At 42.6% G+C, this 59,031-nt stretch overlaps 2 protein-coding genes and 1 pseudogene across 4 annotated transcripts in view; 2 read left to right on the forward strand and 1 right to left on the reverse strand.

Moving 5' to 3' along the window:
* rbpjb (recombination signal binding protein for immunoglobulin kappa J region b) overlaps positions 1-7,155 on the forward strand; it is a 78,856-nt gene extending 71,701 nt beyond the window's left edge. For both annotated transcript variants that reach the window (XM_084165665.1, XM_084165664.1), the window contains exon 11: positions 3,319-7,155. In XM_084165665.1, coding sequence (XP_084021791.1) covers positions 3,319-3,652 — 334 coding nt within the window. In that variant the 3' untranslated portion in view covers positions 3,653-7,155. The remainder of the gene's footprint in view (positions 1-3,318) is intronic.
* Positions 7,156-12,434: 5,279 nt separating this feature from the next.
* LOC311132218 (cholecystokinin receptor type A-like) lies at positions 12,435-19,842 on the reverse strand (the record flags this gene model as incomplete). The annotated part of the gene is made up of 5 exons (XM_084165444.1): positions 12,435-13,057; positions 13,349-13,476; positions 13,798-14,059; positions 18,461-18,712; positions 19,716-19,842. 5 exons carry the CDS (start codon positions 19,840-19,842, stop codon positions 12,435-12,437), a joined length of 1,392 nt encoding a protein of 463 aa, XP_084021570.1.
* A 7,453-nt stretch (positions 19,843-27,295) lies between these two features.
* Positions 27,296-52,840, forward strand: LOC311132613 (TBC1 domain family member 19-like; annotated as a pseudogene). The gene is made up of 10 exons: positions 27,296-27,310; positions 28,193-28,262; positions 34,555-34,640; positions 45,063-45,137; positions 47,527-47,589; positions 48,848-48,921; positions 49,020-49,059; positions 49,155-49,187; positions 49,338-49,427; positions 52,805-52,840. The product of its transcript is annotated as a TBC1 domain family member 19-like (transcript).
* The last annotated feature ends 6,191 nt before the right edge of the window (positions 52,841-59,031 follow it).

Consider the following 59,031-nt stretch of genomic DNA (forward strand, 5'->3'; position numbering starts at 1 on the left):
TAGTATGACCAGACAGACTGTTTAGGACAGAATACTGTAGTATGACCAGACAGACTGTTTAGGACAGAATACTGTAGTATGACCAGACAGACTGTTTAGGACAGAATACTGTAGTATGACCAGACAGACTGTTTAGGACAGAATACTGTAGTATGACCAGACAGAGCCTGTTTAGGACAGAATACTGTAGTATGACCAGACAGAGCCTGTTTAGGACAGAATACTGTAGTATGACCAGACAGACTGTTTAGGACAGAATACTGTAGTATGACCAGACAGACTGTTTAGGACAGAATACTGTAGTATGACCAGACAGACTGTTTAGGACAGAATACTGTAGTATGACCAGACAGACTGTTTAGGACAGAATACTGTAGTATGACCAGACAGTCTGTTTAGGACAGAATACTGTAGTATGACCAGACAGACTGTTTAGGACAGAATACTGTAGTATGACCAGACAGACTGTTTAGGACAGAATACTGTAGTATGACCAGACAGAGGCTGTTTAGGACAGAATACTGTAGTATGACCAGACAGAGGCTGTTTAGGACAGAATACTGTAGTATGACCAGACAGACTGTTTAGGACAGAATACTGTAGTATGACCAGACAGACTGTTTAGGACAGAATACTGTAGTATGACCAGACAGACTGTTTAGGACAGAATACTGTAGTATGACCAGACAGAGGCTGTTTAGGACAGAATACTGTAGTATGACCAGACAGAGGCTGTTTAGGACAGAATACTGTAGTATGACCAGACAGAGGCTGTTTAGGACAGAATACTGTAGTATGACCAGACAGACTGTTTAGGACAGAATACTGTAGTATGACCAGACAGACTGTTTAGGACAGAATACTGTAGTATGACCAGACAGACTGTCTAGGACAGAATACTGTAGTATGACCAGACAGACTGTTTAGGACAGAATACTGTAGTATGACCAGACAGAGACTGTTTAGGACAGAATACTGTAGTATGACCAGACAGACTGTTTAGGACAGAATACTGTAGTATGACCAGACAGACTGTTTAGGACAGAATACTGTAGTATGACCAGACAGACTGTTTAGGACAGAATACTGTAGTGTGACCAGACAGACTGTTTAGGACAGAAAGGGTTTAGAATCAGAAACACTAGTAGAATAGAATGAAGTCAAACTGTAACAGCTACAAACGATTAATTAGTTTTATCCATGAGATGCACCTTTCTGTAAAGGGGAAGAGGATGTCCCTATTCAGTCTGACCTTGTTACTCTTTATAAGCTCTATATCAGTACTAACCAGGGGATAACCCAGACAGATTACAGCCGTGCCTTGTTACTCTTTATAAGCTCTATATCAGTACTAATCAGGGGATAACCCAGACAGATTACAGCCGTGCCTTGTTACTCTTTATAAGCTCTATATCAGTACTATTCAGGGGATAACCCAGACAGATTACAGCCGTGCCTTGTTACTCTTTATAAGCTCTATATCAGTACTAACCAGGGGATAACCCAGACAGATTACAGCCGTGCTTTGATCCAAGTCAAAGCAATGTTCTGGGCTAATTTGTACTAACTCAACAAATATTAATTTGTCTGAATTCAGTTTAGGCTCAGATATTGCAATTTTCAAAGCGCACCCATCAGTCTATGCCAAACATTCTTCAAAAGGTACTATTTTTCCTTTCCATTTAGAATTTTATACATTAATTAGCGACCCATGAGGTAGAGAGAGAGGTCTTTACAGCAGGTGAAAGAGCTCCACTGTCGTCCTGTAATAAACAGTAGGAATCACCCTGGATTTTAAACCCTGCTGGGAGAAGCTGTGAGTGAAATGTTGAGGTTGTTGTCGGCTGCAGAATGGTGTGTAAGTGGTCCTTATGTAGACTGAGAACGCCACAGTCCCCATTTGACCCAGTTGTGTTAGATGTGTGTATCATAGGCGGTTTTACAGGACTGTTTTTGTACACCAATCATAGACACTTAAGTGGTAATGCCCGAGAAGCTGGTGTTTGGAGGATATATTGGCACGGGTGTTGTAAGGCCCGAGACGAAGTCGAGCCAAACACCGGCTTCGAGGGCATTATCACTTTTATACAATGGGTTACCAACATATTCAAATAATGATTGGCATATATTTATTCATACTATTTCATCCTTCCACAAGATAAAGTCCTGACACAAATCTAGGGTTGCTACCCAAGCCGGCTGGTCGTTCATTCTATCAGTTCGGTTGCCAGAGACGCGCCCCAGTCGTTCTGTATCTATGGACGAGTCGTTCGTTCTAAATGTTCCATTGCCATACTGGCTGGCAACGTTCTTATCCCTTGCTTGCTAGCTAGCCAACTACAGCTAACTCACAGTCACGTCAAACAGTGCATCCAGAATAACAACAGTAGCTGCATTTGCATTTGTTTAAGCTGTTTTCTAGTGACATTTATTTAGACACATCCATAACAGCTAATGAGGTGCGATTTCGCCTGGCATAGAAAATGTGCTCTCTCGTCAAGACACTGTTTTTCAGAGGAGCTAGCTAACAACACAGCTAACACAATCACTTCAAACTGAAGCTGTAAAGACTGCAAACTAGCTGCACTTTGTTTCTTTTGACCTTTTTTCAATTTACATTTCTTTGTATATATCCATAAAAATTATGCCAGGTGATTCATGATTTCGACTGGCTGAGAAACGCTCCCTGTCTGTCTGTCTGTCCGTCTCGTCCCGACTCCTGACACGTTCGTTACTATGGGGAAGCTGGAGATGGAATTTGAATATTGAAATAATGTTGCAAATATCAGAGAGACAGACAGCAAGGTTTTAGCAAATCTCCGCTGTTGAAAACTAAATGTTAGTCTAAAAGAAATGTGAGATAATGTCTAGATGCTTTTTATTGTGGAGATCAAGTTTATAAATTGCCTGGCTGGGCTGATGAGACAGTGGATTGTGCAGTCAGATGGAACAGAGTAAATAGGCATTTTAACGTCATAGATGTAGCCGGTGGCAACCTGTGGAACAGACACTGGCTGGAATGCGGTTTTAACCAATCAGCGTTCAGGATTAGACCCACCCGTTGTATAATATGGAATGCATGGCCCTCCCATAGTGCTTGATGGATGCATGTTATCATTGGTATACTTAAGTCATTTGTTCAAATCCTGCTCGAAGGACCATGAAAGACGATTCTCAACTGACATGAGATCTTTACATGACCTACTTTTTTGTTTCCTTAGTCTATACTGAGGTCGGCACACAATGAGTCAAATAGCTAGAGTCAACCCTGTCTGACTCTCTCTCTCTCTCTCTCCATCTCTCTGCTCGCTGCTGTAGGTGTGCGGAGAGCATGCTGTGCGTGGTGCCTGACATCTCGGCCTTCCGCGAGGGCTGGCGCTGGGTGCGGCAGCCGGTGCAGGTTCCCGTCACGCTGGTGCGAAACGACGGCATCATCTACTCCACCACGCTCACCTTTACCTACACGCCGGAGCCCGGGCCGCGGCCACACTGCAACGCCGCCGGAGCCATCCTACGGGCGGGCAGCGACCGCCTTCTGACGGCTAGCAGCAACAGCGCCGGCAACAGCGACGCTAACAACAGCTACGGCCCCAACAGCACCTCCAACGCAGGAGTCACATCCTCTTCCACGGCCGCAGCCGTGGTGTCCTAACACCCTTATACACACACACTTATACACACAATATGCCTCGAGAGCAAAAAAACGTACCACATGGTAAAAAAAGACTACGAAGTAAAACTGACTCTCTGAAAGTGCTGCATATTGATTTGGGATTCAAAAGAAGCTGAAATGTAGAGTTGATCAAAGGGAAGGGAGGAAAAGGAGGAATTCTAAGATGGGAACGATGTCAACCAGCGGAAATAAGAGAAACTGTGTGAACTCCTCGCCGCTGCCCTCTTGTGGTTTCTTAAGGGACATACCTGTCGGTTTCTGGTGTTGGAGCTGTGGAATAGGGAGTTCCTATTGGCTCAGAGCACCAGTGTCTTTGACGGCCCGTGAGAAAATCGAGACCACAACAACGATACATCCGCCACATGTATAGTACGTTAACAAAAAGGTATATTTTGTGTGCTTTCTTTCTCCCTCTGTTCATTTTTCCCCCCCCCTCTGTTTTTTAATGTGGCGTTAGTTGTCTATGTTACTGTAAAGGGATGAAATGTATCGTTGTTGGAAGGAGAGTGAGGATCGGACATAGAGGGCCATGTGATGACGATAACATCGTTTTGGTGGACCAAGGATCTTGTATAAGCTTTAGTAAAGGTACATTTTCACCTTTTTTTGTATTAAACATATAGTACACTTTTGTTACCAAAATAGTTTCTATTCTCTTCCTCCGAGCTTTGGGATTCTTTTTTTGGGGTCCAAATCCCGACCTGGCGTGTGTATTACAGCTACTGTTACTTCCTGGTCTCCATTAAATGCCTGCTTTTTTCAGTCTTTTCGACAGAACGTTGAATTTTTTATACTTTGCTAGTCTTGGGATTTTTTTTTTTTTTACCTAACCGAGGGTTTGTTTGTGAGTAACCTCAGCGGGCCTAATTTTTGTATTCTCATTGTTTTTTTTAATGAAGTCTTTAAAAAGAAAAGCTTTAAGCAATGCCTCTGCCTTGCCTGCAATACTCGTTACAGCTACGTTTCCATCACACACGGAGCCATGGTGAAGTGAATTCTTCCATTTATTTAAAATGTAAAAAACTAGGCCTCCTCTTCCAGTTACAAAATAGTTTGTCGTTTTCAAACACATTTAATGAGTCTAGTCGTTAAAATGAAATGGTAGCCTGAGGACAGTATGTTATTACAGTCAAAACTAAATCATGTCACATATCCAAAGTTGAGATCGTGTTTCTGTATTGGTCGCCACAGAAGGATCCGTCGACGTCTTCAAATCTGTCAGTCAGTATATTGTCTTACCAGGCCTTGGTGTCTTCCTGTGTGTAGTTCTGGTGGCATTTAAAACCTTCGTTGATTTGAGAAAACGGAGAAGACAGACACTTCCAATTCGATGTGGCCTTACCGCTAACTTAAATGTCAGAGTAACATTACCTTTCCAACGACCTGCCCTTTCCTTTTCATTTACGTAACTAGAAAGATCCTGTGTGGCGGAAAACAAAGTCTGTCTTATCTCCACTCGTTATTAAGTTGTTGATGACAAAGGGATTCTAATATCCCATAACTCTTTGCAACAATGGGACCAGCTATGCTAGTTAGCAACGGCACTAGTCCAATTTAAGTTGTTTGTTTTCTAATGCCGCCGGGTGGAATTATTACGTTGTCCTAACCTGTATATTTTTCCACCTAGACTCATTACAGGAAGTCGTTTCATTGGACAACATTACCCATAATGCCATCTTTGTGCCACTGCTCCAAAACCACATTGTCATACATACGATCAGCCTTCTGGAGGATTTGTTGGTAATGAGAACTCTCTGTTCAGTGTAAAAGTACAACACTTATATATCTACTTCATCATCACAGCAATCTGCTTTCTCCATTTTAGATCAGTTGTCTTGTGAGCGCTGTGACCCCTCTCTGAGGCCTCTTTAAAAGCCTTTTAACTAAACCTCCTGTGGTTTTCCACCTTACAAAACAATTACATCACTGTCTGAAAGTAGCCACACCCACCCAATGTATTTATGGTGATCAATTATTCTGTTAGAAGTAACAAGGCCTTCTAGATGTGTGTGTGTGTGTGTGTGTGTGTGTGTGTGTGGCTGTATTATTGATGATGTCTATTTGGAAAAAAACGTACAGCAATATTGTACAGGTCATGTCTTCGTGTCTCTTGGGGTTTGTCTGCCTGACCATTTAGTTCAGCGGCGTGTACGTGTGTGTGTGTGTGTGTGTGTGTGTGTGTGTGTGTGTGTGTGTGTGTGTGTTTGCCCGCTCTCTGCTGTGTAGTCTGTAACGATGGATCGGTGAGCGAGACTCGTTCCATTTCAGTGTGTTTGTGCGTGTGTACACCATTCATGTTCAAAACAATCAATGCTCTTGTGAAGATGTACTTTGGAGATTGGTTGGCCATCTTCTGACTTGATCCAAATATAAAACAAGTGACTCTTTCTCTCGCATAATAATATGTGGACAAAGGTAAAAGGCAATACTTTGATCATAGCGCGACGGTAGAACTGCATGCACTTCCAGGAAGAACTATGATGCTGAAACTTGAATATGTCTGCTTATTAATTAAGTATTTCTGGCCTCTCTCTCATCATGTACCCATTTATCAGTCATATCCCTTTAATAAAAGGGAACAAAAAAAGTGCTAAATTTCCCCTAAAAACTTAACAGATGGGATGCTTTTGACCCCCTCCCCCCCCCCCCCTTTCATCAGCCATTGATGTTAATGTAAACAGTGTAATATTGATATATTTTTAAAATTATTGGTATAAAGTTTCCCCCTTGTCTTATTTTATGTCAAAGAAATAAGTGCATTATTGCCCTTGCTGCCTGCTTTGGCCCGGGAGTCGATTTACAAAAGGCCGGTTGCTGTCGGTCCGGCAACAGTTGTTTTTACGTTTTTAATTAATTCAAGAATGGGTGCTATCAACCTGAATTGAATAGTTTGCAGCATGAAACCAACATGAGCTTTGTCACCTATCACCTTACTATGGAATTTTCTTTACACAACAAAGAGAAAAGCTACTGGCCTTTCCAAACCCACAACTCTTATTGTGGTGTCATGTCAATAAGGTGGTCACTGAATCTGTTTTGGGTTTGCTCAGTGTTTTCATGATGTCAGCTGGTAGAGGTGAGTTTTGGAAAGCCTTGTCTAATGACTGAGTCGTCCTCCAGTCAGTGTCACCTGTTTCTGTGTTGTTTACACGTTCTGTTGATGCTCGGGGCTCTCCCCTGCCTGCTCCATCCGTTTTATCACCGAGTCTGGACAGAGCAGGGTCGTGTTCATCAGGGCACACAACGGAAACATGTAAATGTTTTGCTATGGAAATGGGTGTTTCTTATCTGACAAGTGCAGGAAGTCCATCCCCTGTTTTTTCCGTATTCTTCCATTTGGTGCCTAATGAACACGACTCGGTGTTGTGCTGCGTCTCTTAAACAGTGGAAGGGGAGTGAGTATTCTCAAGCGCATCCCTTTGACAATTGTAACTGGTTGAACTGTTTACATGTACTCTATAGAACAGCGGAGGCATGGAGGATTGGAGCAGGAGGAGAGGGGGGGGGGGTCCAGACAGTAACTACATGGTCAAGAAGAGCATCAGTTCTCCTCTTCCTCACGTTTCACTCAACAAGGGGAAGGCAGTTCTCTCTTACAGGGGTGGAATGTTGTTATCAACAAACTGTATTAACCCGGTAACAGAAGCTGATGATAAATACTCTCTTAACCTTGCGAGAAAGTTTTTGCAAATAATGTGTACATACTGTACTTGCAAGCGGTTTTTAATTTTGTCAGTCATATTGTTTTCTTCCAAAAGCAGCTGTTTGTTTGGGGGGGTAATGAGCTCTGAACTATGTATGTATGTATCCTCTAATATGCCAAATGTCTTTTTATAATGTAGATTTCTCTGCTAAACTAAATAGGACGGAGTGAGAGGTAGCTTTAAATAGATGAAAAGGCGTGTGGGAGGAGCCTTTCTCTGACACGCTCAGCCTTCCTCAAGACGATTGGCTGGCTGCATTATGGAGTGCTAATGTTTCCCTCTCTGTGTACGTATGGTTTTACTTCCCTCTCATCACTTTACACTCTCTTAGCTCTGTACACTTAGCTTCGCTGCAGTCCCCTTTCTTTCTTCTTTCTTTCTTTCTCTCTCTCTCGCTCTCTCTCTCTCTCTCTCTCACCTCTCTCTCTCTCACCTCGCTCTCTCTCTCTTACCTCTCTCTCTCTCACCTCTCTCTCTCTCTCTCTCTCACCTCTCTCTCTCACCTCTCTCTCTCACCTCTCTCTCTCACCTCTCTCTCACTCTCTGACCTCGCTCTCTCTCTCTCTTACCTCTCGCTCTCTCTCTCACCTCTCTCTCTTCTACCTCTCTCTGTCTCTGTGTCTCGCTCTCCCCTCACACACTCTGTATCTCTCTCCCCTCACACACTCTGTATCTCTCTCCCCTCACACACTCTGTATCTCTCTCCCCTCACACACGCTCCATCTTACCCTCTCTCTCTCTCTCTTACCTCTCGCTCTCTCTCACCTCTCTCTGTCTCTGGATCTCTCTCCCCTCACACACGCTCCATCTTCCCCTCTCTCTCACTCTGTGTGTAATGTTCTAGTAATAGTAAACAGAGGTGTCAGTGGTAGTATACTCAGTGATCGAAGGGTTGCTGATGGTAGAAACCTGTGCAGTTTGTAACATTTTTAGCAATAACGTGAAACAAGGGGACTGGTTTTTGATAACATTATGATAGGTTGTTTGTTTTGTTTTTTGTACATATTGCAATTCCATGTCATTTAAAGGTAAAAACAAGAAAAAAGTTGCAATACTGGCATAAAAAAAATCAAGAAATAAAAAAGTTACAAAATTATGTGTGAGATTAACTGTCTTTTACATTGGATGACCTAAAGTATACAAAAACATGGTAGTATCGGGGGGCTGACATTGCACTGCAAATAGTCCATCTGTGATGCAACTCTACTGCGTTTGTACAACCAGTTCAGAGGTCACCCACTGGGCACAAACTGGTTAAATCAACGTTGTTTCAACGTAATTTGTCAACGTATTGTGACGTGGAATGTACTCTTTATATACACAAGTATGTGGACATCCCTTCAAATTAGTGTATTCGGCTATTTCAGCCACACCTGTTGCTGACCGGTGTATAAAATCTAACACACAGCCATGCAATCTCATAGCCAAACATTGCCACTAGAATGGCCCGTACTGAAGAGCTCAGTGACTTTCAACGTGGCACCGTCATAGGATACCACCTTTCCAACAAGTCAGTTCGTCAAATTTCTGCCCTGCTAGAGCTGCCTCGGTCAACTGTAAGTGCTGGTATTGTGAAGTGGAAATGTCTAGGAGCAACAACTGCTCAGCCGCGAAGTGGTAGGCCACACAAGCTCATAGAACGGGAGTGCTGAAGCACGTAGCACGTCTGTCCTCGCTTGCAACACTCACTACTGAGTGCCAAACTGCCTCTGGAAGCAACATCAGCACAATAACTGTTCGTCGGGAGCTTCATGAAATAGGTTTCCATGGCCGAGCAGCCAAACCCAAGCCAAAGATCACCATGCGCAATGCCAAGCGTCGGCTGGCGTGGTGTAAAGCTCGCCGCCATTGGACTCTGGAGCAGTGGAAACGCGTTCTCTGGAGTGATGAATCACGCTTCACCATCTGTCAGTCCGATGGACGAATCTGGGTTTTGCGGATGCCAGGAGAACGCTACCTGCCCCAATGCAGTGCCAACTGAAAAGTTTGGTGGAGGAGGAAAAATGGTCTGGGGCTGTTTTTCATGGTTCGGACTAGGCCCCTTAGTTCCATTGAAGGGAAATCTTAACGCCACAGCATACAATTACATTCTGTGTTTCCAACTTTGTGGCAACAGTTTGGGGAAGGCCCTTTCCTGTTTCAGCATGACAATGCCCCCGTGCACAAAGCGAGGTCCATACAGAAATGGTTTGTTGAGATCGGTGTGGAAGAACTTGACTGGCCTGCATAGAGCCCTGACCTTAACCCCATCAAACACCTTTGGGATTAATTGGAACGGTGACTGCAAGCCAGGCCTAATCGCCCAACATCAGTGCCCGACCTCACTAATGCTCTTGTGGCTGAATGTAAGCAAGTCCCCGCAGCAGTGTTCCAACATCTAGTGGAAAGCCTTCTCAGAAGAGTGGAGGCTGTTATAGCAGCAATGGGGGGGACCAACTCCATATTAATGCCAATGATTTTGGAATGAGATGTTCGACGAGCAGGTGTCCACATACTTTTAGTCATGTAGTGTATTTGAACAAAGTAAACTTGTTTTGATGGTAAAATTGTAACCACAGGATTATGTCATCATGGTAACCAATTTTCAACATAGACCAACCTTGTATAAAATATGTTGAATTTGTACCTTTGAAACAATGTCAGGTCTCCAATGTAATTTCCACTATAAGAAAAAAGCAGTAGGCTGGGCAGCACCTTGTACTGGAGAGTTGATACATCTACAGCTACCCTTCGGTCTGCCATCCAGGGTCCTAACCAAGCCCTGCTTAGCTTGGATATTAGTCACTGACTATTACCAATGTGCTACTATGAGAATGATTGTTGAGAAATCTCCACTTAATAGATTCACTGTTGCTATCGAAGTCATTCCAAAGGGTAGTAGGTTCAACAGAGGAAATGAAATGTAACCAAAGCCACCACAAGCTCACAATCAATGGGAGTGATGGGGGCATGTTTTATTTTAATTTTTTATGGCCAAATCACCTTTTAAGTAAAAGGTGATTTTGATTTTATTTATTTATTACATGTTCATGCTCCCGACACCCCCATTGATTGTTAGCTTGTGGTGGCTAAGGTTAGCTGAAGTTTGTAGTGGCTTTTTAAAGAAAACTGAACCATGGATTACAGTTTCTCCTGGCCCATAGACTACTTTCAGGGTGAGGAACCATCGAACATCAAGTTGTAAAATAGTGGACTGCTCCGTCAAATAATTGTATCAAATCAAACTGTATTTAAAGTGCATTTTAAAGTTGATTTGATTTAGTCCTATTCTTTAACTTAGAATTTTGGTTGAAATGGAGCTGTGAATCCAACATATTGATTATTAATGTGTAGACAAACTCGAATTAAAGTCAGACTCAGTAGCAAAGATGGATGCATCTCCTTCAAATGTTGATATTTGGTTGCGTTGACAACCAAACACAATTCAATATCACTTTTGCAAAACTGTAAATAGCCTAATGTTAAGGCTTACAAACTAATGTAACCGTATTTATTCAACCGTAAAATAAGGAACACATCAGTGGCCGCATTTTGAGGTTCCTGTAACATTAAACGTCTTATGTAATCGGAAAGCGTTCAGGGGTCACAGGTCTGTGGAAATCTTCACAATTGCTATAATAATTTGTACAGAATCTCAAACGGCATTAATCATTTGCACCATGTACTATAATGTAATCTCAACTGCAATCCAGGTCACTTGGTTGTGCTATTAGATGAAGCACGATGATAACACATTAAGTTTTTTTTTTTTATAAATAAACAAAATGTCTGACATTGTATTCCCATTTGAACTTTGTTGTGGTTTTAAATGGTTGAAAGCGCAGTGATAACACATTTATGTGACAACTATACTCAAAATCAGACATTTTATTTTTCATTTTGAATTTGGTTGTGCTTTTCGATGGTTGAAAGCATAGTGATAACACGTTGGGAATGTAACAAACTTTTGGCTGTCTTTTTGAGTGGGTGAAAATAGGTTGGAATCTCATTGATCAACGTATCTACTAAATATTACCCAATTCTCCGCGTAGAAATGACGTGATATGCCCAGTGGTGTTTATGCTTCTCTGAAGCCTCATGTTGAAGAAGACCCCACTGGCCCTTCCAGTGCAATCCACCAGCACACCTCTCTACTGTAGCTCATAACTCAGATTTGAAAGCCCCCCCCCAGAGACCAGGAAGTAGTGTAGCAGAACAGAAATGCATTCTGACATTCTCATACAACACTACAGACTTTTAATATTTAATTTACTTTTTTTTCAGTTATGTATCCCATGCACGTTACATAACAATTTCCCTTAGAGCAACACTAAAATAATCCAATTAACATTTGACATGATGCTACAAAACAACAGCGAGGAAAACATTTGTGCTGCAGTGTATTTAACAACCCAAGTCAACGAAGACCAGATGCGGTATGCTTGACAGGGAATGCTGGGAAAGGTCCCTTTTGAAGTAGGGGTACAGACAGGTGCACAGAGTCCCACACCACGATAAGGCCACAGTCATGTCACTTACAATAGTACACGTGGTACAACGATAAAAGCTGACTGGGTCAAGGACGAGAAAACACAGCTTTTTGTGCGCCCACGAGGTGTATCACAGCATGACGCTATGCTACGAGGCTAGGAACGTGTTTTTTCAGCATGACGCTATGCTACGAGGAACGTGTTTTTTCAGCGTGACACTAGGACACAAAACTGCCAGGGATGGGAACGATTAGTCAGTAAGTATTTACACATTTGGGCATATTTCTGTGTCACACTGCCTGCAAAAGGGAGTCAGAGGTATGGGAAGTTATAAATGTCTTGGGGAACGTGGTGTCATCACTGGGCTGTGGTTTGTAACTTTCAAGTCCCTGACAAGAATGTGTCCAGAAAGAATATTATGCAGAGAGGAGGAGAACACACACACAAGGGTCATCCAGGGTTCATCCGCTCCACATGCACATGGAGATCTTACATGGCTCTGAAAAAGGGGGGGGGGGGGGGCTAAGCCTGGGCGGAGCGGGGGGGAGGGCTAAGCCTGGGCTGGGCGGAGCGGGGGGGGGGGCGGGGCTAAGCCTGGGCGGAACCACGGATGCTACTGTAGGTGAAGCGCGTGTTGTTACCTCTAGGCGGCGTGTGCCCGTTCTCCTCTCCGCTCCTCGTCCCTCCTCTTCCTCCCCCTCTCCCCGTCCCCATCCTCCTCCCAACCCCACCACCCTTGGGGCGGCTACAGCAGGTGAAGGTGGACAGAATCCCTTGGCGGAAACGCTTATTCATGAAGCAGTATATAATGGGGTTGACACAAGCGGAGGTGTACGACAACAGGTGGATGAAGGATATCGGCGCCCCCGAGAGGAGCTTGTCGGCAGAGCGGCGGTCGAAGGCCCGCCAGGCGTTAACGGCGAACACGGGCATCCAGCAGAGGAAGAAGAGACAGACGATGACCAGGAGCATGCGGATCACACGCTTCTTAGCCATCAGATTACAGGTGGAGCTGTTGCTGCACACGCGACTCAGCTTGGACTTGGTGCTAGCACTGCCCGTGTTGTCTCTGCCGTTGATGGTCACGTTAGAGCTGGGGGTCGACGGAGGGTTCTGGAGGTGGGCGAGTTCGCCCTTCTTCTTCTTGGTGGGCTGAAGGTAGCAGCCGTCGCTGTCGCCGGGTTTGATGCTGCCTGTGCTGTACTGTCTCTCTGTGACAGATCATAACAGTAGAGATGAATACAAATTAACTTAAACTAAAGTTGATTTCTCTGAATAAAAATTATAGCTGACAGAGGTGGATCTAATAAAGATAAAGAAATCATCTCTGTAATAGCTCATAAAAATATGTGAATAATGACTGACCCCGTGCAAATTAGATTTACCAAAGATTAGCCAATTGTAAACAATTACCAATAAGGAGGCCACCAAATTCATATGACATGATAATATGGCCAGAGCTGGACATTTTCAAGAGGTCAGTTGAGGTTTTATATACGTACCTCTGCTGGACTTCCTGTTGGCCACCTCAAACGTGATGCCCCTGTAGAGCTCCAGGGAGATGAGGCCATAGGCTGTCATCATCATGATCCCAGGAACCAGGAAGAGCAGCAGCAGCAGGGACACATACCTGGAAGGAAGAAGGGTCGATGGCGTCACCGAATTGGTCGAAAGCAAGTGTCCAGTCAGTGCATCAAAGTGAATTGACTTTACAGAGAACAGATCTCTGAGCTCAGCAATGACCTTTATCTTTATTAGATTGTTTAAGTATCTATAATCTAACAGACCAACAAATCAATGAATTAGATACTTCCCCCTTAAAGTAATAGACATGAAAATCCCATTTCATATTTTGCACAGACCTCTCCATTATTTACAGTGAAAATCACCTAACAGTTGAAACCCCTCTTTGTGATGGCATCCGTCTGCCGAAATTAAACTCTCCTCTCACCAGGACTGCTGGATGACATCACTGGGCCAGACCAGGCGGCACATGTTGCCCGTGCTGTTGTTGACCCGGGTGAAGGGCACCAGGGTGCCGGAGATTGGGTAGGGCAGCATGAACAGGAAGCTCACCACCCAGGTGGCAGAGATGACCTTGGCGGCGTGGGACTTGGTTTGCCAGGTACGGGAGGTCAGGGGGTTGCAGATGGCACTGTAGCGCTCCAGAGAAATGGCCACCAGGTTGAAGGTAGAGACGCTCACCGAGATCCCTGGAGAGATGACGAGGGATAACGGTCCACAGTTTTATACCACAGGAGTGAGTATAGAATCTGATTTAATAGATCGATAACAGACAAGAATGTAGGCTACACTAGCATGTGTGATTTTGTACGACTGTGATTTTGTACGTAACATTATTATAAAAAAATATCTTTATTTAACCAGGTAAGCCAGTTGAGAACAAGTTCTCATTTACAACTGCGACCTGGCCAAGATAAAGCAAAGCAGTGCGATAAAAACAACATCAACACAGAGTTACATATGGAATAAACAAAACTTACAGTCAATAACACAATAAAAAAATCTATATACAGTGTGTGCAAATGTAGTAAGTTATGGAGGTAAGGCAATAAATAGGCCATAGTGCAAAATAATTACAATTTAGTATTAACACTGGAGTGATAGATGTGCAGAAGATGATGTGCAAATAGAGATACTGGGGTGCAAATGAGCAAAATAAATAACAATGTAAATAACAATATGGGGATGAGGTAGTTGGGTGGGCTAATTACAGATGGGCTGTGTACAGGTGCAGTGATCGGTAAGCTGCTCTGACAACTGATGCTTAAAGTTAGTGAGGGAGATAAGTGTCTCCAGCTTCAGAGATTTTTGCAATTCGTTCCAGTCATTGGCAGCAGAGAACTGGAAGGAATGGCGGCCAAAGGAGGTGTTGGCTTTGGGGATGACCAGTGAGATATACCTGCTGGAGCACAGACTACGGGTGGGTGTTGCTATGATGACCAGTGAGCTAAGATAAGACAGGGATTTGCCTAGAAGTGATTTATAGATGACCTGGAGCCAGTGGGTTTGGTGACGAATATGTAGTGAGGGCCAGCCAACGAGAGCGTACAGGTCACAATGGTGGGTAGTATATGGGGCTTTGGTGACAAAACGGATGGCACTGTGATAGACTACATCCAATTTGATAAGTAGAGTGTTGGAAACTATTTTGTAAATGACATCGCCCAAGTCAAGGATCGGTAGGATAGTCAGTTTTACGAGGGCATGTTTAGCAGCATGAGTGAAGGAGGCTTTGTTGCGAAATAGGAAGCCGATTCAAGATTTAACTTTGGATTGGAGATGCTTAATGTGAGTCTGGAAGGACAGTTTACAGTCTAACCAGACACCTAGGTATTTGTAGTTGTCCACATATTCTAAGTCAGACCCGCCGAGAGTAGTGATTCTAGTCGGGCGGGAGGGTGCAAGCAGCGTTCGATTGAAGAGCATGCATTTAGTTTTACTAGCGTTTAAGAGCAGTTGGAGGCAATGGAAGGAGTGTTATATGGCATTGAAGCTCGTTTGGAGGTTTGTTAACACAGTGTCCAATGAAGGGCCAGATGTATACAAAATGGTGTCGTCTGCGTAGAGGTGGATCTGAGAGTCACCAGCAGCAAGAGCGACATCATTGATATACACAGAGAATAGAGTCGGCCCGAGAATTGAACCCTGTGGCACCCCCATAGAGACTGCCAGAGGTCCAGACAACAGGCCCTCCGATTTGACACATTGAACTCTATCTGAGAAGTAGTTGGTGAGTCAAAAGCCTTGGCCAGATCAATGAAGACGGCTGCACAGTACTGTCTTTTATCGATCGCGGTTATTATATTGTTTAGGACCTTGAGCGTGGCTGAGGTGCACCCATGACCAGCTTGGAAACCAGATTGCATAGCAGAGAAGGTACGGTGCGATTCGAAATGGTCGATGATCTGTTTGTTAACTTGGCTTTCAAATACTTTCGAAAGGCAGGATGGATATAGGTCTGTAACAGTTTGGATCTAGAGTGTCACCCCCTTTGAAGAGGGGGATGTCCGCGGCAGCTTTCCAATCTCTGGGGATCTCAGACGATACGAAAGAGAGGTTGAACAGGCTAGTAATAGGGGTTGCGACAATTTCGGCAGCTCATTTTAGAAAGAAATGGTCCAGATTGTCTAGCCCAGCTGATTTGTAGGGGTCAAGATTTAGCAGCTCTTTCAGGACATCAGCTATCTGAATTTGGGTGAAGGAGAAGCGGGGGGGAGGGCATGGGCAAGTTGCAGTGGAGGGTTCAGAGCTGGTTTGCCGGGGTAGGGGTAGCCAGGTGGAAAGCATGGCCAGCCGTAGCAAAATGCTTATTGAAATTCTCGATTATCGTAGATTTATCGGTGGTGACAGTGTTTCCTAGCCTCAGTGCAGTGGGTAGCTGGGAGGAGGTGCTCTTTTTCTCCATGGACTTCACAGTGTCCCAAAACTTTTTGAAGTTAGTGCTACAGGATGCACATTTCTGTTTGAAAAAGCTAGCCTTTGCTTTCCTAACTGATTGTGTATATTGGTTCCTGACTTCCCTGAAAAGTTGCATATCGCGGGGACTGTTCGATGCTAATGCAGTACACTCAGTTCAACTAAGCTCATAAGGCATTTATAAGTTACATTTTTCAAGAATCAGGGTATACTGTATATCATTAATTTAAAAGTCCAAAAATGAATGTAGCAATCGCAGATTGCCCCTTTAAACCCTGTACAATGTCTATTGTAATACTGTACAAACAGCAGGTGGGAATGACTCTTTCTCTACAGTAATACTTCTAATAGCTGGCCTTACACTTTCTCTACAGTAATACTTCTAATAGCTGGCCTGACACTTTCATGGCTAGTCACTTTGTACTTTACGAGCGTGTAGAGACAGAGGTAAGTTCCAGCACTTGTGGATGATCAACAACCCCATCCGTTAACCGGTGGACGTTACCAAACTCACAAAGTCATAATAACGAACAACGGCACCAATAAATACACACCGTGACAGATGAGGTAATCATCGCTACTGACATGGCCGTGATCTCACCGCAGATCAGGAAGGCTGTGAACTATCTGACTATTAACAAACACCACAGTAGAAAATTTTCCCAAAGACATTGAATAATACAACCTTAAACCAGCTGATAGAAATGTATTTACCTAGGATATATCCATGTAATATCCAGTCAGGAAATATTGTTGAAAAAGATTTGAACTACAAGAGCGCTTAAAATTCCAGCTATGCATAGGGCTATGCTGTATCCAGGACCTGTCTATCCATACAAAATCTAGACAAAAAATATCAATGGAATGTTTTCTAGCGGGTTATCAAGCATGAGAACGGTACAGCCTTGACTATAAATGGCTCTAGAGAATGGATCATCAACTAGAATAGACATTGATATTTCTGTGCCTGAGAGTTTCAAGTCATTGAGACACTTGTCAACAACAAACATCACTCTTCTTCCTCATCTTCTTGCCTTGTGACCTGGACCTTTCTGCTCCGAGTAAATCAGGAGACGGGCCAGTACATTTACAGCCCCGGTGGAGGAGAGGCGATGGGGGAACGCGGCCATGACCAATAGCCATCAGATTACTTTATTTGGTGTCTCTTCACACTGGGCCCCAGGTCAGAGACAAAAGGGAGGTTTTATTGTCTCAATGGATTCTGGGATCTGCTTCTCTGTTGATTTTCTATTATCAGCCCCCCCCCCCCCCCCCATGTGTTCATGATAGTTCGGTGAGTGAGTGGTTGGAACTTGAAGGTATCTTCCTATGTGGTTATGTGGACAGAACCTACTGTACTCACTTCCCTTACCTGACCCCTTGAAGTGAGTGACATCAGTGTAGAAGACAATAACAAGGTGAGACCATGCATGTTTCTGACCCTACTGATCATGTACAATACAGTACACATACCTTAACTATGAGCATGTAAACACCTTCTATTGCAGTACCACGGAAATCCCAACAGACAAACCCATTACGCTTTGTGAAAACGTGACCATGGCCCGTATCCACCAAGCCTCTCGGAGTAGGAGTGCTACGTTGACTTTGGGTCGTCAGCTGGACGGTGTTTCCTCCGAACACATTGTTGCGGCTGGCTTCCGGGTTAAGCGAGCAGTGTGTCAAGAAGCAGTGCGGCTTGGCGGGGGTCGTGTTTCGGAGGACGCGTGGCTCTTGACCTTCGCCTCTCCCGAGTCCATACGGGAGTTGCAGCGATGGGACAAGACTGCAACTACTAATTGGATATCACGAAATTGGGGTGAAAAAGTACCCCAAAAAAATAACATAAAGTAAAAACAAAGAGTAGGAGTGCTGATCTAGGATTAGTTTAGCCTTTTAGATTGTAATGAATTAAATGATATGGACAAATCCTCGATCAGCACTCCAACTATGATACGCTCTGTGAATACGGTGCCAGGTCAGGACCTGTGTACAGTGCATCCACGGGACTCACCCATGAAGTACATGGCCACAACCTTGTTTCTCAAGTACCATATCGGCACCAGGGTCATGACCTGTGTACAGTAAACTCACCCATGAAGTACATGGCCACAACCTTGTTTCTCAAGTACCATATCGGCACCAGGGTCATGACCTGTGTACAGTAAACTCACCCATGAAGTACATGGCCACCTTGCAGATGCCCGAGCCGAACACAAAGTCCCTCATGAGGTTGGGGATGAGGGTGAAGGGCATGCAGAAGAGGCAGAGCATCAGGTCGCTGGCGGCCAGGGAGAGCAGGAACAGGTTGGTGACGGTGCGCATGCGGCGGTTCCTGACCAACACGGCGATGATCAGGCTGTTACCCAGAACGCTGACAAGGAAGATGAGGCTATAGAGGAAGATACGTACCGTCTGGTTCAAATCTATACAGAGGAGAGAGAATTGGTCAACATCATTGTTGTGATAATTGTCCTGATCATCATTTACATTTACATTTTAGTCATTTAGCAGTCACTTTTATCCAGAGCATCATTATTATTATTATTATCGTTGTCATAATCATTATCATAAACATCCTTATCTTAATAAAAATCAACATCATTATCATCCCTATATTATTTAGATCATCATGATCAATGTCTTCACTTTCAAATAATAAATTAATTGTCTGTTTTTAATGGCATGGCCCTTGTGTAAAGAGGTTGACGTTCATTTAAGTGTATCCTAATTCGATTATAAATTATTTTTGTTGTGCATTACTCATCCTGGTTATTTTAGAGCCAGCGTTAGTAAAGGCAAGCTGGAATTCAGTTGGAGTCAGTTCTGGTTGGCCGCATCACTCAGGGGAACAGTGTGTGCAAATGTGGTGCTTGAATTAGCAACACTAAATTCAACATGTCCTGTCTCGTATTTAATATTTTAATGATTATAGATCTATATTATACATATCAGCTTAATTTCAATGATAATTCAGAGATCATTTCCGTCAATGTAACAGTCAGACCATTTTGACTTAAGCAAATATACAATACGTGTTGATCTGGTACTAACTTATAGTATTAATTTATGTTTAAAAAATGATATTCAGCCCTCGGGCACTCCATCCAAGCAGAGGAGCCGAAAGAACGCATGCTACTTCAACCGCGCGTAAAGCGCAGTGGCCCTGCTTGGTGGTGTCCAAAGGGTCGCTCTGTTTAAAATATGTATTATTTGAGACAAAATACATTTTCACAAACAAAAACAAATGACACAACGTGTGTGTAACAGGCTGGGGAGTGTTATGATCTCAAAATAAAACCGTTTTATGACTTTTCATCAATATCTCCACTAAAACATAGTTATTTAGATTTAAAAGATATGTACAATTAGTTTACTTTTTGTTAATTTAATTTCCCCCAATTTATGATTATCAATAGGATTGGTTACCTTTCGGTTCAGGAGCCGTCTCGCTTTCATCTTCACACTCTGAGACATTCTTGATTCCAGAGTCACATAATATTTTATTAAGATTTGTTGAGTTTATGAGCATATCATGCAATGTAAATGGTTCCATTTTCGCTGTTCTATCTATTTTTTTCTGATGCTTAAATTGAGATTATAGGCCATGTAAAGGAACCCATTCCGTCCATCCTTCGCAGTCTATGACGACGCCAAATTTGACATTATAATGTCAGCAAATCACACTTCCCAAACGTCATGTTCATATTCTCCAGGGGAAAAGTCTTAAAAGATCCTAGAACTGAAGATGTCCTATTCAAAGAAGTTTGCATGACTCCATTTCTATTTGATTTAAGAGAATTGTCCCGTTTTTCAACGAAATGTACAAGTAACCGAGTCAGTGAGCAAAAATGATTGAAGTCAAGCGTCCGCTGCATGCAGTCTGTTGCGCTCCCTCCCGCGCTTCCTGTTGCGCTCCCTCCGGCGCTTCAATGTTGATATGAGAAATACAGGAGAACCATAGAGAAACTCTGCTTTTGAAGAGACCCCGCCTCTCGAACCCATGGTCGTGCTCTACATTTTCAAATGGAGATTTGTAAACGTATTACTGACAATATTTCAAGAATATCACATCAAATGTTTTCAACAAAACTAAAATAGTTTTAGATTGTTATCTGAACAACAAAAAAAACGGACTACATGCAGGATCTGCGAGACGTAATAATGTCAGAGTCAATGTCAAAGACCATTTCCTCCCGTAATTGGTTGTTCGCATGAGAGATAATAGGCTGTCATTATAGGAGAGGACTGGACAGAGGCTCACCCGATGATCGCAATCCATCAACATGCCATAACTCCACATGCATGTTTTGCATAAAAATCTTCTCCTCTCAGTAATTGTATCACGTTGACTATAGTTAGACCTAAGATGCATATCATATTCAAAAAATGCCCCTCCTAAACCCTCAGCCTTGGTAGCCTACAGTGGGGAAAAAAGTATTTAGTCAGCCACCAATTGTGCAAGTTCTCCCACTTAAAAAGATGAGAGAGGCCTGTAATTTTCATCATAGGTACACTTCAACTATGACAGACAAAATGAGAAAGAAAATTCCAGAAAACCACATTGTAGGATTTTTTATGAATTTATTTGCAAATTATGGTGGAAAATAAGTATTTGGTCAATAACAAAAGTTTCTCAATACTTTGTTATATACCCTTTGTTGGCAATGACACAGGTCAAACGTTTTCTGTAAGTCTTCACAAGGTTTTCACACACTGTTGCTGGTATTTTGGCCCATTCCTCCATGCAGATCTCCTCTAGAGCAGTGATGTTTTGGGGCTGTCGCTGGGCAACACGGACTTTCAACTCCCTCCAAAGATTTTCTATGGGGTTGAGATCTGGAGACTGGCTAGGCCACTCCAGGACCTTGAAATGCTTCTTACGAAGCCACTCCTTCGTTGCCCGGGCGGTGTGTTTGGAATCATTGTCATGCTGAAAGACCCAGCCACGTTTCATCTTCAATGCCCTTGCTGATGGAAGGAGGTTTTCACTCAAAATCTCACGATACATGGCCCTATTCATTCTTTCCTTTACACGGATCAGTCGTCCTGGTCCCTTTGCAGAAAAACAGCCCCAAAGCATGATGTTTCCACCCCCATGCTTCCAGTAGGTATGGTGTTCTTTGGATGCAACTCAGCATTCTTTGTCCTCCAAACACGACAAGTTGAGTTTTTACCAAAAAGTTCTATTTTGGTTTCATCTGACCATATGACATTCTCCCAATCCTCTTCTGGATCATCCAAATGCACTCTAGCAAACTTCAGACGGGCCTGGACATGTACTGGCTTAAGCAGGGGGACACGTCTGGCACTGCAGGATTTGAGTCCCTGGCGGCGTAGTGTGTTACTGATGGTAGGCTTTGTTACTTTGGTCCCAGCTCTCTGCAGGTCATTCACTAGGTCCCCCCGTGTGGTTCTGGGATTTTTGCTCACCGTTCTTGTGATCATTTTGACCCCACGGGGTGAGATCTTGCGTGGAGCCCCAGATCGAGGGAGATTATCAGTGGTCTTGTATGTCTTCCATTTCCTAATAATTGCTCCCACAGTTGATTTCTTCAAACCAAGCTGCTTGCCTATTGCAGATTCAGTCTTCCCAGCCTGGTGCAGGTCTACAATTTTGTTTCTGGTGTCCTTTGACAGCTCTTTGGTCTTGGCCATAGTGGAGTTTGGAGTGTGATTGTTTGAGGCTGTGGACAGGTGTCTTTTATACTGATAACAAGTTCAAACAGGTGCCATTATTACAAGTAATGAGTGGAGGACAGAGGAGCCTCTTAAAGAAGAAGTTACAGGTCTGTGAGAGCCAGAAATCTTGCTTGTTTGTAGGTGACCAAATACTTATTTTCCACCATAATTTGCAAATAAATTCATAAAAAATCCTACAATGTGATTTTCTGGAGAAAAAAATTCTCAATTTGTCTGTCATAGTTGACGTGTACCTATGATGAAAATTACAGGCCTCTCTCATCTTTTTAAGTGGGAGAACTTGCACAATTGGTGGCTGACTAAATACATGTTTTCCCCCTCTGTATATGGTGGACACCAACAAACTTTTAAATTGATTTCTTACACAGTGGTGGAAAAAGTACCCAATTGACATACTTGAGTAAAACTAAAGATAACTTAATAGATAATGACTCAAGAAAAAGTGAAAGTCACCCAGTAAAATACTACTTGAGTAAAAGTCTAAAAGTACAAGGATAAATAATAACACATTCCTTATGTTAAGCAAACCAGACGGCACACTTGTCTTGTTTTTTAAAATGTATTTACGGATAGCTAGGGGCGCACTCCAACACTCAGACATCATTTACAAATGAAAAATGTGTGTTTAGTGAGTTCACTAGATAAGATCCAGTAGGGATGCCCAGGGGTGTTCTCTTGAGTGTGTGAATTGAACCATTTTCCTGTCCTGCTACGCATTCAAAATGTAACAAGTACTTTTGGGTGTCAGGGAAAAATGTATGGAGTAAAAAGTACATCATGTTCTTTAGGAATGTAGTGAAGTAAAAGTTGTCAAAAATAGAAATAGAAATGTACAGATACCCCAAAAAACTACTAAAGTAGTACTTTCAAGTATTTTTCCTTAAGTATTTTACACCACTGTTCTTACCTTTGGACGTCGGTGACATAGTCATAGCAGAGACATAGGCTACATGTAGCAGGTCATTGTTATTTTAAGCTTGGCTTACTCAAATGATTCTACCTTTTTATAGGCTAAGTAATGCTATGATAATGAGATGTTGTTGGATACAGCACCACAAAAACATAAATAATCTAGACAATTTGAGTCCAAACAATGTCTTATCCATAGAGATGTACCATGTTATATATATATATATATATATATATATATGGTCTTATCTTTTGATTATGCAAAGAAGGAAGGACATGTTTTTCATTCAGGGATTTTTACTAGTAATGACTTGGTTAAAAATAGAAAATAAAAAGAGAGGTAGAGCTTGCAGGCTATTAACACACTGGTACTGCAATAACTAATTACCAGGCAACAAAATAAACATAATCTTGACATTTATAATGGGCTAGGACCTAATCTCTGGGCTAGGACCTAATCTCGCTTTCCTCTATATGTATAGTCTGTAATTGTTAAGTAACCAGGCAGCGTCACCGGACAGTCCAATGACTGGATACCCAATGGATTCTGAAAATCAAACTGCCCTCTCATAGTTACACCAAAACGAGCTTTGAAAATAATGGATGGGGGATAGGAATTATCACTGACAATTGCGCACATTATCCAGCGATTTAAAGGAACTCATTTACACTCTCAAATAGAGAGACAGGCCAAAGTGAGTAGCTGCTCTCCAGAACCGAAAGGAGTGTGCACCACCGAATGTTTTCCTTCTTGTCCGCTGTAGTCCTCTGTACCTCAATTGGTAGAGACTGGCGCTTGTAACGCCAGCGTAGTGGGTTCGATCCCCGGGACCACCCATACGTAAAAATGTATGCACACATGACTGTAAGTCGCTTTGGATAAAAGCGTCTGCTAAATGGCATATTATATTATTATATATTTGACAGCTACCAAAGCCATACCAATATTTTGCCTTATCTAGCTATAATATTGCTTTTACAATCAGTAACCGGTTGACATGTCAAAATATCTACATAGCGAATTTGCTGAACTGTTTTCTTATTCTATTTAGGAGTGTTTGCATAGACCTGAGATAAAATTAGAATCTCTAAAAGAGGACGTTCGTAATTTTCTCAAAGCATCAGGTAAGCGCGTGAATGCAAAACAAAATGTTTTTTGGGTACTTCAGTTGTCATGGATTGGACATGCATTGAATATCATGCATGTCATGTTGCAGTACCTTTATTTTGTGTTGCAGTTTGGGAGTTGCAAACAATGTGAAAATAAATAAAGATCATTGAGTTAATAAAGCCGCATACAAACATGGTCTATTTTTTTGCTTTCTTGAGTAAGGCAGCTCCAAAATGCAGGTGTTTCAGACTAGCTCGGTGCTTTCTGTGGTGGTGGTGGGGCACCCAGCGGAAAATACGGATTGTAGGGTTTGGTAATGTTCTCTAGTTGTGCCGTGATTGGCTCAGTGTTCTGTCACACATGGGGACACTATGTCACCGCCAAGTCTAAGGGTAGAGCAAAAAAAGCCCCTTGGGTGCCGACATAGAGTTACATTAGAAGTGCCCACCGAGAAGGCTCAAGGTCATTGGCCCCAGATAAAATCATGTCAAATCATGTTATATCTACTGTAGCTTTGATTGGACTGATCATGTCAACATCATACTTTCAAAATCTTAGCTAGCAGTCATCATCATGAATCAAGTCGACAATCTACTGGCAAATCCTTTTTAATCCTTGTCATATGAAGATAAATAACGAAGAGAAATTATAGATCAAACGTATCGGTGCTCATTGGCCATTGGACATGAACATTACACAACAAGTTGGAAATCGCAAATTCAACAATGAGTGGTTAGGAAGGAATCAGTGGCTAACTGAAAGCATTGCAAAACAATCACTAGCCTAAATATTCAGTGGAGTGGCTGTGTGGTCCCAAGTCTGGGATTTAAGGGTCTCTTTTCCAAATTTAAAATGATAAACATTCAACATTGGCCATGCTGTCAATGAAGCATGATTTGTGCCATGCTCAAAACAACTGTTAACTCGGAACTGCGAAATCGGATTTCAGTGAGTTCAAGACAACTGGGATCTCGGGAAAAATGAGCTCCGACTGGGAAAATAAGTTTTGAACGGTCATCCAACACGGAATTGTAAATCCTGAACCCGGGCCTCTTTCTAGAGCTACGACCTGAAGATCACTGACGTCATCATGATTCAACATTGCTTTTTTCAGAGTTCCCAGTTGTCTTGAAAGCACCATAAATCCAGAGCATTCCAGACTTTGATGACAAAGTTTGATGTCAAAATTTGCCCACGAATGACAGCCGCGCCACCTTCCTGTTCAAGTGAGCACAGCACAACAAGGTGAGTCCAAAAACGTATTTTATGCTGCTGCATAAATTATGTAATATGCCAGGGAGATATGTATACTGTAGCTAAGAAAGTAATTCTAAGTGTATGTTGTGTAGTAAGCTGTTAGTAGCCCATGTGCCTCACCCTTATAATTTGGTCTATTTTCCCCTCTTAATTTCGCCTACTGTTCTCGCCGGCAGGGAGGTAGCTCAGTTGGTAGAGCATGGCGTTTGCAACGCCAGGGTTGTGGGTTCGATTCCCACGGGGGGCCAGTATGAAAAAAAAAATAGAATAATGTATGCACTAACTGTAAGTCGCTCTGGACAAGAGCGTCTGCTAAATAATGTAAAATGTTCTGACTTGGTGGTGCACATGTAGCCTATAACCTGTTTTAGAGAAATGTAATCATCGAATATTGTAAGAGCTTTCATTGTCTGCTTATATGCCCCCTTTATTTATCCTACGGTTCTGACTTGGTGTACAGGGAGAACACTGTAAGAACGGCCCATGTTCTGAATTCTGTCGCTGTACGTTTCAAAAGTGCTGAACAAATAGTTATATTGACTACGTCCGTCCTAGCTCGCTCATTAATGTCTTAATCTAAATTACAGATTGCCTCTTATCAGCTTGTCGTCCCCTTAGGCCATAGTTTGTACATCTCAATTGTCAGTAGAAACCACATTTGTTTAAGCAAGTCAGCCATATGAGTTTCACTGCCAGACAAGGCTCAGCTGATAGCCAGGTGTAGCAGTGGTAAGGTGTTGGGACTCTGCTGTTGGGACAGCTTTATGTAGGCCCTAACAGTGTGTGAGCACCGTTTGTCACCGTTATAGTGCAATTCATGTATTGGTTAGTGTTGTGTTGTGGAGTGGCTTAGCTTTTTTTTTGCCCCACCAAGATTTACATGCTAAAATCGCCACTGGGACAGAGAGAGAGTGAGATTGAGCGAGAGCAGGCAGGGAGAGGCTGTTTATATAACATTTATGAGGGAATCACCTGAAATGTTCAGCCAACGATAGTTTAAAACAGACTCCAAGAGCCACACCCCAGACCAGACCCCAAAACTGGCACCAACACTCCAACCATAGCCTAATCCTATGCCATGAGGTCTTATGCATTTATCCTTCTTTTATGTCTGTCTGTCTGTCTGTCTAGACCTGTCTGTATCAGATATGGACAGTAAGACTGTTGTTGTTCAGTGCATTGCTACAGTTTATTTTCAAAACGGATAACCCTTTCAGAGTCTTTATTCCATTTGACAGAATCTAGTCCAAGTTACCTTATGTCAGTCAAGAGTACCATGGTGTCTTTCTGTCGTGAGATGAAAACAAACTCAGCTGGCTGTTGAGTAATCGTTCCTAAGTGCAATTTTACAGTGTTAAACCTGCAGTCTCTGCCTTGTCTGTACCATCTGACTGAACTTGAGGACGTCCAGTTTCACCGCGACATAAAAAGTTGACTTATGCCTTCCTCTCTTGAACATGAGTCATCCGTGTATGTCCTCGTTTAGGTGACATGTTTAGATAAAGATGAATGTTTTATAACACAAGTGCTAGGGCCGTCTGAAATTATCCTGTTTTGGTCCAGAGGACTCCAGACAGGAGACAGGATTCCGTGTATGAACCCAACTGAAGAGAGAAAGCCTACAGATGGTCTTGGTTGAATGTTCTTTTTCTTTTTCCACAGTCATTTAATTGCATAAATCCATTTGTTATTCCCTCCCCCTCCCCCACCCCCCCATTTCTCTCTCTCTCTGTCTCTGTCTCTGTCTCTGTCTCTGTCTCTGTCTCTGTCTCTGTCTCTGTCTCTGTCTCTCTCTCTCTCTCTCTCTCTCTCTCTCTCTCTCTCTCTCTCTCTCTCTCTCTCTCTCTCTCTCTCTCTCTCTCTCTCTCTCTCTCTCTCTCTGTCTCTGTCTCTGTCTCTCTCTCTCTCTCTCTCTTCCACTATCTCTCTGTTCTTTTTACAGTTTCTCTCTCTCTCTCTCTATTCAGCCCCCCCTCCCCCAGCCACCCTGCAGCTCCCCCAGAGCACACCAAAGGAGCCACTGGCGTACATGTGCAAGACCCAGGTGGGTCAGTCTCTTCCTCTATCCATCACCCTCTCCTCCTCTTCCTCTATCCATCACTCTCTCCTCTTCCTCTCTCCATCACTCCTCATGTCATAATATTCACTGTGGTTCTGTCTCTCAGATTTGTCTGGGGACTTACCCTAGCAGATGTGCCCTACTTTTTAGTTAAATTGATGCTCCCGAACCTTTGTATGATTTCAGCCAGTAGTTTTTAAAGTGGTGCTTATGAGCCAAAAACGGGTACCCGTTGTTTGTGTACTAAATCATCCAATTGTGAACCACTTGATCCATTTCATATGATATGTTATGTCTTGCAAAATTATGATTATTAATTTTTTGTGCAATTCGTATGATATGTTACAAATTTGTTGTGCTTAAGATCCCGGGCCGCATCTTTAAAGGCCCAGTGCAGTCGAAAAAGCGATGTTCCTGTGTTTTATATATATTTTCACACTATGAGGTTGGAATAATACTGTAAAATTGTGAAAATTATGATAATGCCCTTTTAGAAGTGTAAGAGCTGTTTGAAAAGACCTCTTGAAATGTCAGCCTGTTTTGGTGGGATGGAGTTAATTTACCAGGCGGTAAATTAGTTAATAGACCAATAAGAAAGAGAGTTCCAAACCTCTCTGCCAATAACAGCTAGTTTTCAGTTTTCCCCTCCCCACTCAGACCACTCCCAGACGGTCTTAGCTAAATTGCTCTTTGCTAAGAAGCTTTTTTTTAAATGTATTATTATTTAATTGAAAACAATCACAGTAATATACTTAATTGTTACCCAGAAATGATTTGATATTGAGAGACAAAAACAGCTGCATTGGACCTTTTAAGCATTGTCTTTGTAATGTCTTTAAGTTAACTGTGTGTGTGTCTTCCCTACAGGCAAGCTGGGTGAAGCATATCCTCATAAGCCTGAACAGCATGTGCACAGAGCTGGGTGTGCCCTTGGCTGGTAAGGTAAACAGTGAATAGCAGTACATGGCAACATGTAAAAGGGTACTCAACCTAAGATGAGGCCATCCAGAATGTCTGTAAAACTTGTAAAAATGTTTAGTCTTTTAGACAAGTTGCTTTACTGAAATGGCACATTCTTCATTGTTTGTTTTCTAGAGGCCATCAGAAGAACAGAGGGAGTTGACCAACAAGTGGAGTGAAATGGGGACAGACGAACCAGGTCTTGACCTACATCTACATACAAACTCTATGTTGATGACAATGTTTATAAGATTAACTGGAGTTATTTCTGGATGTATCGTAGGATGTAACTCTTGTGATTTTAATCAAGACTGTGTGTGTGTGTGTGTGTGTGTGTGTGTGTGTGTGTGTGTGTGTGTGTGTGTGCGCGCTCGTGCCTGTTTGTGTGTGCCATGCATACTTACTGTATATACCTCTTGCGTAGGTGAATTACACTACGTTTCCTCTGCTTGTGCATAGTACTCTCTGTAACATGACAGTTTCCTAACAATGCTATCTGAGAGAAGGGGGTATGATAACATTTACCAGTGTGTGCCGGGCATTGGTATAAACAGTGAGCCTTGTGAATCCAGAGGATAACCAGACTCCTGGGCCTCGCTCCGATAACGAGTGGAACTCCTCTCTCAACCTTAACATGCCCTCTTTCTGGATGGACCATGCACTTGACTTGGACTGAAGGTTGGGAATCTTCCTTCCAGTGAAGATGTTATGCCAGGTTTTCCATTGGAGATCAAAATGAATGTCCAATTACCAACACATATTCTATTCAATGGCCACCAACTCTTGAGAAAAGCTAGTGAGCTGCAAACCTGTTGCAACCATCCACCCGAGCATCTCTGCCAAGTTGTAATTACATGATGTCTATTTAATTACAATTATTATTGTTATTATTATTATTATTATGTTTTTATCAAAAGCAACTATGACATATGTTCTTCTGTCTTGGGTTCTCTACAGATCTCAGCAGTTTCAGGCCTGCCTATTCCCCCAAAATACTTTCTGGAGGTAAGTGGGTTTCATTAATCATTCAGACTGGCAACCTAAATGCGGTAAGACTGCAGTTCTTACAAGACTCAATTTCCCATGATTCACAGGTGCTGATCAGCTTACGGAACCCTAACCATGGCAGCAGTGAGGGGGCCAGCGCTAAGAGTCACTGGGGCCTCACCCAGGCTCCCCTCCACGTCAGAGACATACCTCAGATGGAAGTGTGTGTGTGTGTCTGTGTGTGTGTGTGTGTGTGTGTCTGTCTGTGTGTCTGTGTGTGTGTGTGTGTGTGTGTCTGTGTGTGTGTGTGTGTGTCTGTGTGTGTGTCTGTGTGTGTCTGTGTGTGTCTGTGTGTGTGTCTGTGTGTGTGTGTGTGTCTGTGTGTGTCTGTGTTGTGTGCCGTGTGTGTGTGTTATTCCACAGGTGGTAGGAGAAAGAGAAACACTTGACCTGACTATATGAGAATAGAAAGGTTCAGAACTTTTGTGAAGCATCACAGCACAGTGGAAAAATATATGGCAGCTAGAAATCCTTCAGCGATAGATGGGAGGGGTTGAGGGTAGCTGAACGCTGGGACTAAAAACAAACAAAAGATAACTAATGTAAAATATACTGTCTGTGAAATGTATGTAGTATGTATAAGCTGGAAGTGGAAGTATTGTTGTCCATTAGTTTACTCCAATTAGGGGAGAGGCGGTAGGGTTAGCGGAAAATAATAAAGAAGGAAAATACATTTAATTAGTTCACTCAAAAAAAAAAAAACAAAAAAAAAACACTTGACCTGTACCATCCGTATGTGTCGAAACATAATATGTGCGTGTGTGTTTATGCATTTCTACTGCCTCTGTAGAAGCATCATTCATGAGACAACCTATATCCTTTAGGGGAACAGGAACTATTTGTCTGCATGTTTACCTTCATACCGTGCACGTAATGTATGGCGCAATATCATTTATGACCTACTCATGGTCCCAGATGGTGTTTAGGATGTTTCAATGATGTTTACTCTATTTTAATGTTTTGTCCCAGAAAGTCCTAGTCAGAGCTGAGCCTGACCACGGGGCAGCTGGGAATTGACGAGCATACACACATGCAGTACCAGTCAAAAGTTTGGACACACCTACTCATTCAAGGGTTTTTCTTTATTTTTACTGTTTTCTACATTGTAGAATATTAGTGAAGACATCAAAACTATGAAATAACACATATGGAATCATGTAGTAACCAAAAACGTGTTAAACAAATCAACATATATTTTATACTTGAGATTATTCAAATAGCCACCCTTAGCCTTGATGTCAGCTTTGCACATTCTTGGCATTCTCTCAACCAGCTTCACCTGGAATGCTTTTCCAACAGTCTTGAAAGAGTTCCCACATATGCTGAGCACTTGTTGGCTGCTTTTACTTCACTCTGCGGTCCGACTCATCCCAAACCATCTCAATTGGGTTGAGGTCAGGGGATTATGGAGGCCAGGTCATCTGATGCAGCACTCCATCACTCTCCTTCTTGGTAAAATAGCCCTTACACAGCCTGGAGGTGTGTTGGGTCATTGTCTCACAAAGACACGGCGGTTGGAACCAACAATCTCCAATTTGGACTCATCAGACCAAAGGACAGATTTCCACCGGTCTAATGTCCATTGCTTGTGTTTCTTGGCCCAAGCAGGTCTCTTCTTCTTATTGGTGTCCTTTAGTAGTGGTTTCTTTGCAGCAATTCGACCATGAAGGCCTGATTCACACAGTCCCCTCTGAACAGTTGATGTGGAGATGTGTCTGTTACTTGAACTCTGTGAAGCATTTATTTGGGCTGCAATTTCTGAGCCTGGGAACTATAATTAACTTATCCTCTGCAGCAGAGTTAACTCTGGGTCTTCCATTCCTGTAGCGGTCCTCATGAGAGCCAGTTTCATCATAGCGCTTGATGGTTTTTGCGACTGCACTTGAAGAAACTTTCAAAGTTCTTGAAATGTGCCGTATTGACTGACCTTCATGTCTTAAAGTAATGATGGACTGTCATTTCTCTTTGCTTATTTGAGCTGTTCTTGCCATAATATGTACTTGGTATTTTACCAAATAGGGCTATCTTCTGTATACCCCCCCTACCTTGTAACAACAAACGCATTAAGAAGGAAAGAAATTCCTGTTAATTGAAATGCATTCCAGGTGACTACCACATGAAGCTGGTTGAGATAATGCCAAGAATGTGCAAAGCTGTCATGTAGGCATATTTGAATAATCTAGTTTTAATGTCTTCACTATTATTTTACAATGTAGAAAATAGTAAAAAATTAAGAAAAACCCTGGAATGAGTAGGTGTGTCCAACCCTTTGACTGGTAGTGTACCTCCAGGTAAAACCCGACCAACATGTATTGATCTAGCTCTCTGTGTCATGATGAAAATACAGCTAGAAATTGAGAATTATGGATCATTTACCGGCAATTCATATTCCATATTTAGTTGGAAGAACTTCTAGTTGTATAGTAAATCAGTCAAAATCATCAGAGAGATTTTTTTTTAACCTAGCAAATACAGAAATAAAGCTGGATTGAGAAAGAACAGCTCGGTTGATTTCTTATCAGTTTGTGTCACTGTTTCTCTTGCATTTCGGCCGTTCCTCATCTCTCAAACAATATCTGTGTGTCTAAGAAAGGTTTAAATGGCATTGTATTCATTGCCTTCTGTTTGCAAATCCTACTGATGCAGTAGTCGGTTCTGGAAACGGATCCACTTCAGGCTGACAAATTTATATATTTTTGTTTTCTCTCTCTTTCCTATCACCGGGCAGATTTGTTTGAAAGCGAGCATGTTCGCATTGGAAAGAAAGGTAAGATATATAGATTGAAGATTCATTTTGGGGATTTAATAGTGTGTATCTGTCTTTTGGTGTTGTAACATAGCCAGTTGGTCCTCTCTGGAACATGTCTTCCTGATATGAAAGTGGTACATTTGGAGACCACGCACGCACGCACACACGCACGCACACACGCACGCACGCACGCACGCACGCACGCACGCACGCACGCACGCACGCACGCACGCACGCACGCACGCACGCACGCACGCACGCACGCACGCACGCACGCACGCACGCACGCACGCACGCACGCACGCACGCACGCACGCACGCACGCACGCACGCACGCACGCACGCACGCACGCACGCACGCACGCACGCACGCACGCACGCACGCACGCACGCACGCACGCACGCACGCACGCACGCACGCACGCACGCACGCACACACACACACACACACACACACACACACACACACACACACACACACACACACACACACACACACACACACACACACACACACACACACACACACCTCCCTTGGGAAACCCCTAAAGTTAGCTCTTGCCATAACTAATCCTCTCCTTCACCCTCTCAAGTGGCTTAGTCTCGCATACACTTCTCCAAATAGGCGAGGGCCGCACTTTTGCACTCTACCCTGCCCATGTACACTGTACCTGGCCTGGGAACACATAGTAACACAGGCACCCATATTGTATACAACCCCTAGTGCCCTCGCTGTCTGTTCTACATGGGTAGGAATGTGTTTTAACATCCCATTGGCCAAGTGAGGGTAGAGGAGGGCAGAATGTTTATGTTGGAGTGTGTTATTGGCTCTCCAACACCTGGACTGAGTAAAGTCAAGGGTCATGTGTGTTTGGGATCTGTCTCAGGAAGAGGGATGGTTCTGATGTGGTCTGATCACATGCGTTGAGTTGTAGTTGTGTGGTCAATGGAATGTGAAAGGGACTTGTGGAGTGTTGTTATACTGACACATTGTAAGTGAGGTTATTACATAGTGAGTCATTTGGTTATTACACTTGAATATGAAAGGGGTGAGTGGTATTCTAGACATACTCAAAAAATGTATTATCCCCTCCAAATGTTGTGTGTTAGTGTGTTCTATTGATGTATGTCCTACTCTCTCTGTGTTCTATTGATGTATGTCCTACTCTCTCTGTGTTCTATTGATGTATATCCTACTCTCTCTGTGTTGTATTGATGTATGTCCTACTCTCTGTGTTGTATTGATGTATATCCTACTCTCTGTGTTGTATTGATGTATATCCTACTCTCTCTGTGTTCTATTGATGTATGTCCTACTCTCTGTGTTGTATTGATGTATGTCCTACTCTCTGTGTTGTATTGATGTATATCCTACTCTCTCTGTGTTGTATTGATGTATGTCCTACTCTCTCTGTGTTCTATTGATGTATATCCTACTCTCTCTGTGTTGTATTGATGTATGTCCTACTCTCTGTGTTGTATTGATGTATATCCTACTCTGTGTGTGTTGTATTGATGTATGTCCTACTCTCTCTGTTGTATTGATGTATGTCCTACTCTCTGTGTTGTATTGATGTATGTCCTACTCTCTGTGTTGTATTGATATATGTCCTACTCTCTGTGTTGTATTAATGTATATCCTACTCTCTCTGTGTTGTATTGATGTATGTCCTACTCTCTGTGTTGTATTGATGTATATCCTACTCTCTCTGTGTTGTATTGATGTATGTCCTACTCTCTGTGTTGTATTGATGTATATCCTACTCTGTGTGTGTTGTATTGATGTATGTCCTACTCTCTCTGTTGTATTGATGTATGTCCTACTCTCTGTGTTGTATTGATGTATGTCCTACTCTCTGTGTTGTATTGATATATGTCCTACTCTCTGTGTTGTATTAATGTATATCCTACTCTCTCTGTGTTGTATTGATGTATGTCCTACTCTCTCTGTGTTGTATTGATGTATGTCCTACTCTCTGTGTTGTATTGATGTATATCCTACTCTGTGTGTGTTGTATTGATGTATATCCTACTCTGTGTGTGTTGTATCGATGTACAGTGGGGGAAAAAAGTATTTAGTCAGCCACCAATTGTGCAAGTTCTCCCACTTAAAAAGATGAGAGAGGCCTGTAATTTTCATCATAGGTACACGTCAACTATGACAGACAAATTGAGAAAAAAAATTCCAGAAAATCACATTGTAGGATTTTTAATGAATTTATTTGCAAATTATGGTGGACTTGTAGAATAATAGTGAAGACATCAGAACTATGATATAACACATATGGAATCATGTAGTAACCAAAAAAGTGTTAAACAAAAAAAATATATTTTATATTTGAGGTTCTTCAAATAGCCACCCTTTGCCTTGATGACAGCTTTGCACACTCTTGGCATTCTCTCAACCAGCTTCATGAGGTAGTCACCTGGAATGTATTTCAGTGAACAGGTGTGCCTTGGCATTGTGGAGCAGCCCAGCAGTACAGAAGACAGGGGCGTCCCGCCGACCTACGAGCTGACCTCTGGACTTAAATCTTCAACTCTACTAATGAGCGTGAGGTAACACACACAAACACAAACACAAACACCCTAGTTTAACGTATCATTATGTCAATGTTAAAGACAATTACAGTGAGGGAAAAAAGTATTTGATCCCCTGCTGATTTTGTACGTTTGCCCACTGACAAATACATGATCAGTCTATCATTTTAATGGTAGGTTTATTTGAACAGTGAGAGACAGAATAACAACGAAAAAATCCAGAAAAACGCATGTAAAAAAATGTCATAAATTGATTTGCATTTTAATGAGGGAAATAAGTATTTGACCCCTCTGCAAAACATGACTTAGTGCTTGGTGGCAAAACCCTTGTTGGCAATCACAGAGGTCAGACGTTTCTTGTAGTTGGCCACCAGGTTTGCACACATCTCAGGAGGGATTTTGTCCCACTCCTCTTTGCAGATCTTCTCCAAGTTATTAAGGTTTTGAGGCTGACATTTGGCAACTCAAACCTTCAGCTCCCTCCACAGATTTTCTATGGGATTAAGGTCTGGAGACTGGCTAGGCCACTCCAGGACCTTAATGTGCTTCTTCTTGAGCCACTCCTTTGTTGCCTTGGCCGTGTGTTTTGGGTGATTGTCATGCTGGAATACCCATCCATGACCCATTTTCAATGCCTTGCTGAGGGAAGGAGGTTCTCACTTAAGATTTGACGGTACATGGCGCCGTCCATCGTCCCTTTGATGGGGTGAAGTTGTCCTGTCCCCTTTGCAGAAAAACACCCCCAAAGCATAATGTTTCCACCTCCATGTTTGACGGTGGGGATGGTGTTCTTGGGGTCATAGGCAGCATTCCTCCTCCTCCAAACACAGCGAGTTGAGTTGATGCCAAAGAGCTTGATTTTGGTCTCATCTGACCACAACACTTTCACCCAGTTCTCCTCTGAATCATTCAGATGTTCATTGGCAAACTTCAGACGGGCCTGTATATGTGCTTTCTTGAGCAGGGGGACCTTGCGGGCGCTGCAGGATTTCAGTCCTTCACGGCGTAGTGTGTTACCAATGTTTTTCTTGGTGACTATGGTCCCAGCTGCCTTGAGATCATTGACAATATCCTCCTGTGTAGTTCTGGGCTAATTACTCACCGTTCTCATGATCATTGCAACTCCACGAGGTGAGATCTTGCATGGAGCCCCAGGCCGAGGGAGATTTACAGTTATTTTGTGTTTCTTCCATTTGCGAATAATCGCACCAACTGTTGTCACCTTCTCACCAAGCTGCTTGGCGATGGTCTTGTAGCCCATTCCAGCCTTGTGTAGGTCTACAATCTTGTCCCTGACATTCTGAGATTAGGAGCACTCCCTTTAAGAGTGTGCTCCTAATCTCAGCTCGTTACCTGTATAAAAGACACCTGGGAGCCAGAAATCTTTCTGATTGAGAGGGGGTCAAATTCTTATTTCCCTCATTCAAATGCAAATCAATTTATAAAAAATGTTACATGCGTTTTTCTGGATTTTTTAGTTGTTATTCTGTCTCTCACTGTTCAAATAAACCTACCATTAAAATTATAGACTGATCATTTCTTTATCAGTGGGCAAACGTACAAAATCAGCAGGGGATCAAATACTTTTTTCCCTCTCTGTATGTTGAATCTGCTACTGCGGGTTTTCACTCTGTCTGCCTGTGTTTGGTATGAACCTGTGGTTTTCACTCGTGTCTGCCTGTGTTTGGTATGAACCTGTGGTGTTAACTCTGTCTGCCTGTGTTTGGTGTGAACCTGTGGTTTTCACTTGTCTGCCTGTGTTTGGTATGAACCTGTGGTTTTCACTTGTCTGCCTGTGTTTGGTGTGAACCTGTGGTTTTCACTTGTCTGCCTGTGTTTGGTGTGAACCTGTGGTTTTCACTTGTCTGCCTGTGTTTGGTATGAACCTGTGGTTTTCACTCTGTCTGCCTGTGTTTGGTGTGAACCTGTGGTTTTCACTTGTCTGCCTGTGTTTGGTATGAACCTGTGGTGTTAACTCTGTCTGCCTGTGTTTGGTATGAACCTGTGGTTTTCACTCGTGTCTGCCTGTGTTTGGTATGAACCTGTGGTGTTAACTCTGTCTGCCTGTGTTTGGTATGAACCTGTGGTGTTAACTCTGTCTGCCTGTGCTTGGCATGAACCTGTGCTGTTAACTCTGTCTGCCTGTGTTTGGTGTGAACCTGTGGTTTTCACTTGTCTGCCTGTGTTTGGTATGAACCTGTGGTTTTCACTTGTCTGCCTGTGTTTGGTGTGAACCTGTGGTGTTAACTCTGTCTGCCTGTGTTTGGTGTGAACCTGTGGTTTTCACTTGTCTGCCTGTGTTTGGTGTGAACCTGTGGTGTTAACTCTGTCTGCCTGTGTTTGGTGTGAACCTGTGGTTTTCACTTGTCTGCCTGTGTTTGGTATGAACCTGTGGTTTTCACTCTGTCTGCCTGTGTTTGGTGTGAACCTGTGGTGTCTCAGTGGTGGAAAAAGTACCCAATTTTCATACTTCAGTAAAAGTAAAGATACATTAATAGAAAATGACTCAAGTAAAAGTCACCCAGTAAAATACTTCTTGAGTAAAAGTCTAAAAGTATTTGGTTTTAAATGTACTTAAGTATCAAAAGTAAATGAGTATATAGAACATTAAGAACACCTGCTCTTTCCATGAGATAGACTGACCAGGTGAATCCAGGTGAAAGCTATGATTCCTTATTGATGTCACTTGTTAAATCCACTTCAATCAGTGTAGATGAAGGGGAGGAGACAGGTTAAAGAAGGATTTTTAAGCCTTGAGACAATTGAGACGTGGATTGTGTATGTGTGCCATTCAGAGGGTGAATGGTTAAGACAAAAGCTTTAAGTGCCTTTGAACGGGGTATGGTAGTAGGTGCCAGATGCACCGGTTTGTGTCAAGAACTGCAGCGCTGCTGGGTTTTTCATGTTCAACAGTTTTCCGTTTGTATCAAGAAAGGTCCAGCATCCCTGTGGAACGCTTTCGTCACCTTGTAGATTCCATGCCCCGACGAATTGAGGCTGTTCTGAGGGCAAAAGTGGTGGGTGCAACTCAATATTAGGAAGGTGTTCCTAATGTTGGGTGTACTCAGTGTACAGCACATTCAGAAAGTATTCAGATCCCATGACTTTTTCCACATTTAGTAGAAAAAAAAATAAAAAATAAAACCTTATTTACACAAGTATTCAGACCCTTTGCTCTGAGACTAGAAATTGAGCTCAGGTGCATCCTGTTTCCATTTATCATCCTTGAGATGTTTCTACAACTTGGAGTTCACCTGTGGGAAATTCAATTGATTGGACATGATTTGGAAAGGCACACACCTGTCTATATAATATCCCACAGTTGACAGTGCATGTCAGAGCAAAAGCCATGCGGTCGAAGTAATTGTCCGTAGAGCTCCGAGACAGGATTGTGTTGAGGCACAAATCTGGGGAAGGGTACTAAAAAATTTCTGCAGCATTGAAGGTCCTCAAGAACACAGTGGCCTCCATCATTCTTAAATGGAAGTGTTTGGAACCACCAAGACTCTTCCTAGAGCTGGCTGCCCGGCCAAACTGAGCAATCGGGGGAGAAGGGCCTTGGTCAGGGAGGTGACCAAGAACCTGATGGTCACTCTGACAGAGCTCCAGAGTTCCTCTGTGGAGATGGGAGAACCTTCCAGAAGGACAACCATCTGTGCAGAACTCCACCAACCAGGCCTTTATGGTAGAGTGGCAAGACAGAAGCCACTCCTCAGTAAAAAGCACATGACAGCCCGCTTGGAGTTTGCCAAAAGGCACCTAAAATCTCTCAGACCATGAGAAACAAGATTCTCTGGTCTGATGAAACCAAGATTGAACTCTTTGGCCTGAATGCCAAGCGTCACGTCTGGAGGAAACCTGGCACCATCCCTAAGGTGAAGCATGGTGGTGGCAGCATCATGCTGTGGGGATGTTTTACAGCGGCAGGGACTGGGAAACTAGTCAGGATCGAGGGAAAGATGAACGGAGCAATGTACAGAGATCCTTGATGAAAACCTGCTCCAGAGCGCTCAGGACCTCAGACTGGGGCAAAGGTTCACCTTCCAACATGGCAATGACCCTAAGCACACAGCCAAGACAATGCAGGAGTGGCTTCGGGACAAGTCTCAATTTCCTTGAGTGGCCCAGCCAGAACCCAGACTTGAACCCGATCGAACATCTCTGGAGAGACCTGAAAATAGCTGTGCAGCGACACTCCCCATCCAAACTGACAGAGCTTGAGAGGATCTGCAGAGAAGAATGGGAGAAACTCCCAAAATACAGGTGTGCCAAGCTTGTAGCGTGATATCCATGAAGACTCGAGGCTGTAATCGCTGCCAAAGGTGCTTCAACAAAGTACTGAGTAAAGGGTCTGAATACTTATGTAAATGTGATATTTCAGTTTTGTGTTTTTAATAAATGTGCAAAAATGTCTAAAAACCTGTTTTTGCTTTGTCATTATGGGGTATTGTGTGTAGATTGACAAGGGGAAAAAAACTATTTAATCCATTTTAGAATAAGGCTGTAACGTAACAAAATGTGGAAAAAGTCAAGGGGCATGAATACTTTCCGAATGCACTATATGTCAATTATACGTGTGTGTGTGTGTGTGTGTGTGTGTGTGTGTGTGTGTGTGAACTTCAGAATCAAAAGTAATAGTATAAATATTTCACATTTATTTTATTAAGCCAACCAGGCGGCACCATTTTCTTGCTTTTTAAGTTTACAGATAGCCAGGGGCACACTCCAACACTTAGACATCATTTACAAATGAAGCATGTGTGTTTAGTGAGTTCACCAGATCAGAGGCATTAGGGATGACCAGGGATGTTCTCTTGATAAGTGCGTCCTGTCCTGCTAGGCATTCAAAATGTAACGAGTACTTTGTACTCGTCAGGAAAATTGTATGGAGTAAAAAGTACATTATTTTCTTTAGGAATCTAGTGAAGTAAAAGTAGTCAAAAATATAAATAGTAAATTACAGATACCCCCCAAAACGACTTAAGTAAAAATACTTAAAAGTACTACTTAAGTATTTTACACCACTGGTTAATGATTTCCATCGTTCAGACTGGAAGAGAGGGACTGTTTTAGTGGGGTCATTCTGGTAGAGAGGAGACTTAGGTCATGTATATCCACCTGTGTTGGTTCTCCATTCATTGACAGAATGAAGGGACACATATGTTTATCCTGATTGATATTTATGAGTATTCTGTGTACGCATTCTCTAAAGTATTCATACATACCCCTTGACTTATTCCACATTTTGTTGTGTTACAGCCTGAATTCAAAAGGGCTATTTTTTTTAAATTTAATTTACACGATACCCCATAATGACAAAGTGAAAACATGTTTTTAGAAATGTTTGCACATTTATTGAAAATTAAGTACAGAAATATCTCATTTACATAAGTATTCACTCCCTGAGCCAATACATGTTAGAATAATCTTTGGCAGCAATTTAAAGCTGTGAGTCTTTCTGGGTAAGTCTCTAAGAGCTTTGCACACCTGGATGGTACAATATTTGCATATTATTCTTTTTTAAATTCTTCATTCTCTGTCAAGTTAGTTGTTGATCATTGCTAAACATCCATTTTCAAGTCTTGCCATATATTTTCAAGTCAAAACTGTAATTAGGCCACTCAGGAACATTCAGTGTCATCTTGGTAAGCAAATCCACTGTATTTTTGGCCATGTGTTTTAGGTTATTGACCTGCTGAAAGGTGAATTTGTCTCCCAGTGTCTGTTGGAAAGTAAACTGAACCAGGTTTTCCTCTAGAATTTTGCCTGTGCTTAGCTGTCGATGACAAGCATACCCATAACATGATGCAGCCACCACCATGCTTGAAAATATGAAGAGTGGTACTTAGGGATGTGTTGTGTTGGATTTGCCCCAAACATAGCGCTTTGTATTCAGGACATAAATTACATTTCTTTGCAGTTTTACTTTAGTGCCTTGTTGCAAATAGATGCATGTTTTGGAATGTTTTTATTCTGTACAGTCTTCCTTCTTTTCATTCTGTCATTTAGGTAGTATTGTGGAGTAACCTAAATGTTGTTGATCCATCCTCAGTTTTCGCTTATCACAGCCATTAAACTCTGTAACTGTTTTAAAGTCACCATTGGTCTCATGGTGAAATCCCTGAGCGGTTTCCTTCCTCTCCAGCAACTGAGTTAGGAAAGACGCCTGTATCTTTGTAATGACTGGGTGTATTGATACCCCATCCAAAGTGTAATTAATAACTTCACCATGCTCAAAGGGATTTTTTTTACCCATCTACAAATAGGTGCCCTTCTTTGCGAGGCATTGGAAAACTTTCCTGGTCTGTGTTTGAAATTCACTGCTTGACTGAGGGACCTTACAGATGATTGTATGTGTGGGGTACAGATATGAGGTAGTCATTAAAAAATCATGTTAAACATTATTATTGCACACAGAGAGTCCATGCAACTTAGTATGTGACTTGTTAAGGACATTTTTACTCCTGAACTTATTTGCCATAAATAAATAGGTCATTTAGCAGACGCTCTTATCCAGAGCGACTTACAGGAGCAATTAGGGTTAAGTGCCTTGCTCAAGGGCAAATCGACAGATTTTTCACCTAGTCGGCTCTGGGATTAGAACCAGCGACCTTTCGGTTACTGGCACAACGCTCTTAACCACTGAACTACCTGCCACATAACAAAGGGGTTGAATACTTATTGACTCAAGACATTACAGCTTTTAATTTTTAATTAATTTGTAAAGATTTTGAAAAACATAATTCCACTTTGACATAATGGGGTATTGTGTGTAGGCCACTGACCAAAAATCTAAATTCAATCAATTTTTACCTTCTCCTGCATTGGGGTAAATCAGGGTCACACAGTGTTTCTTGGTAGTCTTAAACAAATCTACTTTGAAACAAAAGTATACGACTTACACACATGATTATGGGCTTACAAAGAAGAAGGCACCTGTACCATTTTGAGTTTGCATCCCGATTGTCACGATCGTTCATCGACGGGACGGACCAAGGCGCAGCGTGATATGCATACATGTTTATTTATACTGAATAAACACCACAACAAATGAAACGAAATGTGACGTCCAAGGTAGACAAACAACATACCTCACACGGAACAAGATCCCACAACCCACTAGTGCCAATAGGCTGCCTAAGTATGGTCCACAATCAGAGACAACGAGCGACAGCTGCCTCTGATTGGGAACCACACCGGCCAACATAGATCTAGAAGATCTAAACATAGAAAATACAACATAGAACATACCACACAGAAAATACACACCCTGACTCAACAAATACGAGTCCCCAGAGTCAGGGCGTGACACCGATATTACACTTTATATACATCACAGAAGACTGAAGTATAACAAAACCTTTTTGTTTTCACAGGTAGCTTAGTGGGTAAGAGCGTTGTGCCGGTAACCGAAAGGTCGCTGGTTCTAATCCCCGAGCCGACTAGGTGAAAAATCTGTCGATGTTCCCTTAAGCAAGGCACTTAACCCTAATTGCTCCTGTAAGTCGCTCTGGATAAGAGCGTCTGCTAAATGACAAAAAAAAAAAAATTATATTCCAGACTCTGACATTGCTCATTCTAATATTTATATATTTCTTAATTAATTTCTTTAAATTTTTTGGATTTGCGTGTATTGTTTTGTATTGTTAGGTATTACTGCACTTTTGGAGCTAGAAACATAATCATTTAGCTACAACAGCAAAAACATCTGCAAAATATGTGTACGTGACCAATACATTTAATTTGATTTGACACACACACATTCCACTTTGACATTATAGGTTATTGCGTGTAGGCCAGTGACACAAAATCTCAATTTAGTAAATGTTTAATTCAGGCTGTAACACAACAAAATGTGGAAAACGTCAAGGGGTGTGAATACTTTCTGTTCATAGCTTCTTATATGTTCATGAACGTTACAACCTACATAGCTTCAAACAAGCTCTCCAATAAAAAAAGGTTTGCATGCGTCAAGATTTTGGAAGCCTTGCAGTTGGTTGAACCATCAACCCTGGACATTAGACAATGTCCTCAAGAAATTAACATACTGTACATGTAGATACGCATATGCATCTTTTATATACTGAATGCCATAGGCCTATTTCACCGGACAGGTTTCTACAGTTGGATGGCCTATTTCACCGGACAGGTTTCTACAGTTGGATGGCCTATTTCACCTGACAGGTTTCTACAGCTGGATGGCCTATTTCACCGGACAGGTTTCTACAGCTGGATGGCCTATTTCACCGGACATGTTTCTACAGTTGGATGGCCTATTTCACCGGACAGGTTTCTACAGTTGGATGGCCTATTTCACCGGACAGGTTTCTACAGTTGGATGGCCTATTTCACCGGACTGGTTTCTACAGTTGGATGGCCTATTTCACCGGACAGGTTTCTACAGTTGGATGGCCTATTTCACCGGACAGGTTTCTACAGTTGGATGGCCTATTTCACCGGACCGGTTTCTACAGTTGGATGGCCTATTTCACCGGACAGGTTTCTACAGTTGGATGGCACCCCTGTGCCATAGTAAATGAGCTAGGCTTGTGTTTACCCCATCCTGCCGTAACTCGTCCCGGGGCGCTGTGACCGCCAACGTAATCAAACGGGTGCGATTTAGCAAAGTTAGCTCAAACAATAGGGCCAGCTCCCTGTGTGGCAAATGGCTTTGCCCCCCGTGTTTGTATAACCCAGGGAAGGGACCTCCGCCTTGTTGCAGGCCGATCAAGCAAGGCCCCTTCCGTGGCAAGATTGATCCTCAAGGAGATTATAGGGATCCAGGGGAGGTCTGGAGAGTATCCCCTTCACCAGGTTTGACAGTAGGATAAACAGAGTTATGTTCAGGACAGGAGAGAGAGCTATCCGCTATCCATACTCTATATGTACCACTATCTGGAGTCTAGTGTGACATGGAGGTATTGTATGACAGGTAAGGATACTCAGGATATTGTGTCAATGCACAGAGCTTTATGTTACTAGAGTGTGACCTAAACATCTTCAAGGACAGCCTCCAGGTTGTATTAACCAATCACCACCATCCTCTTAAACAGAACACGCCCACTACATCCCATAAACAACCATCCGTCAAATCTCATTCCCAGTTGGTGACGTACTGTGGCCTTGCCTGCATCCCCCAATCCTTCATGTTAGTAAAGGGTAAATGCTGTCTATCGCAGATAGGCTAATGGATGGACGCCTTTAAGGGTCCTCGCCCAGGAGACAGGGCTTCCCACGGGGTGATGGATGGAGGTGGTGGGCGGCCATTCCTCGCCCACTATGTGATGGCATAGCCTCCTTATGTACAGTCTCTTACAGCTGGCTTGAGGCACAGAGGCAGCTGTATGTATACTCCATGTCCCTGAGGTACTGTAAGTCAAGAATGACAAAGCAGTTAAGTTGGAATGTCAACGGCTGAAACGTCAATCCGAAAGAGACTTCTAGAAATATTTGTTGTGGATATATTTGCCTTCTCATCCAAAGGATAGGGAGGAAAGTTAATGTGAATGTCAAGTTTGAGTTACAATAAAAAAATATAAAAAAGTAAAACATGTATTATATTGCTCAGTATCTTAATTATTGTGAACGGGAATGACCCTCATATCTGAGATAGTAAAAGAAGATAGTCATTTATTAATGTTTTAAAGGAAATGTTAATGTCTCAAATTGACGATATCCAGATAATTTAAAATCTAATCTTTGTGTTTTGAATATGTCTGGGAAGCCCTACCTCTTGACTCGGACGAGCAACCCGAACCCAATCTCTCCTTTCCTCCCCACCATTCTCTCTTTTCCAAAGTGCTTGAAGTCTGTCAGAGTTGAAGTTTTATTCCTCTTTTCCTCCCTGTCTTCTGTCCCCTCGTTCTTTTATGATAGCTCATCTCAGACCGGAGACATGTCTGATGTTAAATAACTATGTGGTGAGCGGTGTCAAAACACTTCCCGTTGCACTAACCTTGCCTCCTTGTCTGAATAAATCACGGTCATGTCAATGTCAACGACCACATCAATAACAAAATACACAAGGTGATTTAAGGACATCAGACAGTAGATTCAGATAGATGATCGTATTATAAGAGGGCAAACATGGAAGGAACGCTGCTATCTTTAATTTAGTGGAGGCTGCTGATTGGAGGACGGCTCATAATATAATGGCTGGAACAGAGCGAATGGAATGGCGTCAAACACCATGGAAACCATGTGTTTGATGTATTTGATACCATTCCTCTCCAGCCATTACCCCGAGCGAGTCCTCACCAACTAAGGTGCCATCAGCCTCCTGTGCTTGAATTGCGTTTACTTCCTGTATTGGAATGAGTGGTCAACGACTTGGATGAACGGTTGTAGGCTGTTTAGGGGGCCCATATTATATACTGTGGAGGTTTTATCCTTTAGGTTGATGTTATTTATAAGTGACTGACTGACTGTTTTGTTAGACAGGATGTGATGCATTATGAGCAGCTGAAGGTTGGGGTCATACAACATGACCTGTGGGTGGATAACCTCATCTACAAGGTAGGCTTTGGGGGACCAATAGAAGCATGCAAACACGTCCAACACATCACATACAAACACGTGCGGTCGTTGAGGACCTAGTCACGACTTCCTCCGAAGCTGCCTCCCCTCCTTGTTCGGGCAGGCTTCGGCGTTCGTCGTCACGTAGCCTTCTTGCCACTGCCGCTCCATATCACATCATTCCATTTGTTTTGTCTTGTTTATTACACACACCTGGTTCATATTCCCTCATCAGTACCTGTGTAAGTGTTCCCTCTGCCCCCCTTGTGTTTGTGTGTGATTGTTTATTGTGGAGGTACTATAGCTCGGTGGAGCTACTTTGTATATGTATCGCTGGGATATTCACCTGTGTGCCTTGTTTTTTCCAGTCCGTACTGGAGTGTATTACACATTGATGCGTACCGCTGTGTTCCTGATTAAACTATATATTCTGTGATTTACCCTCCTGCGCCTGACTCCGTCCGAAATCAACCGCCCCAACAGTATGTTCTTTAAAAACTGTACTGAACAAAAATATGTAAAGTGTTGGTCCCATGTTTCATGAGCTGAAATAAAAGATCCCAGAAATTTTCCATAAACACAAAAAGCTTGTTTCTCTCAAATGTTGTGTACAAATTTGTTTACATCCCTGTTAGTGAACATTTCTCCTTTGCCAAGATAATCCATCCACATGACAGGTGTGGCATATCAAGAAGCTGATTAAACAGCATGATCATTACACAGGTGCACCTTGTGCTGGGGACAATAAAAGGCCACTCTAAACTGTGACCGTCCGGCTCGATTGGGTCTTCTGTAGCAACATTTGAAATTGTAAAGTAATTCTGCATTGAAAGTTGATAAACTTGTAACCCCACTTTTGAGAAAATGGCACTTGAATGTTTTGGTACACATACTGGAGAGCTCTTCTTTGTCTTCACCCATTCAGCATTGTTCACACCATCTCAAGCCTTAGCCCCACCCATCTCTTTAAGGATTCACATGCATGACATCAGTGAATGGAATGTGGTCCACAATAGCATAGCTGGTGTAGTTTAACACCAATAAACCCATCCCATCCGTATATGTCAATCTAGCAAACCAGGCAACTAAAAGCAACTTTCCCCAAAAAAATTCTAGCTTGTTAGCTAGCTAGCTAACGTTAAGTAATTAATCCCAACTCCTAACGTTACTACCCTGCATGAATCTGCAGGTAGCTAACCAAATATATTCATTGTTCAACATTAGGCTATAACTAGCAATGTAAATAGCTCTGTGATACGAATAAAATTACTACACAGATCATATAAACGTAACATTAGCTAGCAAGCCAGCCAGCAAACGTTAGCTAGCTAGCTAACAGTACGCTTTAACTTGCAATGAAATTGACTTTCTGACAAAATTAGAAACGTATAATAACTGAATGTAGCTAGCTAGACTCTTACCTGTATACATGGATGAACGCTTCTCCCTCTCTATCACGGATGCCATGGTTGCCCTTAGTTTGAAGATGTAAGACAGGTGTTTTATATAACAGCCTTCTGTTTGTTCTCTTTTCGACTCCCTCTGCATATTTGCAATCAAACGCCAACATTTTCTCCATCTATCATACTCCAGCTATCATACTCTGCTTCCACCGGGCATTCCACTGATTTCAAAACTTGGTCATCCAGAAAGTGGAGAGCAACACTTTTGCATTTTACACACACCTGGTTCATATAAAATTATGTTTACGTTCAAATGCTCTCCTGTGAAGTAGTGATGCGTGCGACATATGCCTAGTTTCCTGAAACAAGTCACAATTATGCAGTTTTGTCACACAACACAATGCCACAGATGTCTCAAGTTATGAGGGCGTGTGCAATTGGCATGCTGACTGCAGGAATGTCCACCAGAGCTGTTGCCAGAGAATTTAATGTTAATTTCTCTACCATAAGCCGCCTCCAACGTTGTTTTAGAGAATTTGGCAGTACGTCCAACCGGCCCCTCAACCGCAGACCACGTGTAACCACGCCAGCCCAGGACCTCCACATCCGGTTTCTTCATCTGCGTGATTGTCTGAGACCAGCCACCCGGACAGCTGATGAAACTGAAGAGTTTTTCTGTCTGTAATAAAGCCCTTTTATGGGGAAATACTCATTCTGATTGGCTGGTTCTGGCTCCCCAGTGGGTGGGCCTATGCCCTCCCAGGCCCACTCATGGCTGTGCTCCTGCCCAGTGATGTGAAATCCATAGATTAGGGCCTAATTTATTTATTTCAATTGACTGATTTCCTTATTTAAACTGTAACTCAGTAAAATCGTTGAAATTGTTGCGTGTTGTGTTTATATTTGTGTTCAGTATTGTGGTGATGTGTCAGGTATTTATTTCTTATAGCTTTATTTTTCTCCCAATTACCCTTTGTTTTCTCCAGGATTTGAAACTAACTGCTAATAATGACGACTTCTACTTTGTGTTTGAAGATTTTCTGTATCAGGTGAGGGTGACAAATTTTCCCTCTTTAATTTCTCTCGTTCTCTCTCTCTCTCTCTTTCTCTCTCTCGCTCTCTCTCTCTCTCTCTCTCTCTCTCTCTCTCTCTCTCTCTCTCTCTCTCTCTCTCTCGCTCTCTCTCTCTCTCTCTCTCTCCCTCTCCTCTCTCTCGCTCGCTCGCTCGCTCGCTCGCTCTCTCTCTCTCTCTCTCTTTCTCTCTCTCTCTCTCGCTCTGTCTCTCTCTGTCTCTCTCTCCCTCGCTCTCTCTCTCTCTCTCTCTCTCTCTCTCTCTCTCTCTCTCTCTCTCTCTCTCTCTCCCTCTCTCACACTCTCCCTGTCTCTCTCCCACTCTACTCTCTCTTTGCCTCCCTCTTTCTCTCAATCAAACACTCAGCAGTATTACTCCATACCATTACCATGTCTTTGTAGCACTAGACATAACTAAACACATACATCCAGTAGCTGGAGTGTTATATGTAGGGGGTGTTAGAGCGTGTACATAGAGGGGAGGTAATGGTTGTAATAATAACATGAATACCACTAGACTAAACTACTCTCACTCCTACATACACAACCTTCCATTCTAACACATACAGTTTTAGAAAAAAGGGTTCTAAATGGGTTCTACGGCTGCCCCCACAGGAGAACCCGTTTTGGTTCCAGGTAGAACCCTTTTTGGTTCCAGGTAGAACCCTTTTTGGATTTCATGTAGAATCCTCTGAAAGGGTTCCACATTGAACCCAAAAGAGTTCTACCTGGAACCAAAAGGGTTTTAACTGGAACCAAAAAGGGTTCTTCAAAGGGTTCTCCTATGGGGGCATCCGAAGAACCCTTTTAAGTTCTAGATAACAAATTTTTTTCTAAGAGTGTATAGTTACACACACAATTGTAGAGATGTATGATCTTATCTTATTTTTTTTGGGATTTAGCGGTTGATTGAGCGGACGTATAATTTTCTGAACATAATGCAACACAAGTGGGTCTAAGTAATTGAAATGTATTCCCAATCGGAAGAGAAGATAAGATTACCATCTAAAATTCCTCTCATGTTGTCGTCTGAAGAACCGAGCTGCCACTTGAGTTTCTTCCATTTTCCAAGTGATTTCTCCTCAGTATAGACTTTCTTCTCGAGTGAAACGAAACAACTCAAACAGAGTAATTTGCCACTGACCAAATATTAATATGAATGTGTATCAGGGAAGTGGGTGTGTACTTTGTGTGTGCGTTTATGTGTGTGTGTGTGTGTGTGTGTGAATTTCCATAGGTGCTGCTATGTGTTTTTGGAGACACTGCGGTCTTGGAGCACTTTAGCTATAACAGTGCCTACATTCAAGGTAAGTCATTCTTCCCTTGAGGAGGACGCATACTATCTGAACTAAGTGATCTGTAAGGGAAAATTCATACAAGGTCTTAACGTCATGATTGCTTCCTTGCAGGCAAGGTGGGAGGAGTTTGCTCTAGTTTATCCTCCAAATGGTGAGATAGCAGTCCTTAACCCCAAATCACTATATTATTCACTTGTGCTCAATCATTAATTGATTATCATGATTTTCAATGTATCCTCCATATAGGTGTCATCCCAGTCCATAGTTTCTCAATGTATGGTACGTGTGGTTTCTACCTTCTATATCATACCAGCTGAATTCAAAACCAGGAAATAGGCCTCACTCTGTAATGTTTGCACGAACAATGTCATGACACCCGTTGTATGTAGATCCAGTGCTGAGGTGTTACTGTGTGTCTGTGTCCTGCAGTGGCCCCTCTGCTTCCTGTACAACGAGCCCTCCAAGCTGTACAGTGGGGACAGGGAGAGGAACGTACGCTACTTCTTCAGGCTGCACTCCGTCTCCTCCGAGAGAGAGAGAGAGAGAGAGAGAGAGAGAGAGAGAGAGAGAGAGAGAGAGAGAGAGAGAGAGAGAGAGAGAGAGAGAGAGAGAGAGAGAGAGAGAGAGAGAGAGAGAGAAGAGAGAGAGAGAGAGAGAGAGAGAGAGAGAGAGAGAGAGAGAGAGAGAGAGGAGAGAGAGAGAGAGAGAGAGAGAGAGAGAGAGAGAGAGAGAGAGAGAGAGAGAGAGAGAGAGAGAGAAGATAGAGATAGAGATAGAGATAGAGATAGAGATAGAGATAGAGATAGAGATAGAGATAGAGATAGATGTATGTTAGTTCTACCTGGAACCAAAAGGGTATATTCTCTGTTCATATTTGTGTTTCTATGGACAGTACCAGTCAAAAGTTTGGACACACCTACTCATTCCAGAGTTTTTCTTTATTTTTACTATTTTCTACATTGTAGAATAATAGCGAAGACATCAAAACTGTCAAATAACACATATTGAATCATGTTGTAACCAAAAAAACTGTTAAACAAATCAAAATATATTTGAGATTCTTCAAATAGCCACCCTTTGCCTTGATGACAGCTTTGCACACTCTTGGCATTCTCTCAACCAGCTTCATGAGGTAGTCACCTGGAATGCATTTAAATTAACAGGTGTGCCTTCTTAAAAGTTAATTTATGGCATTTATTTCCTTAATGCGTTTGAGCCAATCAGTTGTGTTGTGACCAGGTAGGTGTGGTATACAGAAGATAGCCCTATTTGGTAAAGGACCAAGTCCATATTATGGCAAGAACAGCTCAAATAAGCATAGAGAAACGACAGTCCATCATTACTTTAAGACATGAAGGTCAGTCAATACGGAACATTTCTAGAACTTTGAAAGTTTCTTCAAGTGCAGTTGCAAAAACCATCAAGCGCTATGATGAAACTGGCTCTCATGAGGACCGCCACAGGAATGGAAGACCCAGAGTTACCTTTGCTACAGAGGATAAGTTCATTAGAGTTACCAGGCTCAGAAATTGCAGCCCAAATAAATGCTTCACAGAGTTCAAGTAACAGACATATCTCAACATCAACTGTTCAGAGGGGACTGTGTGAATCAGGCCTTCATGGACGAATTGCTGCAAAGAAACCACTACTAAAGGACACCAATAATAATAAGAGACCTGCTTGGGCCAAGAAACACGAGCAATGGACATTAGACCAGTGGAAATGTGTCCTTTTGGAGATTGTTGGTTCCAACCACTGTGTCTTTGTGAGACGTGGTGTGGGTGAACGTATGATCTCCGCATGTGTATTTCCCACCGTAAAGCATGGAGGAGGAGGTGTTATGGTGTGGGGTGCTTTGCTGGTGACACCGTCTGTTATTTATTTAGAATTCAAGGCACACTTAACCAGCATGGCCACCACATCATTCTGCAGCGATACGCCATCCCATCTGGTTTGGGCTTAGTGGGACTATCATTTGTTTTTCAACAGGACAATGACCAAACACACCTCCAGGCTGTGTAAGGGCTATTTTACCAAGAAGGAGAGTGACGGAGTGCTGCATCAGATGACCTGGCCTTCACAATCCCCCGACCTCAACCCAATTGAGATGGTTTGGGATGAGTTGGACCGCAGAGTGAAGGAAAAGCAGCCAACAAGTGCTCCGAATATGTGGGAACTCCTTCAAGACTGTTGGAAAAGCATTCCAGGTGAAGCTGGTTGAGAGAATGTCAAGAGTGTGCAAAGCTGTCATCAAGGCAAAGGGTGGCTACTTTGAAGAAACTCAAATATAAAATATATATTTTGATTTGTTTAACACTTTTTTTGTATTCACTAAAGTATGTTGTCTTGGTGGTTAAGTGTTTGGTTAACTGTTTAATATGGTTGTGTTTCTGTGTGTCTCTCTCTGTGTGTGTGTGTGTGTGTGTGTGTGTGTGTGTGTGTTTAACTAAACAAACATTTCACCAACTGGGGACATTTTGTTAGTCCCCACAAGGTCAAATGCTATTTCTATGGGGTTAAGGTTAGAATTAGTGTTAGGGTTAGATTTACGTTAAGGGGTATGAGTTAGGAGCTAGGGTTAGGGTTAAGATTTTTGGGTTAAGGTAAGGGTAAGAGTATGGGTTAGGATTAGGGAAAAAAATGTTTTGAATGGGACTGAATTGTGTGTCCCTACAAGGATAGCTGTACAAGTGTTTGTGTGTGTGTGTGAGTGTGTGTTTGTGTACAGTACATGTACATGTCTTCACATTACTAATGTTATTCCCTAGGTGTATATGAGGGCTTAGTGTCATTACTAATGTTATTCCCTAGGGTGTATATGAGGGCTTAGTGTCATTACTAATGTTATTCCCTAGGTGTATATGAGGGTGTAGTGTCATTACTAATGTTATTCCCTAGGGTGTATATGAGGGTGTAGTGTCATTACTAATGTTATTCCCTAGGGTGTATATGAGGGTGTAGTGTCATTACTAATGTTATTCCCTAGGGTGTATATGAGGGCTTAGTGTCATTACTAATGTTATTCCCTAGGGTGTATATGAGGGCTTAGTGTCATTACTAATGTTATTCCCTAGGTGTATATGAGGGTGTAGTGTCATTACTAATGTTATTCCCTAGGGTGTATATGAGGGTGTAGTGTCATTACTAATGTTATTCCCTAGGGTGTATATGAGGGCTTAGTGTCATTACTAATGTTATTCCCTAGGTGTATATGAGGGCTTAGTGTCATTACTAATGTTATTCCCTAGGGTGTATATGAGGGCTTAGTGTCATTACTAATGTTATTCCCTAGGGTGTATATGAGGGTGTAGTGTCATTACTAATGTTATTCCCTAGGGTGTATATGAGGGTGTAGTGTCATTACTAATGTTATTCCCTAGGGTGTATATGAGGGCTTAGTGTCATTACTAATGTTATTCCCTAGGTGTATATGAGGGTGTAGTGTCATTACTAATGTTATTCCCTAGGGTGTATATGAGGGTGTAGTGTCATTACTAATGTTATTCCCTAGGGTGTATATGAGGGCTTAGTGTCATTACTAATGTTATTCCCTAGGTGTATATGAGGGCTTAGTGTCATTACTAATGTTATTCCCTAGGTGTATATGAGGGCTTAGTGTCATTACTAATGTTATTCCCTAGGGTGTATATGAGGGTGTAGTGTCATTACTAATGTTATTCCCTAGGGTGTATATGAGGGTGTAGTGTCATTACTAATGTTATTCCCTAGGGTGTATATGAGGGCTTAGTGTCATTACTAATGTTATTCCCTAGGTGTATATGAGGGCTTAGTGTCATTACTAATGTTATTCCCTAGGATGTATATGAGGGCTTAGTGTCATTACTAATGTTATTCCCTAGGGTGTATATGAGGGTGTAGTGTCTCTGTGCCACCAGTGTGAGAGGCTGCTACAGGTCTTCTACGGGAGATAGACGCTGAGGCGTGAGTACACTCACGCACGCACGCACGCACGCACGCACGCGCGCGCGCGCACACACACACACACACCCACCCACCCCAACCCAACCTTCATACAACTCTGTCGAAATGAGTGGCAGTATTCCAAGCAATGCCTCCATCTAGTGGCCAACTACTGCAAACACGTTATTTTGTGGCTTCATATAAAATTGAATTTTATTTGTCACATGCTTCGTAAACAACAGGATTAGACTAACAGTGAAATGCTTACTTACGGGACCTTTTTCAATAATGCAGAGAGAAAGATCAAAAATACATTTTGAAATAGTCACACGAGGAATAAATACACAGTGAATAACAATGACGAGGTCAAAAAACGTGGCAATAATAGAATGGTCAGTTTGCAGTCGATGCGGCAAGTGACGGGAAAACACACCTCTGAAAGCAGTTGATGGCCATTGTTAAAAGAGGAGAAGCACAGAGCTTTCTAGTGTTACTACACTTATTGCTCAATTCCCAAAAATGTGTGAACTGCACCATTTTAGAATAGGAGTTTTTAGCTGCTGCATGGTTTATGCGCGTTAGCGCTAACCAATGGCGTCAACGGGGTTGAATGCATAGGGGAGACCGGGGCGAAATGTAACACGTAGGCTTACATTATATTCACAGTATGATCCTTGTCTGAGTGCCAGGGAAGTTTTTTGGGGGGACGTTCAAGTCATCAATATGTTGCCAACTGGCAACAATATAATCTTTAAAGTTTGCGATCTAGCTAATGATTGGCCCAAATGGGGTAAATGCAGATGAGCAACCCTCAGCCTATTTATAGCCATTATACTGCATCAGTTGGGCTAACGATAAGGCGTATTGCTGAATAGCACACCTGCCTGATAATATGGACCAAAATGTTATTGGGCTCATTTCTGGAGGGGGAAATTTCTATTTTAGATGTCAGCATCATTGTATTTTTATTCATTTTGGAGTAGAATGTCCTTTTAAAATGTCACCAGAATTGACCTTCTCACAGTCACTAGCCGCAAAGAAATTGTAGGTCCCTCAGCGACCTATAGCATGGTGTGATATGTACTTTTGTCAGTACAGTGCCTTCAGAAAGTATTCAAACCCCTTTACTTTTTCCACATTTTGTTGTGTTACAGCCTGAATTCAAAATGGATTAAATTTAGATTTTTTGGTCCCTGGCTTACACACAATACCCCATAATGTCAAAGTGGAATTATGTTTTTTACAAATTAATTACAAAAAATTAAAAGCTGAAATGACTTGAGTCAATAAGTACTCAACCCCTTTGTTATGGCAAGCCTAAATAAGTTCAGGAGTAAACATTTGCTTAACAAGTCACATAATAAGTTGCATGGACTCACTCTGTCTACAATAATAGTGTTTAACATGATTTGTGAATGAATACCTCATCTCTGTACTCCACACATACAATTATCTGTAATGTCCCTCAGTCGAGCAGGGAATTTCAAACACAGATTCAACCACAAAGATCAGGGAGGTTTTCCAATGCCTCGCAAAAAAAGGGCACCTATTGGTAGATGAGTAAAAAAAAAAAAAAAGCAGACATTGAATATCCCTTTGAGCATGGTGAAGTTATTAATTACGCTTTGGATGGTGTATGAATAGACCCAGTCACTACAAAGATACAGGCGTCTTTCCTAACTCAGTTGCCGGAGACAAAGGAAACTGCTCAGGGATTTCACCATGAGGCTAATGGTGACTTTAAAACAGTTACATACTTTAATGGCTGTGATAGGAGAAAACTGAGGGTGGATCAACAACATTGTAGTTACTCCACAATACTAAACAAATTGACAGAGTGAAAGAAGGAAGCCTGTACAGAATAAAAATATTCCAAAACATGCATTATGTTTGCAAATAAATGTGGCAAAGCAATTAACTTTTTGTCCTGAATGCAAAGTGTTATGTTTGGGGCAAATCCAATAGACCACATTACTGAGTACCACTCTCCATATTTTCAAGTGTAGTGGTGGATGCGTCATGTTATGGGTATGCTTGTAATCGTTAAGGACTGGGGAGTTTTTCAGGATAAAAAAGACACGAAATGGAGCAAAGCACAGGCAAAATCCTAGTGGAAAACCCGGTTCAGTCTGCTTTCCAACAGACACTGGGAGATAAATTCACCGTTCAGCAGGACAATAAACTAAAACACAAGGCCAAATCGACACTGGAGTTGCTTACTAAGAAGACAGTGAATGTTCCTGAGTGGCCAAATTACATTTTTGACTTAAATCTACATGAAAATCTATGGTAAGACCTGAAAATGGTTATCTAGCAATGATCAACAACCAATTTGACAGAGCTGGAATAATTTTGAAAATAATAATGGGCAAATGTTGCACAATCCAAGTGTGGAAAGCTCTTAGAGACTTACCCAGAAAGACTCACAGCTGTAATCGCTGCCAAAGGTGCTTCTACAATGCATGGACTCAGGGGTGTGAATACACAATAAATTAGCAAACATCAAAAAACATTTTTATGGGGTATTAATGTGTAGATGGGTAATTTTAAAAATATTTAATCCATTTTGAATTCAACAAAATTTGGAATAAGTCCAGGGGTGTGAATACTTTCTGAAGGCACTGTATATACTGTTAAGGCTAGTATATTATATAACATCAGGGCCATCTGGGCAAGTGGCTTTGTGAGTATTCACTCTTGAGAGTTTTCCTTACGTCAGCCTCGGAGAGTGAAAGCACATGGTTGTCCAGAACAGCGAGAGTCCTCCTGGTTAGTTCAGTGTTGTCTGCCTTGAAGCATAAAATGTATTATGCTTGTCTGGGAGCGAGGCCTTGATGGACATCACATGGCTGGATTTGCCTTTGTAGTCCATAATAGCCGGTAATCCTTTCCACATGCGCCGCACGTCTTAGTTGTCGTACTCTGATTCCAGTTTTTTGCATCCCTAATGGATTTTTTCAGAGCTCGCACCTGCTTGCCTTGTACACATCCATGTCAACGGTGATGAATGCTGCAGTACGGGCTGTCAGCATGGATCTCACTGTTAATCCATGGTTTTTGGTTGGGGTATGTCCGGATTGTTATTGTAGGTTCAACACCATCAACACATTTCCTGATGAAACCTGTGACTGATGATGTCTAATCCATTCATGTCAATGGATGAGTCCTGGGTGGATGAGTCTTTGAACATATTCCAATCAATACCATCAAAGCAATCCTGCAGAATTGAGTCCGCCTCCTCCATCCAGCACCTCACTATTCTCTCTGTTGATTGGTCCTCTTGAGTAGCTGTTTGTAGGCGTGGAGTAGGAACAGAGATACGTGATCTGATTGGCCGAAGTGGGGGCGGAGGATGGCTTTTTACGCGTTGCGGATGTTTATGTATACATGGTCTAGTATGCGTTGCTCTCGCGTGGGACAGGAGACATGCTTATGATATTTTGGAAGGACTCGTTTTAGGTTTGCCTAGATTAAATATCTTGATATGATAAAGACTGCTTCTGGATGAGAGGATTCTTGCTGGCTAATTTTCTCATACAGTTCGCTGAGTACCACTCAGTGTTGTGGTGTTGGCTTGTGGCGGTATGTAAACATCGGTGGTGATAACAGACGTCAATCCCCTCGGCAGATAGTAGGGCCAGCATTTTAGCATCAGAAACTCCAGATTGGGTGAACAGGAGCTTGAGATGACTTCCACATCATCACACCAAGAAGAGGAAGCTCCTCCCCCTAACTCTTGCCATATGCCGCTGTTCGATCCATGAGAAAAATTGAGAACCCATCTGGTTGAATAGCAGTGTTCGTTGTAGTTTCCGTCAGCCGTGTTTACTTGAAGACAAAAACACAGCATTCCTTGACGTCTCGTTGTGATGTTAGCCACACTCTGAGTTCATCCACTTTATTATCCTGTGATCGGACATTAGCCAGAATAATAACAGGAAGAGAAGGATGTGTTGCCCGACGTTTCAGCTTCGCTCAGAGGCCCCTTTTTCTTTCTCTTCTTCGCCGGCGCTTGCTTCGGTCGTCTCGATCGTGTGATCCCATAACAGTTAAGCACGTTGTAAAGGGGGCGCTTGCTTCGGTCGTCTCGATCGCGTGATCCCATAACAGTTAAGCCCGTTGTAAAGGGGGCGCTTGCTTCGGTCGTCTCGATCGTGTGATCCCATAACAGTTAAGCCCGTTGTAAAGGGGGCGCTTGCTTCGGTCGTCTCGATCGTGTGATCCCATAACAGTTAAGCCCGTTGTAAAGGGGGAGCTTGCTTCGGTCGTCTCGATCGTGTGATCCCATAACAGTTAAGCCCGTTGTAAAGGGGGCGCTTGCTTCGGTCGTCTCGATCGTGTGATCCCATAACAGTTAAGCCCGTTGTAAAGGGGGCGCTTGCTTCGGTCGTCTCGATCGTGTGATCCCATAACAGTTAAGTCCGTTGTACAGGGGACAAAGGAACAAATGTATTTCAGATCTGGTAGGTTGAAAGATACATTTGTTGCTTCCGATCTAATGTCCAGAAGAGTTTGGTGGTTGTAGGAAATTCTAACAAAAGTGTCTTAACGCAGAAATGAACATAAAATAGAAAAGTAAAGAGGGAGCCTGCTTCATACCTTTAAATATATATGAATAGAATTGATTGTCTTTCATTCAGAAGATGATACATGAAAGCACGATGCAACAGTGTCTAACTCTTGTGTGGTTGTGAACGTACCCTCAGGTTGCGTATTGCCTTCAAGTGGATAGTGAGGGCGTTTTCTGGGTACCTCTCCACTGACCAGCTCCTTCTGCTGTGGGACCGAATCCTGGGTTACGATTCACTGGAGATAGCTGCAGGTATGGCAGCCCTCACGTGATACTAGTGATAATAGAGATATGTAATCACGTATTAATAACACAATACACTTTGTGACAGTGCATTCTAGTATTAAAAGTTAGTTCACTAGTTGCTACATAATTATTTAGATGTGTGTTATATGGTGTTATCAAAGGGCTGCACTGATGCTTAAGTGTAGTGAGGGCATTTCCCCCTCTCTCCTCTCCCCCTCTCTCCTCTCCCCCTTTCTCCTCTCCCCCTCTCTGGCCTCAGCTGAGGTGAGTGTGCCGTTCACTGAGGGGGAGAGAGGGGGTGGGTGACTCTCTGGTTCCAGCTCGGTCCCCTCACCCCCCCCCCCCCCCCCCCCTCTCTCTCTCTCGCACACGAGTGTACACACACACACACATACAAACTGGCCTCCACTCTGGCCCGGGGTGACTGAAATAGCTCCGGACTCCCAACTAGCACCAGTAACCCAGTCTTCTGCATGCACATGCCCTAAAAACGCTGAGTGGTCATTTCAAACCCCCTGCCGCCCACCCTACCCCCGAAACGCTCACGGGTCTGTACACAGGTTGTGTGTGTGTGTGTGTGTGTGTGTGTGAGAGAGAGAGAGAGAGAGAGAGAGAGACACAGAGAGAGAGAGAGACACAGAGAGAGAGACACAGAGAGAGAGAGAGAGAGAGAGAGAGAGAGAGAGAGAGAGACAGAGAGAGAGACAGAGAGAGAGACACAGAGAGAGACACAGAGAGAGACACAGAGAGAGACACAGAGAGAGACACAGAGAGAGACACAGAGAGAGACACAGAGAGAGACACAGAGAGAGAGACAGAGACACAGAGAGAGAGACAGAGACACAGAGAGAGAGACAAAGACAGAGACACAGAGAGAGAGACAAAGACAGAGACACAGAGAGAGACACAGAGAGAGAGACAGAGACACAGAGAGAGAGACAGAGACACAGAGAGAGAGACAAAGACAGAGACACAGAGAGAGAGACAAAGACAGAGACACAGAGAGAGAGAGAGAGAGACCATTAAGTCTTGTTAAATGACTTTTTATTTAATTTTTTACAGATGACACAAGAACATATGTATTGAGCATTAATAAGATCACGATCTGTACCAACTATGAACCCACTTAAGACAGACCTTACACTGTTTCCCCAGAGCATTTGACTGACAGCCATAATAAACCTTAAACCAGGTGAACCTCCCACTGTCCCCTCTTGCCTCCCTCCTCCAGAATGTGACACACAGGCATCAGGTTGACCTGATGCTAAGATGCTGGCCCGCAGTATTTGCTTGCTCATTTACCACCTGATCCACTGGAGAAGGTATCATAACATGGCTTCTTATTTTTAGAGTCAGAGCCGAGGGCCTGAAATATTAGACCCTTTC

The sequence above is a fragment of the Coregonus lavaretus genome (assembly GCF_964263955.1).
Source record: "Coregonus lavaretus genome assembly, chromosome: 7".
Taxonomy (NCBI): Eukaryota; Metazoa; Chordata; class Actinopteri; order Salmoniformes; family Salmonidae; genus Coregonus; species Coregonus lavaretus.